Source organism: Hydractinia symbiolongicarpus, chromosome 8 (genome assembly GCF_029227915.1).
Source record: "Hydractinia symbiolongicarpus strain clone_291-10 chromosome 8, HSymV2.1, whole genome shotgun sequence".
NCBI lineage: Eukaryota > Metazoa > Cnidaria > Hydrozoa > Anthoathecata > Hydractiniidae > Hydractinia > Hydractinia symbiolongicarpus.
Window position 1 is genome coordinate 28,119,081 of NC_079882.1, and position 67,900 is coordinate 28,186,980.

General features: G+C 33.0%; 3 protein-coding genes across 5 annotated transcripts; 2 read left to right on the forward strand and 1 right to left on the reverse strand.

The window, feature by feature from the left end:
- The first annotated feature begins 267 nt into the window (after window positions 1–267).
- On the forward strand, window positions 268–17,221 carry LOC130655790 (ferredoxin-fold anticodon-binding domain-containing protein 1-like). The gene is made up of 4 exons (XM_057458589.1): window positions 268–788; window positions 1,431–1,596; window positions 2,113–3,067; window positions 3,581–17,221. Exons 1-4 carry the CDS (start codon window positions 296–298, stop codon window positions 3,914–3,916), a joined length of 1,950 nt encoding a protein of 649 aa, XP_057314572.1. The 5' UTR covers window positions 268–295; the 3' UTR covers window positions 3,917–17,221.
- Window positions 17,222–17,336: 115 nt separating this feature from the next.
- On the reverse strand, window positions 17,337–19,495 carry LOC130655793 (serine protease HTRA1B-like). 2 transcript variants are annotated; one of them, XM_057458593.1, is made up of 5 exons: window positions 18,974–19,495; window positions 18,420–18,587; window positions 18,167–18,244; window positions 17,819–17,936; window positions 17,337–17,425 (listed from the first exon to the last, which is right to left on the reverse strand). In XM_057458593.1, exons 1-5 carry the CDS (start codon window positions 19,101–19,103, stop codon window positions 17,344–17,346), a joined length of 576 nt encoding a protein of 191 aa, XP_057314576.1. In that variant the 5' UTR covers window positions 19,104–19,495; the 3' UTR covers window positions 17,337–17,343. The 2 variants fall into 2 exon arrangements, with proteins under 2 accessions (XP_057314576.1, XP_057314575.1); XM_057458592.1 differs by having other exon boundaries at window positions 18,420–19,100.
- Window positions 19,496–54,640: 35,145 nt separating this feature from the next.
- LOC130655791 (prostatic acid phosphatase-like) lies at window positions 54,641–67,229 on the forward strand. Of its 2 annotated transcripts, XM_057458590.1 has the most exons (13): window positions 54,641–54,733; window positions 58,830–58,928; window positions 59,903–59,998; window positions 60,846–60,932; window positions 61,019–61,084; window positions 61,637–61,735; window positions 62,271–62,357; window positions 63,233–63,356; window positions 63,706–63,797; window positions 64,328–64,431; window positions 64,807–64,911; window positions 65,404–65,483; window positions 65,925–67,229. In XM_057458590.1, the coding sequence occupies exons 1-13, from the start codon at window positions 54,647–54,649 to the stop codon at window positions 66,092–66,094; spliced, it is 1,296 nt and encodes a 431-aa protein (XP_057314573.1). In that variant the 5' UTR covers window positions 54,641–54,646; the 3' UTR covers window positions 66,095–67,229. The 2 variants fall into 2 exon arrangements, with proteins under 2 accessions (XP_057314573.1, XP_057314574.1); XM_057458591.1 differs by lacking the exon at window positions 65,404–65,483.
- Window positions 67,230–67,900: the final 671 nt, after the last annotated feature.

The following is a 67,900-nucleotide window of genomic DNA, read 5'->3' on the forward strand; positions in this document are numbered from 1 at the left end:
TTTAAATATACACTGGGTATTATTAGAGATTTTTTTTAGTGTCAGGTATTACCAGAGCTACAGAGTTTTTTACTAGTGCCTCTTAGAAGCTAACTTTGAAAAGTGTACTGGCTAGATTTTTACTTCATATAGGTGTAATTAAGTTCAATATATATATTGAGTTTAAAACTTTTTAATCTGGAATTATCAGCTACCAAAAAAATCCCTAAAACAATAAAAATCCACAATTATGACAAACAATTGTTTTCCATATTGCATTTCCTGCTTTTTATACTTTTCATTACTTTTATATTAGATGTTAGATAAAGTTACAGACACATCAGCCTGCACCTGCAGCAACCCTTCACTTCTCATAGTTGGCGAGGGAAACTTCTCTTTTGCTAAAGACATTGCTACTTTTAACAAGTTTTTATCAATATATGCAACATCTTATGATCCAAAAGAAGTGATATCTTCAGATGAAGAAACTTGTTTTAATGTAAACTTCTTAAAGCATTGTTCTAACGTAAAAGTTCAACATGGTGTGGATGCTACCAACCTGTCTGCATACTTCCCTGACAAAGAATTTTGTGTAATAGTATTCAACTTTCCACATGTTGGTGGTAAATCTAATATAAAGAAATGCAGAGCATTACTTCATAACTTTTTTATAAGTGCCTCTAGTCATCTTTGTGGCAACGGTCATATCTCTTTGGCACTGTGTCGTGGACAAGGTGGTACGCCTGCTGATATTCCACGACGGCTATATGGTAATAGTTGGCAAGTTGTTACACAAGCATGCAAAGCAGGTTAACAATAACAATAATATCTTTGTTGTGTTTCTTTTCTGTTACAGCAGATGATACAGGCTTTCAGTGTTACATCCTAAGTAAAACATAGAACTTGTAATCATTTATAAGTCATCATCATCAGAAATGCAATCATTTGTTTACAACTATGTTTTACCACCTAGAAAAACACCTAAGAATACCTGAAACTTAGTGGTGCGGTTGTAGTGGCTTTTCTTAAAATATTTTGCAAGTTTTAAAAAGTGAATCATAATGTATGGAGAATAAAATAACTTCTGTTCATTAATTTTAATCTTTTCAAAACTGCTCAAAACAATTTTGTACCTTTTTTACCAGTCGCCAAATATCTTTTTACATTTTTTAATCAAATTATGTGCTTCAGTAAAATCAATATTTAATGATTCTAGCAAAAGCAATCAGAGTATTGTGATATTATAAATTGCAGGTAATGAACAGATATGTCAACCTTATTTCTCTAATTCAAAATTCATTGTGCTACCTTTTGCCCCTCTGCAAACCATTTTGTTTTGCTAAAATGGTTTAGCAGATTTAAAAAAACAACAGAACAAATAACTCCTTGTTAAAGTCATTCCATATTAATTTTAATGGTCAATCGAGTATCACAACATTCATTTTATTTAGGGATGATTCTTGTAGACGTTTTTCCATTCGATGAAACCTTGATGCAACATTATCGACAAGCTGGCTATCGTGGAAACTTAAACAAAGGCTTTATCACCATGCAAGGTTTAATTCACATTTTTACAAGAGGAAAGCCTTTAATCCACAGTCCCCCTTACAACACAAGGTTAAGAAATTTTTCTTGCTTTAAAAAGTTGTAATTTAACAAAACACACATATATGAATAAACCCCCCTGTTACCTATTAAGTTGTAGAGATATACCATAATGCTTTAATTTAATGCTTCTTTTTCCATGATTTTTCTCAATAAAAGCCAGCTTCAAGTTAATGCAATTCCCTGCCATTTAGAGGTGTTCATGAATCAATGCAAAAAAATATTGATGCTGCACTAACACCTAATATTTGGCAATGACAATATTAAAAATGATATGGACACCATGTGAAATATATGTATCCATGAACAACTGAAAAGAAAAAATGCACAATTTGTCGAAAGCCTGATGCATTTATTTAAAGCATTATATATAATAAATTTTATTTTTGCCATCCATGTGAAATATCATAGTGGGATTGTTTCTGTGTCACAAAGATCTAATTTTAAGGACGAAATAAATATAGAATTAACTATAAGATTATTTTGGTGATGTGTGCATATATATGATTTAGATTTATTTTGCTTTAGGATGGAAATGAAAAATCAATGTAGTGTTTTAGAATGTATCAAGCCTCTTATGAAGTCATCAAATCTCTCGACAGTAAATGTTTTAATGAATAAGTTGGATGCTTTGTTATCTAAGACTGTGGAAACTCTACTTAGTTCTCAATTTAGCAGTATTAATTATCTGGATGGAGATTCAATAACTAAAGTTAAAAAGCACCTGGATGGTAACTTTACTTTGTTTGTGCATATTGCACCTGTTTTGCAAAGACTGATAAAAAATAAAGAGTGTGCAGTTTTCTCGTATTATTCTTACAATAAATCCACTAAATTGGCACCTTGGTATCATAGCATATCTCATGACTATATGTTAGCTGCAAACACGTCTCATTTAACTATTACTGTTAAAGAACTTAAAGATTTTCTCCTGTCGAATTTATGTAATGTGTTGTTACAGAATGTTGCATGTGAGGTCATTACATGTGTTTGTGGTGAACCACAAGAAAATAACTGCACTTGTGTTTGTGGAACCAACCTGTTAGCTCCCATCGTAAAAAACAAGGACACCTCTACAACTTACAATGAAATGGCTGTCATAGATTTCATTGATGACTTGTCACCTGTGTTTTGGACGACTCAGAAACCCACAGTTAGTATTTCACAAAAGGATGAATTATCCGGTGAGGTAGTTTATAAAACAATTCCTCCTTGTGAATATGAATTATGTACACTAGAGGAAAATTATTTCAATGCTAAAGATAAAGAAATAATTGGAGATACTTCTTACTTGGTGGACAATTTTAGTGTATCCAAGGTTGTTGTGAATGGTCTTTGTATAGCAACTGTCTTTTTCAAGGATGAATTGCTGATTTTAACATTTCATGCAAACGAATTGTTTTTTGCATGTTATGGTGTCAAAGATTTGCGTTACCTATGGACTGTTGATGATTTATTTTATGAGCAGCTGCTATCACATTTAGTAAGATAATTTGTCTATATCTATCTATAATGGCGAATTTTTTAAAGAAAAAAGAGTTTTTACATGTTTTAAATAGGTAGTTTTAATCTTGAGGACAAAAATTGGCATAGAGATTCTTAGCAATTTATGCACTTTGTTTTAAAAAATTTTCAATTATCTGTGAACATTGTTTGTTTTTTTGGAAACTTTTAAGATTTTCTGTTTACTTAGTAATTAAGCAATAAATGCTTTAAGGAGATAATTTTTATGAAAACTGTTAAATTTTGTAAAAATAAAAAGGATTTCATAAATGAAACCTAAAAAAAACCTGTCAACCTAAAACATGCCAAAAGCACGGTTTGTTATTACAACTATTAATATATTGATTATTTTTAACAATTATTATTAGGCAGGCCTAACAAGATATTTAAGAGGTTTTAAAAGTTAAAACAATTTTTTATTAAAAATCTTGAGATTAATTCGCTGTAAAGGTTTATTAGTTCATTATTTTGAAATATTATTTCTTGTCTATAGGATACTGATTTGAAGAACGATGCCATTACTCCTCTAAAGACTGATATAGAGAGAAGAATAAAGTACCCAATGTGTTTTCGACATGATTTGTGTTTCTGGCTGGATGAGAATTCTGATGAAAAAAAATTATACAATGCCATCAGCTGGGTATGCAAAGATATAATACATAGTGTGCGTTTACTCAAAGTGTTGAGACATGAGGAGAGTGGTTGTGTAAGTTATTGTTATAGAATTATATACTGTCGCGTTGATGGACCCTTGACTCGCCAAGATACTGTTTTAATGCAGAACAATTTAAGAAAATTATTATTGGAAAACGGATTTCAACTGCGTTGATTCATATGTTATGTTTTTTAACGAAGATCTGCTGATCATGAGTTCCTACCCATGCTTTGGTTCTTTCTCAAAATTTTATAAAATTTCGACTTTCCAATTTACATGCAAGGAGTAAAGAAATTTGGTACAGGAAAAGGAAAAAAAATATCAATTTACTATTTTTTATAGGGAGCTATTTAGAAATTTTTGGTGAAAAAGTAAAATCTCTTTTTGATTTTTACTGTCACTATCGTGTTTTACCAATTCATAAAATAAACACATAACATCTATTTTAACAAATGATTTTATATCAAATGAGTGATATTCATAAGAAAAGAACAATTTATTTAGTTTATCAGGGACTTAAGCAGATTAGAACGATTAGAACCTGTAAACAGTGGTTGCTAGTAGTCTCCTTGAATAAAATTTTGCACTATTCAGCTTTAGTTGTACTGGCTATAATTTGTGAATGTTTTACCTTGGCTGTATAGGTAACTTAAAAAGATAATGAGTTTCTTGCCGTAAGGATGTTCTTTGGACCATCCTAGAACTAGCATATCATGTGAGTAAATTTCCATTTTTCTCATCAAAGGACAAAGAACTGCCATAAACCTTTAGTAAGGGATAATCTACACATTCTGTGCCAACTCTTAAATAAGTTAATTCGAAGAAAAGAAAAGTGAACTCTACTCATCAAAAATTGTCTCATACGAGACGATTTGTCTAACTTTTCTAATTTTTTTCTTTAAACATTCAATTGGAACCAATTGGAACAAAACGTTAATTATTTCAAACATAATATTTACATTTATTCGTTGTGAATTTGTAAAAATTGCAATGCTCAAACAGTTTTTGTAAATTTGTAGATTTGATTTACAATTCACAGGCGCTGTTTTGTAATATTTAGACACAAACAGTTTGCGCTTTTCCTCTTACTTGTTTATAATCCTTAGTTTTCTTTCATTGCTAGGCGCCATTGCTGGCTAATTTCGCTGATTCAAAAATTTTTAGCACCAACAATTTACCTCTATTATCCCTACTCCTACATAATGTAGTATTTCTACTTTATCTACAGAGCAAAATTGATTTGTACACGTACAAGAATGCCGTTTCTATTGACATTGATGTGTTTGCTGGCAAGAGTCGGACCACTTTAGTTCTTTGCCTTTTTTTAATGATAAAAAATTTTAAAATTAATACACTACGCTTTATTTAAACTATAATTAACCATATTTTTCTTCTTACGATTCGATTTTATTTTCCTATTCGAAAGTTTTCTCGGGAGATAATAGAATGCAAATAAAACAGACAAACGTGGTTGGGATGGACACAAGAGCAGGTATTAGCCATCTTGTTGCTTTTAAACGGGAAGAAACGTAATCAGTTGTTCACCATTAGCCATATAGTTCTTCTAAAGCGATTGAATTGATTTTCTTGACGAACGAGTCAACTTTGATCTAAGACTGTAACAAATTTAAACACGCCCATTGATCCATAATGAAGAAGCTGAACATGCTCTTGTGAAACTGCAAACTGCCTTAATCATTGATTTGAATTTTTACACAGCCATAGCGATAGATAATCTCGTATAAAAATTGTGCTACTACTGTTGATGCGCTTTTATCTTTGATAGGCTTTGCTTCCGACCATTTAGAAAAATAGTCGATACAAACAATGAGGTGTTCGTATACATCCACGTTCATTTGTTTCATAACTTTACTTAGAACTAGTATACTATGAAGTTCTGGGGTAGTTTTTTTATAAATGTTTGTTTGCTGCTGACAATTTTTACAATTCTTGATGTAATTTTTAACATCATCCCCAATTCCAAATAAAAAAATCTTTCAATTAACTTTTGATATGGAGACTCACGGCCTCGATGACTTGCCATAGCCTTCGAACTTGCACTTTTAGTGATTCCTCTGTGAATGTCATGAATAACTGTCATCTTTTGCTCTTTTTCAAAAAAACACCTTTCTTGAGTCTGTAAAAAAGCTCTTCATTCTTCACTGAAAATTTTCTGCATGTTCTTCTAAAATTTGCTTTTTTTGCCTTTATTCTTTGCCATATGTAGGTTGTATGAGGCCTGTGTAAGAAGTGTTATGTACGGTAGTGAGACATGGGCAGTAAAGCAGGAAGATCTTGACCGTTTAGAAAGGAATGATATGAGAATGGTTAGCTTAATGTGTAACGCCAGTCTGAGAGACAGAAAGAGTTCAGATGAGCTAAGAAGCAGGCTAAGTATTCGTAGAATTAAAGATTTTATCCAGATAAGAATATTGAATTGGCTGGGGCACTTGGAAAGAATGGAGGGGGATAATTGGGTAAGAAAGTGTAGAGACTTGATAGTTCCTGGGGCAAATCCCAGAGACAGACCGAGAAAGACATGGCAGGAGGTTATAAGGACAGACTTGATAGAGAGGAAGTTGAGTTTAGATCTAACACAACCCATGCTAGCATGGAAAACGGACGTTAAGCCGAGAATGATGATGATGATATATCTTTCGGATAAGTTTTTTCCTCAAAAAATCTTTAACAATTTTTTAAGTCAACGTGCTGTGTCGCCGCCATTTTATTGTTTATTATTGATTGTTTGTGTTTAAACGAAAATATATAAATCATCATAATAAACATTCGAATTATAAATAAAGGAAGCCAGCGCATTCAAATTTGCAATGGAATGCCTTTAGTAATAGTTAGTAAATAATGTAAGTAAGTGAGTAATAATTTCCGTGTGGAAGTAATAATTTCTTGGAAAATTACCACTCCAGGATTACTGGGAAAGTATGTTTGTTCGGGGAGTAATTATTTACGGTTACACCAGACAAACTCTAACTTCTTTTTTCCAATTCTTATCTACTATGATGACATTACATTGCATGCTAATTCGACCAATATTCTAAACCTTATTCGAAATAGTTCTGCTACTATTTGAAGTATACAAAAATGCGCTATAAAAAAGAAGCATTTCATCATGATTAAAAAATACCTACTGTAGCCGAGGCCTCTCAAAATATAACTGATTAGATCAGCCCGTACTCAGCATGAAATTTCCTTTCCAGCAATGTATGACATGATAATATGTTGAAAAATCGAATTTTTGACAAAAACCCAAATCCTCTATTATATATTTTGGCCAATTTTGGGAGTTGCCGGGACGGGACTCAGTCAATGGAAACTCAACCCCCTCAGAAAACGGCTCAGACACAAAATTATTTGCAATGGGAGTCTCAACAAGAGAGTTAGTATGATAAATGTCACCTGTCACTTGACTTTACTGTATTATGTTTCCCCCTCGTGACCTTCGAAAAATTGTTGGAATTCTCCTCTAATTAAATCTAACCACGGCTGTTGTGAGGATGGGCGACTCGGCAACGTCGGTGGTCGAAGCTGATGATGCCTGATGACCAGTGAAGACATTTGACGCCACAACTGCAGTTGACTCAACGCTGGTTGCTGTGTTGGTCGGCTGGCCGCATGTGCGGAGCCTGCTCGACCTCGTGGCCAGGTTGGTTGATGGAATTGGGGCTATACATGATGTAGTGGGCGCCGACATAGCTACCACCGAATTTGGCGGTTTGTAGAAAGAAAACAGGCGACGGGCAATTATTTAAGGCAATCCCGAGTCAATTAAATTCAATGCATTGCACACTAACCGTAAAGTTTGAACTAGCAATGCGGTCATTCTGCCAGACTCTTCGTATCTGCGTCAGCCACTGGCAAAGCTCCTCCAGAAAGCCGTCGAACGGCGACGCAAAGAGCTATCATTATCGACATGTACAAAAATCTAACAAGTAACATCTTTCGTCACGTAAGTTATTATTTGCTGAACCAATTTAAAGGGTAACAAAAGTTCGTTTAAAACCACAACTACTGCTGGCTATAAATTTTGTCTAATTTTGGGAGTTGCCGGGACTCAGTCAATGGGGCTTTTTTTCCTCTGAATCCTAACACTATAACCTACTGCTATATCAAGTTTCAGCTTTATATTATTATTTTCATTGTTCTATCCTACTCTTTCGGCCATGTGGAAGTATCTAACAGTGTTACCTAATTTTTAAACACAGGCGAAAAGTATTATATCTTTAAAGCAATTATCCATACTATCGCTAATTCTGACGATAGTGTCCTGATAATTAGGGGAGACAGCCTTTTCTGTAGTATTAAAGCGTAATAGTGTTTTCCAAGCTCTCGAATCTCAATCTGACTTATTTAGTTAGTTAATTTGCTGCTATTGCTTTTCAACGAATCATCCACTAATAATTTCACCTTACCCTTTGTCCAGGTAAAGTCTTGGATTCTTCTGACAGCTTTAACAGGGTCGTGCTTTTCTTGTTGAAATCCCAGACTCAACCGGCGAATAGGGCTCAAAACATCGATGTAGATATTTATGTGTATTGGGTTGCATTTTGCCATTTCTTCGCAAAGTCCTTTAGTTCTGCTCGGTTCAATGCTTGCGATCTGTAGTCGCAAGTGACTCTAAATAAGCCATGAAAGCACCAGAGAAATAAGATTCTTATTTCTCTAATTATTAAATACGAAAATGCAGTGTAGAGTATTCACAGAATTCAAAAGTAAATTTTTAAATGTGATTACAACACTTTTATAACATTCTTCTACAACTAAACTGCTTACAATTACACTAAATTACTTCAAACAAGAAACTATCCATAAACCTAAATTCTAAATAATGTTTACTTTAACTACACCTAAAATTGTTCTTACAGTACTCTATTTTTTTCTCTCCAATTAGCGGACAGTCCAAGAAAATCAAACGAGCAAAAAACAATAGACAAAAATGATCATTTTTGATAACATTTATTTCAACCATTTTGCAACTTTGGTAGAATGATTAAGTACTTTATTTAACTACTTTATCAGCTTGTCATGGCAATGAAAGCGATAAATAACAGGGACCTCTACACCATATCTAATGATTCAATCGCTTTCCAATGACTTAAGCCGTAATGGTAGTGTTTGGAATCCTTAAAAAAAATTAAGCATATTGCTGAAATATTATGTGGAACGTGCCCAACAATGTGCTCAACTCCAAAAGAACCAGTTCTTATTATTGCAATCGCATTTTTGTCAACCTCATTAGATGGTTCATGCTTGCATTGCAACATCTCATCTATCAATGGGTTCTATATGTTCATATAGACATGATGTCCTCTTGCAAAAGACCTATATCCATATTCATTTCATTGTTTTTCTATGTATAACAGGGCATGTGTTCCTTTGATTGACTTCACAATAGGATCGTCGCTTGTAAATGTGTTAACAGATTTCATAAACCCATTATAAATCTTTTTATGCCAAAACCTTGCGCATTGTTTTGTGGCTTCGTCAAGCACATTCATCTATCCAATCATCATTATTGTATGCCGGTACAATTCCCTTAATCTGCCATTGTTACCCGTATTATTTTTTGCGTCCGAAACGACCAACATCGTTCAATTGGGTTGGACCATGAATATTGTGGAGCGTAACACTGCACAATGTCTAAGTCCAAGTTTTTCTACAGCATTCCAAGTGAAAGAAAATTAATTAACCCTTTCACCGACCAATCGGGTCCACCATCAGCAATCATGATAACCTTCTTAGCATTATTCCACTAATCGGGATGGATACAGTTGCACCAGTAGCTGACCAGAACGTGGCCATTTTACGTTCACACGACTTTTTTGTCTCTGCAAAGATTACAGATTTTTAAAGTACAGGGAAACTGAGATCCTTCAGAAAAAGATTATTTTCTAATGCTGCTTTTTCTAACTGGTAGTGATATTGATCGACTTCTTGGTGTCTTTTTTAGCAGTATCAAGTAGCTAGCTGGAACTAATTTGGAATTAGGATTGGAGAAATCGTGATCATTGTAATTTGTGCCCTTGTTCTTGATATAAATTTGTCAAATTGCACAACGCCTGCTAGTTGCAGGAATTCCGACTTTCACTTAGTTTTTGTTATCAACGGTAGGAGCTAACGTGTTTTTATTATGAATTGCGTCGTAACGTAACGTCGTAAAATAAGGAAGTCCTAACGTAGTAAAATGAGGACGTTGTAACATCTACCGGCGATAGTTTGTCATCGTGGCGGTAACATCAACGATGAAGGCACTAGCAATGGTACTAATGTAGGAACTAAGAAAGGGCTGCTTCTAAACGTAATTTTTCTAATCTTTTGCTAAAGAACTTTGACATCCTTTCTCTTCAAAGTCTAGATTGAAATGACACGTTATTGACATTCTCATTATATATATAAGCTGCTCTCCTACATCACTCTCCGCCCTACTCCCTCACCCTTCCCCGCTCTCCACCGTTATGATTTAAAAAACCGTATGAATCTCTTATAAGCCCTAGAGACACACGGCAGAGTGCAAGAGAGAAAGAGAAAGCTGGCTTTTACCACTTAAGAATGCGGGAATATGAAATGAAGCATTCTCCCACAATTCTTTTTGCAAAAGTCCAGATCGTTTCACAATTTCGACATCTTAAATTCCGACCACAACTTTATAGGTAAAATGGTGTTTGTAGTGCGAAATTAAACTGCTTTGTTTGTCAGGCTTAAAAGCTTTTGACAAAGTAGCTCGGTACAATCAATAATAACTTTTGTGTTGGAGTAACAATCTTTAAACATGTTTTGACGAAGCTGTTCTAAATTCGACCACATCAGTATAGCGCCAAGTTTGAGGTAAGTAAAGTTGGACCGGGGTGTCTTGAAACAGTTGACTTTGGAGTATTGAACAGCCATAATGTGAATGTCAATGAAAACCGTAGTATCAGCTATGTTGAAAACATAACAGTTAATCAATAGCCGGCATTTTAGGTCATAGACCAGGTCTTTTACTCAGGTTTAAGAAATGATGGAGATGACAATAAATCTTCTGGTAATTTTTTTTTAACTTTCTTACTATCCGGGTAGTGATATTCAGCGTTTTCACAAGCTAAGCCTGGATCCAAATAATCAAACTAAATCTCAAACTTTTCTTTCTTCATTCCAGTAAACAATTTTAAAATCATACCTGTTGTCTTTGTTATCATATGTAAACATTCGGCTTTTCAAATTTTTTTTAATAATTTCAAAAATCCACGAATTCCAATTATTATGAAAGTTATATTAATCATTATTTACAGGATTTCCTGTTGCATTTCTCAAAACAAATGACCTTGTGAATCCATGTTGCTTTATTCCAGCAACCTGTACTCATGGCAAATCTCTCTGTCTCTGTTTTGCATCATGTTTTTTTAAATCTGTTTAAATTTCAGCTTTCAATATAACAATTGCATGTTATTACTATTATTACTACTTCCTAATTTGATATGGTTAGCATAATAATTAACAGAATCAAAAAATAAACGGAAATTTATGCATAAACCCGATTTTCTGGGTTTATCCGGATTAAATTAACTTCAACTGCCCCTCAAATTTGCGGGTGAACACCGATGATTTATGTTTTAATTATTTTCAACTATATTTTTTACTCTTATTAGTTGAACAAGAATAACAATACCATTGACTTGCAATTTTCTACCCTAAATACAGAGTCCTGTATGCTTTCTATGAAACCATCCTCCGCAGTTATCGCATTCCGCCATTTATTTGTCTAGAATATAGTTCTCGGCAGCTGACCATGGCATTCGGCAACTGCAGTAGACACTGACGCATATATCCTTGGGTGCACACCTTCAAGTCGTGCCTTCACATTGAAGAAACTAGTTTGCCGCGACGATGTGATATGCAAACGCTATTGCGAAAACACCACAGGCCACCCCGTTTTTTGTTGCTGAAGAGGAATTACTTTCACTTTCAGCTGATCTTCACAGTAGTTAATAATTGCGAATATTTGAGTTTTTGTGTCATCTTCAACCTTTCCCCGAAAAATGCTGTCCATCACAATTCTTCATCTGGCTTACATCCATATGTAGAGATGCAATGTAGTGAGGATTTCCATCATGCAACACCTGTGCAAATGCTATACTGCAATATATTCGAAAATTAAGCGTTTGACCAAGCACCTTGTCCACTCACATTTGTAAACTTTCGTTTTAATATATTCTAGCTTAGTATAATTGTTGTTGTGATCTATTGATTGATTGATTGATTGATTTAATTTATTTATCTATCAACTGCTCAACTTTCGCTTTTGGACGACTTTTAACCACGGCATTTATTGGAGACTTGTTTGAGATTTGTTCAGAGTTTATGTATTTGTGTATTCAGCTAGCTTTCAACTTCTATTAAGGATTGATCAGTTCCCAGAAGTAATTAACGAGATTCGTGTGATTCTAACAATCTTTTGTATTTTTTCAAAACTACAATGTTTTTCTATAAATACCGTAAATAATATAAGCGATTGATTAGAGTATGTGTTGATGCTTTATGTTCTTGTAAGATAAGAAACTATTTGTTTTAACACCGATTGGTATGTACTTTTAGAGTTTTGAGTAGCTTTTACTCCTTCGACTCTTAAACACGAACTAAGTGATATATACTGTGGTTTCTTACAGTGTAGAGTAGATCCTACTTCTTTAACTCTCAAACACGAACTAACTAAATATTTTAAATATCCCGTATATATATTTTTTCTCCGTAATTAAATATTAATATATGTTGACGTAAGCACATAATCTAATTATTACAATTTATGTACATAATTAACGACTATTGTTAATGTTTTCTGGCGTAAGAAGTTCAAAATCGTTGTTAAACCATTCTCGTGGTTTCTTGAGTTTGGCTTGTGTTACTTCTTCTCGTAATTCACTGATTCTTTTCTCGTTCCCCACTATTTGTCTCGTTTTTCGTGTTAATTCTGGTGTTGTATGTTAGATGCGAGATTGGAGGAAGGGATTTTAATAGTTAATGTGTAAATCCTATTCTATAAGATGTTTATACCATATATAGCTCTCTCGTGGAGCCATATTGTCCTTCATGATCGTGAAGAATTAATTAATCCTTTCATGAATTTCGTCTTCTCTTTCCTTGGTGTATACTAACGTTCGCTTTTTATTATCTTTATCAAATATGTAACGCGGTACATCTTCTACCGTTTTGATGAAAGGTTTTTCTATTTGAGTGTTCATCTTGAGTGTCGTCGTTAAATAAAATAAAATTATAAATGTTTCTTTTATATATTATGTATCTTTTATATATATGCATATTTTTTATATAATGTGCATGTTATTGTGCATGATTTATTCACGTGCTCGCCACGCTTGATTCTCCACCGTTAGGGTATTGGAATCCTCATTTTGTGGTGTAGAAGCCAGTGTGATAACTTCTTGTTCGCTTCTGTCATAGTTAGCAGATGTTAAAGAAGTTGGGTATATTGTTTGTAGATACAAGTTTTCAGTAGTTATATGGTCAAACCATAGTTTGGATGTCTGTTGGTCTAATCCTCTATTCATCAGATTGAAAAAGTAGTTCATACGTTTTTTTATATTTTCTTCCAAATAGTGAGTATGTATGTACTTATCATCTTTGGGCCAACAGTTTATGTGTCCAATTGTGTCTAGTTTGCATAGACCGCTAAATTACCTCTGCAGAATGGACATTTTTCCATTTTTTGTCTAATTCGTAACAAACTTTGTGCATACGCTCACATTCGTACATTGGTGGATCTTCCGTAGTAAGACATATGAGACATGTCTCTTCTGATGTCTTTTCCTCCTCTGGTTCTGAAAATGTTTTACAGACGGTGCTTCGATTGAATAGTAGTTTGTTGAGTTTATTTGCCGTTTTTTCAATCTCCTTTCTTCTCATTGTGGTAATAAGATAACTACACCAACGACAATTGTCTTTGATGTAGGTTTTTGTGTATAAATAAGTCAATCGGATCTGATTGTACTTTAATGGGTATGTTTAAACTCTTGATTTTTTCCGCCAATGATCTCCTGTTGACGTAAGGTTGATTCCTAGCGTGCGTTCTTAATAAATTGTTTCTTTGTGCCATGTTGCTTTGGTATCAAATGATAAATGAGTAGATTTTCTTTGTTATGTTTCTTTTATAGGTATTGCATAGTTTATGCTGTAATTTCATTGGTTCATATTTTTAGATCAATTCTATGTTGTAACAGGTGGTTGTTGATAGTGATACTTGGACGTCTTTTTATTCTTTTGTTATGGATACCTTTTCGTTATGAAGAAGTTTATCTTTCAAAACGAAGTAATGGCTGGTTTGTCTTGAAAAATATACATTTTAAAATAATTTTGGATGTTATTTGAAACTAAATGGTACCGGTTGTTGATTCCAATTGGAAATCCATTCCAATTTTAGGACGATAGACATTTTACTGTTGAGTACAACAAGAGTCGTCAACATCTGCATACAGTAAATTATTTACTCCAATGTTTTGTAAACAGAAAATAAGAAAGATGGATCATTTTGAGGTACATTTATATAAATGTGAGTTACATCTTCGGTAACATGCCAATGTTGGTTGGAATATTGGAAGAATCAATCAATGATTGATTCTTGGGCAAAGGACTTTTTTACCGGATTGATAGTAATGGTAGTGGTTGTCCTTTGTCAAATCATAATCCTGTGGAAGTTGAACTTTTGGTGCTATTGGATGCAATCAAAGATGCAATCTTTATTGACAGAGAACTTGACTGCCAATATTATTGTCATCACGAAAGTATTGTCTCCCGTCAACAATATTTCCATTGGGCCAATCGGATAAACCAACACATGATTATATTTCCATCCAAAGATTTGCTCATCTTGGAACATAGTGAAAGAGTATCCATTTTGTTTCCTTTAAGCTTCAAAGGATCTTGTCATCACTTATACTGAATGTATACTCATGTATCGGTCCAATTATACCAGAATTTACAATTTGTAAGTATTTATAAGCATTCTTCGTAGTAATCATCATAATAATCTTCACGTCTGTGTTCTGGATGTTTTCCGGTAGTATAACCTTTTGTTTTCTGTTTATTATTTCTTGTCTGCAATAGGAACGGTTTTCTGAAAGAATAATCGTATACCTTAAACACTCTGTCCAGACTTTTCTTATTTCTTCCGTGCAATAATCTACATGGCACATAATTGTTACTTCTGCCTGTTGATTGTCTAACATGTTACAATATTTGGCAGTTGCATTAGCTCCTGTTGGTCCATACAACTGAAGAGGTTAAAGACAGATTCGCTTAACACTTGCCATGCGTACATTCATGACGGAATATGATGTGAGTTTAATGTGGCCATGTTTTATTTTCTGAAAAAGGTGTAATCCACTGTCTAAGTAATCAAGGAATAACCTTGAAATATAGTTCAAAGTGATATAACTTTCATTATTCCACACACTTTGGGTACATCTTCCTGCAACAGAATTACACAAGCAATTGCGGGCTGTTTCGATTAAATGTGGTGGATCTGAGATGAAGTAAATGAACCGTTCTTCATCTATCATAACATTCAAAGTGCGGTATGTTACGTCCACTTCTGCATTAATGTCAGCTACACGGTCATGTTTTGGTGCATATGGTACATTCCTCGGCTTAAAGATGCCCCATGACTTGTGACACCAATAAATTTTATGACGCATTTTTCCTCCAGTATGCCAACCGCTTTCCATTGATGTGACATTGATAGTAGCAAAATTTGAAAATAAAGATTTCAAATGACGAATAATAGTCCCCCAAACGAGCTCTACTAGGGAGTACCAAGAAACCACTTTTCTTCTTATCGTTAACTCGAATCTGGTCATAAAAGGCGGGGGATTTTGCAGCTAAACCCAAGCAGTACCGAATAACCATAATGATAGCGAGTACCAGTTTTGGATGATGACAAGTATTTCTACTGCTCTTCCCCCAAAAAATTCATAAATGGTGGTATCTTGCGGACAGGAACTGCACAGGTGAAAATGTCATCTTGCATTTTTAGTAACTTCCTTTAATTATTTATTTTCCAATCTGTAATTTTGAAGGGTTTTTATGTAACGATCTGGAGAAGTCATGGAAATTGATGCTTAAAGTTTAGCGGGTAAAATTAAATTTTCCCTTTTCCTTTTTAAATTTGGGCTTTCTTTTGACTGACACATTTCAAGCATTTTTCAGAAAATGGCAGAATAAAAACTATGCAATTTGAAGATCGATACCATTTCCTTTACCCTCCTTGGGTATTTAAGAATATACTGACGAATTTATTAACCCAAATGAATTCTCCTCGAAATTAAATTTTGATCTTTTTTTACCTTTTTCTCCTAAGACAGTAATACTTGAAATTCAGAAGATGTCGGAACTTGGTGATTAAAATGATCTTTTTCACTCTCTTTCATGGTCATTACAAGCATATTTCAAGCTTTTTTAACATTTAAATTTAGCAAAAATAAGTAAAGATGCAAATCTTTTTTTACTTGAATTTCACATCCTTTTGTACCTATTCTTCTTTGTTTAGTTAGTTTGCATGTAGGAGTTGCCCTCGCAGATTCATGCTATAATTGATAGGCCAAGCAAAGTGATTATAGTAGGGAAATTGTTATTTTTATTTTTAACTGTGAATTCAGTAAGTGTAGTTTTAGATCTTTTAAGATTATTATTACAGGCGAGGTAGCTCTGAGGAGAGTAGATTGAGTGTTAAGTCTAGTATTCTGCATTTAGAGTTGAAATCGCAAAATTCTAATCTGAGATCATTTTTTGGATTTTTTAAGTCACAGGCAATGTCCATCGATTACAACCGACAATGATACTAATATTACCAGGTACTAGTGGTTGCAGATGTTGACCTTATTGTTAAAAATTTATTATATCACCATGTACCATAACGTCAGTCTGGTGCATAACTACAATATTATTAACAACAAAAACATTGTAACCAAAGCATGTGCATTTTCTGACGACAGTAGCTCTTTCGTAATAAGTTCATAATTTCTATACTAAATAATGTAAAATGCCCACAGAATATTAAATTGGTTTTAAACTCAACACTTGCCATTTTGATACATTTCGTTTGGCTAGTCAAACTATATAGTTTTTCGTGTTTACATCAGAAAACGTGTTTTTCGAGCCCTGCATCTTACTTCTTTCTCACTTTTAGTCTTGTTGAGTATGACTGCATTGTACTGTGTCATTTTATAAATTTGATGATATTTTTTTTCTGCCGGGAAATGTTAGGAGCATTTGTATTCTTATATAATGGTGCAGTTAATAGAATTGTATTTCACGACACAGAAAAATATTTATGTCTTTTATTTTATTGTGATGTTCGTTTATTTTTTTTTATTTTTTTTTATATAGAAAAATATGTTAGAAAACATGTAAACATTTTAACCATGTAAATAGTGAGATTGATAAAAAGATATTTTTACCACAATAACGTGTATGGAAATATATTGGTGTTGTCGCTTTAAGTCACTATGAAGTTACGCACGGGTTATGCAGATAACATGTATATAAAACACAAAGAAAAGTTTACAAAAATTAATTCTTGAGCTTTTGATTGGTAGGGCTTGTTAATGGCGATAGATGTGACAGTAACGTTGTTTTCGTGTGTACCAGTGATTTGGAGCACAGGTAGTCGAGTGTCGACAACATCTAGGAATTATAAAATTAAAGTTAAGAATGGTAGTAAAACTTACACAAAGCTCATTTTTTGTGAATAAGTTGGCGCAATTTTTTTGCTACGAGAAACCAATCCGCAGGAATTTAGTCACAAATTTTTTTAAACGATCAAATACGCAACTCAAAAAATATTTATGCGTAAAATTCAGTAAGCTCTTCATAAATCTGTAGGTTTGAAGTGAGAATGCGAGAGAAATTTTCGCGAGGTTGAGGATACATGAAACATTTAAGTTTTTAGAGTAATGAAGTGACAAAAACTCCCTTATATGACAAAAATGAGCATTCCCTGGACATGATCACAAATGCCTGTGATATAGTTCTGCATTTTAAATTGACTGATGTCAGTTAGAAATAAATTATACTCACGTTTTGCAATCTCTTTTGCAAAACACAGTTTCGTGACGTCTGCAGTGCCAGAATGGATATGAACGTCTCCCGCCATGATGATACGGAGAGTATGGGTATCGACGACATCTCGGATATTCTGTACATTTAAAAAAATGAGATTAATTAAATGCCGTTGATTTATCTTTACGCAACGTAATTCGCGCTGGAATAATCTAAGCATACTTGTTTAATTTTTTTAAAAAATATTTTCGAATAAGATTACAAAGTAAAAACTTATATGCATTATTGTTTGCAATATTTATGTGATAAAAATTAAATAAAGTGAAAATTTTTGAACGAACGAAAAACAGCTCAATAAATTCTTACTGTGACAACGGCATGTTGGACATCCGAATCTGTTATGAACGTTGCCATACCGACAATAAATTCTACACACTGGTCCACCTAAAAGTGTCATAGAGAGTAAAAAACTGAAAGTGTTGAGTAAGTACCTCTAAATATAATCTATTTTATTTATATTTTTGGTTTTGTGAGGACTCTTTCTTTACCTCCTGTTAAAAAATTCTGATATAAGGTAGTATTTTTTTTATACTATATTCTAGTTAAAAAATGCACTTACACGAGCAGATTCCTCTCAAATTAAATAGAATTTGTCCAGGTTTTGGTGTTTTTCGACATGTCAAACCTTTTGCACATTTTCCAGCGATTTGGAAGGGTCCTCCGCAAGTTTCTCCTTTCACCTTGGCACATACGTAACAGCAGTTGCACACATCTTTCACTAAACCACCTGTGATGATTGGAAAGAATATTATTGAATTAATCACTACAATTTGATTCGTACCAGGTCCTTTTCTTATAGATAAGCAAGAAGGGAAAATCCTTATTGCTTCTTCACTTTTTATCTTACGCAGAATCCAGGGGGTGGGACATCCTTTAATTAGTACCATGTGTGAAATTAAATTATATTGAGAGCGGCCTATTTTTTAAATGTGACGTCCTAAACTAATTTTTGGCTGGAATGCTTTTGCATTAATGCGTTCTACAACCGTGACAAGTTCCATCACCTAATCATGAAAATTTCAGGATATATGACATGCCGGAATTTTGACTCCGTCAGTCACATGCTACATCATACCAAAGAATCCCGGGTTTCATAAGGTTATAGCAACCTACCTTTGCAGTATTTAGGAGTTTTGCATGTTCTTTTGTTGCATGGCAAACAACTTAGTGCGCTACTTTCTTCTATTTCCCACAAGACCACAAACAAAACCAGCAGTAAGCTACTCTTTATAATAACACCCATCTTTACAGTTGGACTCACCAAACTGATGGGCTAGAAATCGTTAATGCTTTTATATTCGTACTGACGCTTGAAAGAGGTTGTAAAACGAGCTATACACGCGGTGATTACAAAGCGTGCTCCCTTTCGATAGCCTAATTACTGCCATTGTGTAGCTTATAATTGATGTTCTAATTGTTTCTTGCGGTCAAATTAATTGCAGTACTCGAAAGAGATTTGAATATTTGCGGACAAACCCGAATATAGACGTCACAATATTGTTTCTCCAACTATATTTCAAAAGGGACAGTCTCTTTAATGTAAGAACTTTTTAGTTGAGTTCAGAAATTTTAGCCTAGCCATCTACCCTTTCTGCTTAATATTCTCATAGTCAGTTTTCTATTTTGTTGTAAACAGAGCGTTTGGAAGAATTAACTTGACCTGCAGATAGACTAAGGAATGTATGTTGTCTTTGTGAAATCTTTGTGAAATAATCGTGAAAATAATTGTGAAATTTGAAAGTTTTGTTGCTACAACAAACCTTTCAAAACACCATGCCATTAGTGAATTATTGCAACATAGGGAGTTAGATATTAGTGATTTGCGCTATCCATGTATATAACATTTTCTTTGTATATGCAATAATGTTTTTCTTTGTCATCATTTCAATCTTTGTGTTTAACCAGCACATAACAACTTCCTCATCCATTGAAATGAAACGACCGCTAATGCGAGGTAATTTAAATTTGACAATACTAAAAAGATGTGGGCGGAAAATATAATTAGAAACCCACTAACTATCTGTTCCCACGTACACAATCCTCCGCTGTAATGTACTTTCGTATAACCTTTGTGCATACCTCAGCTTGTTGCTAAGTTATACGTGCGCTGCTTAACATTACTAAATTCCTGTGGTCTTGGTTGAAGAAAAAAATAAAGCTTTAAATAACAGAAGAATATACGTGTTTTATTTCCTTTTTAGTTCGAGCGAACAAGAGCAAACAGCAAAAATTTACTTTCAGCAAACATGAAAGCAAATTTTTAAAGGTATCTGGATTTAGAAGGATCATCTAAGTGTGCCTAAAACACACTGCCCAAGCACTTGTTATTTAGATTTAGTCTTCATTCTGAGCTTCCCTTAACAATTATGAAAGAAATAAGGGTCTATCTGAAGAATCTGTGTGCCACACAGTAAAGCAATTTAATTATAAATTTCAGTTTGACCTGCCTGCTTCAGTTTTGTGTACTTTAAGAAACCAAAATTGCAAAATATTGTTCTTACAATAAGTCATTGAAATCATTCGCATTCCTGACTATACACCAATTCGACATAACGCCTACCACTTTTATCTGTAGACCTAGGCCGAGTGTAGGGGAAACAAACTGTCAGTCAGTCGATCAGCTCAACTTTTACATTGTGAATAATCGTTTGCAATGCGTAATGCGTAAAGAGAGTTAAACGTAAAAGAGACAATAAAACTTTATGGCTTCCACATCCAAGTGAAAGGTTTTATTTGATCACTTTGTGGATGGAAAACTAACCTGCAGTAATCGATCTCCAACATTAAAGCTTTTATATTATCTTAAGCTACCTGTTTCTCGAAGGGAACTGTTTTGACAGGGGATTTATAGTGAACAAGCAATCAATTCACATACTAATTCACATACTCGCATTCTAAGTATGTTTTACTGATCACCAAGCCTTAACATACAGTTTATATTGTTCGAGCTAGTGCTGTTCTCTGCATTTTTTTCGCCATGCCTCTTTTACAAGCGAAATAATTATGGAAGAGAAAACAAAACCCAAAATGTTTTGAGCGATTCTTTATTTTGTATTATTTATTTAATTTTATCCAATAAGCATAAAATTTTTAAAATTGCAGTTTTGTGAAAATTAATCCAAAGCTTTTTTACTTAACTATTATTCTCACCAAATAAAATTATATGTATTATTACAAGCTCGTGAGCTTGTATTAAAACGCAAATGTGTCCTACAAGAATGGAAATTTTTGCCTCTCTGAGCACCGACACGGGAGTAGTCGTGTGTTCGAATCTCATCTTGGTAACTATTTTTACTTTTTTTTTCTTTTTACTATCTCGCCCGCGAGAACGTGTTTACAGACTGACCTAACGAAAATTGAAATTTCGAGAAATTTTCTATCAATATTATTGCCTATCCGAATAGCAAAATATGTCGTGTCTAACTTCAGCTTTTTATACACTTTTTTGGCGAGGTTGTTTGCGTATATCATACGTCTTGTTAATAATAATACATGTTTACTTAACCCCTTGTTGTTGTAACAATCTCAACCAAGTAAAAAATTTTTGAATGTGTGTGTAGATAATTCTTAATGCTTTCTTCTTTACAATTCATTGTACGAATGTGTGTTTCAGACAAGGAATGCACATAGAATGTTTACTCAGTATGAAACTAAACTTTTTCTACCACAAAAAAATACTGATGATTTTTGTTCACTAACTAACTTTACTTCGACCTATTTTAAGTATGGAAAATGGGTGTTAGGCTGATTTGGAGATGTGTAATTAATAGAGAACGAACATTTTACTTGAAAGCATGACTTAGGAAAACACGAACATGAAATAACTCTGTCTGGAGTAGTACCCATGAGTGAAAACACCCTGTCTAAAATAACCCACAGTCGGAACTTCAATATTTCTATGAGTTTTAAGATAATACACACACAAAGATTAATTTACACCATTAACTACGACTGATAAAACAAAAAACAGAAATTTTTTAAAACAAAATTTATTTCGCTTCATGAGCTCTGGATTCATTTACTGCAACACCTCTTTGCGCAGAGCCACCTAAAAAGAAAAAATACTTTTGGTCAGAAAGTACAATGCCAGATTTACTAACTGTAAAGCTGGCCTGGTAATCTTTATGTAAAGCTAAAGCTCTGTACCTTATCTGTAGTTTTGATAACTGGGACGTTTTGCTGGCTGCAAACACCCTAGCTAGTAATTCACATTCTCTCCCGCAAGTCGTTAAACCTTTTAACCTCAAATACTTCCTTATATCGTCTACTTTCATGCTCTCTATTATTTTAAACTTCATGGCTACCTAACAACACTAACTACATCATAAACAAAATTTAATTGCAATTTCTTCGCTTCTTTCATCAGTTATTTTAACCAGTTACCAGTTGTTGGCTATTTTGTAAACGCTGCCAACCCCAATACCCCACTAACTAAATCAGGTAAACTGCTAAGTAAGGGTAAACTGTCTAAACGGCAACAATACGTTCCAACAAAGAGCTTGTTTATTAATAAACACGTGATAGATAGGCACTTACTGTTGTATAAAAGTATAAACGATATATGCCAGTGACGTCCACTAAACTCAGCATCATAATCTGGGCTGTTTGTGAAGCAGAAATGGGATATCACAGTCTCAAGTCTGTACCGACAGGATTGACGATCAGAATTCGGGACATGGACTATATCTAACAGAGTTGCATTTGACTAACTTCAACATTACTTAAATATAGAGCATAACGTATGTAATACTTCCGGTTACTATGATATTTGCTAGTTTTTTTGTGCTTTAGGAGAATGCAAAATGACTATTCAGGCGTTATATAACGCACGATGCCAAACATCAATTCCATGTTTGGAGGCTTTCTTTGAGGATGAAACGCGTAAAACCGCATGCATGATGCTCGCCATTTTGATTATCAACCTAAAACAGAATGTATTTTCTTACAAAGCGATAAACACATCAACTTTTCTACACTATTTTATTTCGACAACTATTTTACCCCCGTGACTATTAGTATCAGCAGTTCCTGATAATTATACTTTTCATTCAACTTAAGATTGCTATAGGTGTTAACAACACCGCTTTTGCATTGGAAAAAGTTTTCTACAACTCCAGCATGTGCATCACAATAATAGAAAATCAGTACAAACACAATAAAGAATAGGGAAACAACGTTAAATAAATAAAAAAATAGACCAAGGCAAATTTTATTCTTTGAATTACTCACTATTGTTATTACTATTAAAGGACTATTAATATTAAATGACTATTTCGGAAGGTTTTCTGACAGCTATTTCACTAGAGCATATATCCGTCACCTCTAGTTACTTTTCACCCTATTCAGCTCGGGCTTTTTGTTATTGTTTTTATAATTTTAATACTCCCAAAAGATCGAAAGAAGACGTGACTTTCATGCATCCAAAAGTAAGATTTCCTTTATTATTCTTATTTACAATATTTATGCTGCAAATTAAAACCAGAACTAAGACGTGATTTTTAAGCTGTCAATAGATCTACAAAAAATTTCATGCTGGTAAAGGGCTATTATTAAAAATATACATTTCAAAAATTTTCTGCATATAACTTGAAAGGTTGAAGACTCAGTGTAAACGCAGTTAGCTCCTAGTTAAGATTCTGTTTGATAATAATGACGACATCTTAAGAATACAGCTCCTGAAAGACAACGTGTATTCAGTTATGCTGTAAGCTTACCATTAACTTCTTATAACTATATCTTTTACTTACTATAGTCGCAAATTTCAGGTAATCTTACTGAATTTATCTAAATAACCCACCTAACATACGAAAGGTATTAGCTTGTGTGAACACAATTAAAACATGTGAACATGTGCTTAATTTAGAACTTAATTTCCCTAAAGCTGAATACAACAACAATATTGTCACTGTCGCAAGTAGCAGTTCTTTATATTTGCAAAACATGTGGTGTGCGTAATCAGGTTTCAGTTGACTTCTTTGTTCAATATATTTGCCCCACACATTTATATAGTAAGTTAATCTTCAACATGTAATATCTTTACATCCACTTTAACCATTTCTCTCCAATGTTGTTTTCTGCAGCCTAATCTCTACTCTAGGAAACACCGATACTCAAGATTCGTATGATGTGAACTCTTGGATTTATCCACAAGCTAAAGGAATACCTTATAAAAATATAATTATTCATCGGACAAATTTTTGTCACCTCCAAAATAATTCTCCACTTATGTCAACAAAAAATTTAGTCCGACGAAAACTTTCGTCGAAATCTAAACTTTATTCTGTATCAAAAACGGTTCAAAATATGAGAAACCGTCAGTTATGGCATACTGTAATAATCGAGTCAATAAAAAAAACAAATATCTTTGATTTATCAATTTTATTCTTACAAAAAATTGTTCTTATAAATAATCGTTCAGTCGTCTTTATTTTCTTCAAGTTCATCTCCACCTTCGTCTGTGGACGAGTATGAAATTATCGGCGGCTATTTCCTTTGCTCGATAACTTCACTACAGACATCCCCATCAGCTTTTTTTTCTTCCACTGCAAATTCGATTTCGTTGTCTTCATTGTCATCTTCTTCTTCTCCGATTCCTTCATAATCATACGAATACAAAAATGTTATGAACTGCTTCATTTTTTTATGTGTCAATGTCATGTGTCTTAAATGTCAACATCAAAGGGATTTCTAAACCACCTGCGGGAAAAGGTGACTGTCGGTATTGAGTGGAATGTACAAAACCATCTATTTTTCCACTCTCCTCTTTCAAAAAAAGGAATACACACCTTGATATTTCTCTCGAACATGTCCTACAGTTTTAGTTGTGGTGAAGTCTTTCCAACGTTTGCTCTGATAGCACAACAATATTGATCGATTTTCTTGGACGCATTATCGTCCTCGATTTCAACAGAAACAAGGACACCTTTTTTAACATCACTCCAAATGACTTTTTTTGTACCCATGGTATCCACGAGCAACTTGAAATCTTTTAGATGTTAAAAAATAAATATGATTTTCAAAATTATTGTTTTTTTTTGCTTTATCCCATAATTTTCTTCAGTTTTTTTTTTTTTTTATCACACATGACCAAAATTTGCACCAGCTACGTTTGGACAAAATTTTTTGTGGGAAAAAATATTCGTGGAACAAAATTTTTCACCGGACAAAATTTTCGTCATCTTTAAAAAATTTCGTCATTTTTGTCCGACATTGTTTTCTCCAATAAGGTAGTTCTAGTTATATATTTAGTCAAACTTTCTTTTATGTGGCGCCCGTTTTATTGGTCGTTCATTTTATCAACAGTTCAAGCACTAACTGCTTTTTTACAAAATTGTTAATACACTACACCTGTTCTTTTTATATACATCCCACCCTACAAACAGAGTAGTATGTTGGTTAACCATTTTTAGGGGAAATTTCATTATGCTGTGTTTGGATCATGGCAAAGTGTATTTAACTGGGCCTAAAATTCTTTTACTTTAACTAATATTCATTCTTGCTGAACATTTCGACAATCTGTTTTACAAATCCTGATTTTTGTTTGTTAATGACTTTCAACTAGCCAGAAATCGTTAAAATACATAACTATTAAATATTAATATTTTGAGTTTGTATTATGTCTTATACGCCACTTAAATCTAGTTTTATGTTTTTTTATAACTTTATTGTTGCACCTTTTTTTCAAATTATTAGACTCAACTTTATTTTCGTTAAAAACAAGTTGGATTGCATCATCAGCAACTGGGACGTGCCTACCATGCTGCTTTTAAAAGAATGCGAGAGAGAATAACAAATTCGTAGTGTTTGAAAGAAAGATGAATCAAGCATGAAATTTAAATCTTTAGAGTTGAAAATACATATTTTGTGGACACCGTTAGTTAGTCAGTAAGATACAAACCAGTGACCAGAATTGCGCTGGAATTCTAAGATTAACTATTTGTGTGCCTAACAAGTTCATAAGTAAAAATTAATCAGGGGGTTTGTTAATATAAGGTTGAAGCTTCTATGTATTTAAATCGTTTTTTACAACAGTTGCTACTCCTTTTTATCAGCTTTGTGAAACTTTTGTTCTTCTGGTTTTAATCAGTTAGCACGTTCGATTTTGCATATTTATGCATTTTCATATAACTATTAAATTATTCTGCATTAAATTCAAGTATATATATTCATAATTTTAAAACCACAAAACCATCCGAAAGATCTGTGGCTAGTTACTTTCGTCTCTTCCAATAATAAAATGTCAGATACTGCATTTATCTTGCGCCATAAAACAATAAACAAAATCCCCACTGAAACTAATTTAAAACCTCAAAATAAATGCATGAAGAATTTGTATATACAGGTCGTAAGCCTTTTTTCAGGAGCACGTTGTGGAATGTTGTTGGAGTAAAAAATGTTGCTCGTGATCCATAACCATGAACATGCTGCCAATTGCACTAAAACAGCAAAGAATGTTCGTAACCTGGAGGCTTTAAGGTCTTCATAAATTTAACTTTAGCTATTTAGATTTTGGTAGAAACAAGTACAAAAATTTAGCATAGTCATCAAAGAACAATCTTTTATTAAAAATTTATAGCAGAAAAATATTCCCTTTCATGCTGATAATAACATTATTAAGGTTTCAAAACAGGCACGAAACTTTTATTTTATAACAGGCAGCTGTCTTCACATTCGGGCACATATAATGCAATAAAGCATCTGTTATTGGCTCAATCTAGTCACTGGAACGAGAAATACAAAGAGCAATGCAAAACTGATTCAAAATTGAGAAATATTAAAAAAACTAAATTCTAGAAGAAATAAAACACAAAAATTGAGTATGAAAAATATTTAAAAGGTTTACCAAAATGGAATTTAATAGCTCTGAAATCATTTACATTTGCACTGGTTATAAAATAATGTTTCGAGAAGACATCAGGATCATTCGATATGCTTTCCATATCTCAGTACAAATACTGGCAGCGTTAGTTGTAGTGATAAATGGGATGTTTTTACTTGTATTTATAACAAGTTCAACGAGAAGACGCAGCGTGAAACTATTGTACGTTCTGTTGTCATTTTCAGATTTTTTGTATGGTTTATTCACACTCGGAGTGACAAGTGTGTCAGTGACTCAGGCTTTCGATAAGCAATGCAAGTTGCTAAATGTGTTGGATAGTGGCGGTTTTGCCTTTTGTACCATGTCGTTATGTTCAATTGCTGCAATCTCGGTAGAAATCTACTTAGCAATTATGAAACCATTCACACACGCGACACGAAGAGACAAAAATACGCTTGCAAAAATACTTGTTGGTGTTTGGATCATTTGCATTGTTCTTCCCATCATCTGCAAGTATTACTTACCGAATATGTGGGATATTTATGCAATTATTTGCTGGATATTTATTATCCTTTTGCTCTGTTTCATTATGTTGGTACAAACGACCGTTTATTTATATGTAAAACGTAATCCCAACATGCGCAGTGGAGACAAATATGCTTTTGCGACAACAGTTATTTTTACATGCACCTACTTTCTAAGTTTTATGCCAATCGCCACTATCGGGATATACTCTAAATTCACATCCCACAGAGCATTTCTTGAAAGCTACGTTATACCATGGACTAAAGTTATGACGGGGTTAAATTGTGTAACAGATCCTATTGTGTGCGTAATGAGAACAACCAAATGGAAAGAGTTGTTATTTCAGAAATCCCTTAAGACAACTGATACTTATACTGTAGAATCTCAGTTATAGCTCTGTTAATTCCAAATTTACTTGTAGAACCACAAATTGTTGTTGTGCTTCCTTTTGATAAGCACTGAGGCAGTAAACGACGTTGCAATCAACAAATATTGCATTGAAATATTCAGGAAGAAATGTAACAGACACTTTTGATTTAACTTTTAAAATATTTTAGAGTGCTTGTTGTAAGCCCTTAAAAAAAACACTTATAAGCTCTGAAGGTGAAATGCGATTCAATAAGTGTATGAAGAAAAAGTAACTGTGTTTTTTGGAGACAATGTGTTCCCACCAGAATAACGTCAGATCTTTAAAAACACAAAATAATAACCGCGAACGGACTGACCAACGGCTAGATAACTCTCTTTACTATGTAATGAAGACTAATTCATCAATAAAACCTTTTTTCTAAATTTATACGTATGTGTTGTAACCTTTTGTGTCAGCTGGTAACTTCTTAAATGCAAGTCCCTTGTAAATTGAATTTTATGATAGAATTCTTTTTAATTGATGTAGTTACAGAAGGAATATCTGACGCAGACATACTGAAATATTGTAGTTAGTGTGACAAATTTTCCATCAAGAAATTCACTATATATTAACTGTATAATTAAGATTTCGGATTACATCCGAGATCTTAATGAAACGGGCGGTCTTTTTCTTCTTCTTCTTCTTCTTCTTCGACCGATTTTTTAACCGATTGCCGTAACTTCACGACTTTTAAAGTCCGACCTAGCCTCGCTTCCTAGCTCTTCCATACCTATCTTAGTATTTGCAAAATTGGGAAAGAATGAAGAATGCGTTACGAATTTAATCACAAATATTGTTATAGATACTCCAGATAGATACTCCTTTAAATTTTTATTTCCAGTTATTTTTTTAACGAAGTGGATTTTGTTCAACTAAACCAAACCCTAGGTGTTAAGGCACGAGTCGTTTCTTTTGAGGGACCGACTTCGCCATATTGATTATACTCTAGCTTGTTCACCAATCTGCAAAGCAAAGTGTTTTGAAGTGAAGAGAAATATTTGGTTGGGTTAATATAGTTATTTAACTGCCTAAATTTCAGTTCTATCAACGTTTAAGATATTCTCAAAAATATCATCACGTTTGCTAGCCATGCATAAATCTAAAACAAACCAATTTTAAGAATTTAGCTACAAACGTAGATTTCAAAGCAGCATCCTGCTGGAACCTAGCTTTATTTATTCTTATTATTTTAAAGCTTGTATATTATTATTTATTTTTATGCTGGGATTGTAGCTCTTTAGCTACCTCTGGCTGGAAAACAGGAAGTAGCCAAATGCAGTTTGGCTAGCTACAACAAAATTCTTAATCGATATGTCTTATGACAAATGCAGTTAGCCATGAAAACTTACTCCGCAAAATAAAATTGATGGAGACTTTGTTTTGTTGCACGGGTAACGACATGCTGCTTCCCGTGTTTTTATTTAAACTGAAGTTGCAATAAAGTTTTTTTGGAAAAGGGTATTACGCCTATACACTTGTGCAACACCGTTTACCTTTACTAAACGCTCAGCCATTGTTAGCAACAGATTGTTTCCTGTTGTTTTGTTTAAATTGAAGATGTGATAAGTTTTTTACTTATAGTAGTATTACGCCTAAACAGTTTACCCGTACTAAGCGCTCAGTCCTATGTTAACTACAGGCTGTTTCCTGTGTTTCTGAAGTTGCGATAAAGTTTTTTTTGAAAAAGAGTATTATACCATACCATGTACAATAGATTATATAAATTTCTTTTAGAGCATAACATTTTATATGAAAAACAGTTTGGATTTCAACATGCACATGCTACTGAACATGCAATTGTCCAACTTGTTGACCAAATACTCCAGTCATTTAGTGAAAATAAATATACAATAGGTGTATTCATAGATTTATCAAAAGCCTTTGACACCGTAGATCACGAAATTCTAATAAAAAAACTCGAATGTTATGGTATAAGAAACATATCACTCAATTGGTTTCGTCGTTATCTCTCTCAAAGAAAACAGTTTATAAGCTATGAAAAAGGTAAAACTGACTATGAACACATACTTTGTGGAGTACCTCAAGGCTCGATATTAGGCCCACTTTTATTTTTAATATACGTAAACGATTTGAAACGAGCTACAAAATTGCTCGATCCAATAATGTTTGCAGATGACACGAATTTATTTTACTCTCATAGCAACATAAAGGATTTGTTCGATTCTGTAAATACGGAACTTATCGATATAAATGAGTGGTTCCGTGCAAACAAATTGTCTTTAAATATAAAAAAACGAAATATACTTTTTTTCACAAATTTAGTAGAAGAGATCACATTCCTTTAAAACTACCAAAATTAGCAATAAACAATATAGAAATTGAAAGGGAAACAGAAAGTAAGTTCCTTGGAGTAATCCTAGATCAAAATATTACTTGGAATAAACATATTGAATTGGTAGAAAACAAAATCTCGAAAAATATTGGTATTCTTTGCAGAGCTAAATCTATTTTGAACCAGATGTGTGAGACATATACTTCTCACTAATTTACTCGTACATAAAATATGCAAACTTCGCATGGGCAAGTACACAAAGGACCAAATTAAAACCAATTCTGAGCAAACAAAAACAAGCAACTAGGATAATTTACCACCAGGATCATGGCACTCACTCAAGGCATTTTATGAAAAACTTAAAGGCGCTTAACGTTTATCAAATAAATATCTATCAACACTTAATCTTCATGTTTAAAGCTAAAAATAAGTTAGCACCACAAACATTCCACAATAGTTTTGAGCTAATAAATCACAATTTTCCGACTAGATTTCGTGAAAATAATCTAAGGCAGCCAAAAATTGTTACGCAGCGAACTAGTTTTGCTATATCTAAAAGAGGACCACCTCTATGGAATAACTTTTTAGACAGAGATTTAAAAAAGTTAACATCATTATGTGTTTTTAAGCAGCGTGTGAAAAATTTTATCGCGAAATTGGAAAACGAAGTTACTTTCTTTTAAACAACAACAAGGAATAATAACTCTCTACTCTAACGAAACTTAAGGGGGGGGGGGGGGGGGGGGGCTTGATGATAAGGCAAAATTGCTTTCTGCAAGCTCCAGTCAGTCTTTTAAACTTCATCGTATGGTTTGAGATCTTTATTTTACTAGCTGATGTATGTATATATTTTCTATTTACTTTTAAACGATACGAACTTGTATATATAAACGAACTTGTAACTCTCTTTGACGAAAAAAATACACACTACTACTACTACTACCTATATGGATGAGCAATATTGTTTGTCTGTACTAAGCACTTAGAGAAGAGTAATATTTATTTTTGAACTTTCAGCGGGAACATTCTCCAAAAAATAAAAAAAGGCTGGTCAACTGCTTTTGCTATGACATGGTAGCTAGGAGTTGCAAACAGTGTTTTTATTTCAGCTAAAGTTGTGGAAAGTTATTTTTTGAAAAATATATCACACCGAAAAGATAGATGTTCATATTTTACATGGCTAGCCTCACAAATATCGAAGGATATACCCTTTCTATTATTTCCAGAAGGGGCCATGGCTTAGATGGAGAGTCCTAGAGTATTTAATGCTCATTTTGAGCTACGCAGACCCAATTAGGGCCCGCGCTCTACTAGACAACTCCCGGCAACATGCCACGGCCCACACAGTGTGCCATCTCCCCAATTTCCCTCACATGGCTTGGGTTAACCCGGGGCTATGGTAACATTCACTCGCCTATGTTGAATCGCCGTCAAGAGGAATCGAACCCTAGTCTCCTGCACAGAGTACGAGAGCTAGAACCACTAATCTACGGCGCCATAAAAGCACCATAATGTTGTGCGCCTATTTTTTGAAGAATATATTACACTGGAAACACCATAATGTTCTGCACCTTGGTCAATTTACAACATACTATACTAAAGCGCCCCACCTAAATGTGTGGTACAGTTTACGGTTTTTATTAATTGCTCTTCCGGGAGTTGAACGCCAGGTAACACAGTTGCTTGTGGCTTAAATTCTAAACCGATGAAAGTAGTCATAACCTTTTTGTTAATTTCGCTAACTTCTATTTATTTTTTTTATTTTTTATTATTAAATTAGTAGGATCCAACTTTATGGTCAAATCTTAGATATTTTAAATTTCATAACAATTTTAGTCATGTTGTATAATAAAACATTTCAGAAAAATCGCTACACCACAAACAATAATATTTAATACGTTGATATGCTAAAACGTCTTCCTTTCTTTCTTACGAATGTTAAGTATAGCACAGTATTGTTAAGTATTAATTTTCACAGATTACTTTTTGTACATTCGGGGAGACCTTAATTCTAATATAATTGAAAATTTTAAAGATCTACGATAAATTGTCGAGAAAACATATTTCATAGAGAGGGGGTGACCAACAAAAAAAGGTGTACGTGCAGTTATACACTAGAAATGTTTAGAGATATACTAATAACATTAAAATAATTTCAAAACCAGGTCGAAATAAATCAAAAATTAGAACCTTAAAAAATCCAAGCAATTTGTTTGGTTGGCAATTGGTAAATGGCATGTTAATAGGATTGGATCCTACTCTTTCGCCTGGACGCTGCGACCAGCAGAAATGTTTCCACAAGCATCTGATTCTGAAGTATGATTTACTTGCATTTTTTTGCCGCTTTGGGCTATTTAACATATGACTCTCGCTTTGCCCGCTAACAGTAACACATTAGTTTGTTCTAGCCTATATCTCACGCACAGCATGAAACAATTTGCAAGATAATACCATGGGATAATACCTGTTTATTTGAAATGACAGAACAAGATTGTAGAAGTTCTATACAAAACTGGCCACTGGCGACCTCAAACGGTTTATATAGGAAACAAAATTGCACACGAAAAAGAATCCGAAGTCTTTTAGCCGGCAAGGGCTTTTCATTTCAATAGTTTTCTTTTTAAACCGAGTTCCTGAAACAACAACTAGAGTTTCTAAGAAGAAACAGGCTGACGGTATTGATGACGTTATTACGCAGTTATTAGTTCTTTGGTCTGTAAAAACAACGCACTGTTTAGCGAAATTTTTATTTGGGCTGGAGAGCCCAGCTTCTCCCTGACACGTTTTGTTAAAAGTTGTAGTTATGGGCTACTTTTGCAATTAATATGATAAAAGACCAAAGATGGCGCAATCTTAGGCTATTATAGACGACCTGGAATCAAACATTTTTTAAGCAACCTATATGGCAAAATCCATTTTGTGCTACCCTCTCTTGCGTTTTTACTGTGTGCACACCCGCACCAATAGCCATGGTTAGTAAAAAAAGGACTTGTGCAGAGGATGCGTCTTTACCTGTAAAAAGAGGTGAAAATCTTAAAAGCTGAAGTAACCAGCTGTGACACAGAGAAAAAAGAAGAATGTGGAGTAATTACCATTTTACAGTTTGAAACAGCTATGGAGTCTGTTGACTGCAAATTAACTACCTATTGTAATCGACTGACAAATTTTTTTGCTGTTATCCGGCATTTTCTTTCTCGATCATATTCGTTTGTTGTTGAAATTCCGATTTCTTTGATAATGCAGTTGCTATGCGATGTGTCAAATTTACCACATTTGGAACTTTGGAATATTTATCAAGCCGACTTAGCAGTGAAAATATATATTTCGAAATTGTTGAACGGAGTGCTATCATGTTTAACGGTGACCGCACACCGCTTATATTATAAAAGCGCGTCATAGTTATCACGCATCGATGCGCAATTAACGTAACCACAAGTAGAAATATATTGTTTTAGGCGACCATGTTTAGCCGCACCATAAAATTTGGTATGACCTTCTAGGTTTTACGAAGATGATGAGTCAGATATCATCGGTTATCGATGACACGTGTCCATGCCCCATGTTACGCTCGGTCACGATACTGGCCTGATCCAATTCTGTTGAATGTTATGTTTACCCGTTGGTGCGATGTGTTGCAACGAACACTCTCACATTATGCAGTGTGAGTAAATAAGAAAGTTTAGTAAGTTCTGTAGTTATTGTTTGTTTTTAAAAAACTAACTAATGCTCCCTTGATGTGTATATACAAGAAAGCTAAAATTTGATTGTGACTAAACAGTCTTTTTAATAGCCGTAATTTGAGTCGTGTCACGGTCTCACTAAAATACGAAGTATTTTATACCGCACGAAGGAGTTTATATTTTCCCGCTTTCAGCGCATTTGGGCAGCTGCGAATTTATCATTAAATCAATCAATCAACTAGCCTTAAATATTGTTGCCCGCGTTTTTTTAATGTTAAATTATTTTTGCCCGCGTTTATTATCACATCGGCACTTTCAACAAAAAAGGCAATCTGAAATTTAGCTAGAAGATTGTCAGATTGTCGTGGTTAGTATTGGGTACAACCAAAATACGACTTTGTTTTAACTTTTTTCTTCCAAAAAATTTCTAATTTTTTTAATATTTGTTTTCTATATACGTTTTCACATGTAAAGATGAATATATTGTCACGTTCTCTAGCCATATAAAAATCTTAAACCAATTTTAAGGTTTTGAGGTTAGCATCCATTAGTCAGATAGCTATCCAGCCTTATCTTGCTATTCCTTTATGGTTTTCCTCAGTTATATATTTTCACTCACATGAGGTTGTGGCTGTTGTTAGAGCTGCCTAGTTAACCTTGGCTAAAAAATAAAAGTAGCCAAATACATTTGGCTGTAACAAAATTTTAAAATGATTTTTCAAATAATCTGTTAAATGCAGAAAGGTAGCTATAACCTTTTACTGTAATATAAGTCTTAAAGTTTAATAATTTCAATTCACGTTTTTACCCACAATTAATTTTGTATTGACAAACTTCCAAACTTTTGCAAAATTGCTGAGTTATTGTTTTAGCTGGGCTGTTTCCTGTTTTTTTATTTTAATTAAAGCTACAATAAGTTGTTTCTTTTAAATAAGGGTGTTACGCCTATAGGACACAACCCCCATACGATTGTTTGACATTGTTTACCTGTACTAAGCGCTCAGTCTGGTTGTACTTTATTTTTTTTTTGATATTTTCCAGGAGCTTATTTTGCAAAATCTTTACTATCACGGGGTAAGAACAGGTTGTTAAACTGTGTTTTTCTTTTGGCTAAAGTTGTAGGAAAGTTATTTTTTAAAAAATATATTACCTGAAACACTTTAATGATGTGTGAGCTGCAATCGATTTACGACAGCTGTAAACCAGTATCAAGGCGCTCACTCTGGATGTATGGCACAGTTTATGGCTCTTATAAGCCCTCAACCTAATACGAGGTCACACATATACTTGTGGCTTAGCCCGACGTTTCATCACCGGATCTCCCGGCTAATCTATATGTTAATACATGTGTTGGTGCACGGTGAGACCAAGGGCCAAAAAATTACGGGTTTCCTGCCCTGAGTCCGATGGTCACTCCGTTATAGACATGGACAAGTGGGAATTTTGGTTAGGAACTCAATCCTTGTTTTTGGCTTTGCAACAGGTTCTTATTGTTTTCATGTGACGTTTTTTGAATGCCTTCATTAGTTCAAAACATTTTAAAACAATTAAGAATTGTTAAGAAAAAGTAAACACAATGAACTGCTAAAGAAAAAAGCTAGTGTTTTTTGTTTAGCGAAAGAAAATAAAAGAAATAAAAAATTCATTTAAACAAAGTAAAAAATGACAAACAATTGTGGGAATTTCTGCATCGAAAATGATATTTTTGTTATTATAGAGGACTAGTCAATAAGACCTGTAGCAAAATCCACGAGATAGATAGAAGGAAGGACAATAGAAAAGATTCGTCATAAAAATTTTAATGAGGTCAGCAAATTATTTCTGTATATATATTGCACACTGCTTTTTACCTAAAAAAAACCCGGAAAATGTCAAGAATGTACATTTGCAAGGTGTAATTCCTACAAAAAATTCCTACACAAAATGTCAAATGTCAAATCGTATTAAATCCCCCACACAAATCCGACAATTACTACAATACCGAAAGCCACAACACCAATAATAACAATGTAAGCTATGCAAAAAATGTCAAAAAGCCATAGTTTGGAAAACATCAAATTTAAATCTAGAAAAATCAGTCATTCGAGGTGCACAAAAATTTACACAAAATGTGAAAATCAACCGGTTAAGAGTATTATTTTTTTTTAGTTTGATGATACTGCCCTTTACAATTTTAAACCTCAATGTCAAAAAATCAATAACCAAGGAATAAATTTAAATCAACAAAGATCAGTCTCAGTCAGAACATTTAATAATTTTTTTATCATCAACAAACATTTATTCCACAAAATTTTGTAAAATTCTTAATACAATCGAAACCGAGGAATTTTATTTCAGCAAAAATGATATCACACAGTTAGTTCTTCTTAACAAAAGTTTATGATACGAAATATAAAAAGACATCAGCTTACACAACAGCATACAATGAAGTCCAATTCTACAAAATTCTTAGATAGACCACATGCAAAATTCTATATTGCATGTGGTCTATTTCCACAAAAGTTTACAGAAAATATGAAAAAAATTATTCTTTACGGGCATAAAATACGTCACATTATCCTAAAAGTTCAAGAAGTCTTTGAAAAATCTTCTAGCTAGCTTGTTACATCATAATTTGTGCTCAAAAAAGAAGAGAAGTTTCACTAATGAGGTAACAACAAGACTCATAGGTTAGAGCTAGCTATGTGATGATGGATGGAGCCTTGAGAAGCTAATATTATAACAGTAGCTAGGACACCCAGTTAAATACTTAAACTGTTGTTGTTTTGTGTCGGGGGTAACCATTTTTCGAAATTTAGCCGTCAAATCAAATTGAGTCGTTTACATCACGTGACGTAAACAAAGTAAACCCTAGACATTCTTTTTTCGGGGACTTTAAAGAAAATTTCGGAAACATTAAAGGAAAATGAACACATCAACCTTGCCTGTCACAAACAGACGGACACACTATTTGTAGTATTATAAGAGAGTAGTCGATAAAGCCCGTGAAAAAATCCACTCAAGGTAAAAAAGAAATATCAATCATTCGTCATTGGGATCTTAATGACGTCAGCAATGACCCGCTGTCAAACTTATGTGTAGGATTAAGCGATTTGGTCAGCGGTTAAGGTGATATAAAACTTTACAGTTCTGCTGACGTCAGCACTGTCCCACAGAATGTGTACTAGTTTTTTTAAAAAAAATTTCTTTACCTGTTAACTCCATTGTGTCGGGCTAGAAATGCTGATCAAGAGAATGTTTGGCATGATGTCCCTTTGACGAACGGTTGAAAAGTATGGTTTCTTGATGACGTCAACAGCCTATCCCTTCTGAAACGGGTGGGTTGACCCAGCTTGAGGAAAGTGGTCCTATTTTGGTCCCATGTAGTCCTGAGTTACCCTGCAGTATGTCAATATTGTTTGAACGTCAAGGTTTTGTAAATTACAAAGTAAATTTAAAGGTTGTGTTTTATAGGCTTGTTGAAGAAAATTATGAAAAACATAATCGACTTTGCAGAAGTCACAGACGGTCAGGCAGAAGCTACGTATTATTATAGAGAAAAAAAAGTTGTTTATCAAGTTCTTGGAATTTTTTTAAGTTCTTTTCTCGTTCTCCAGATACTAAGCTTCAAAGATTTCCATCTGACCTTATGACATTATCATAAAGTAGTAAGCATTTATTACTTGTCTTGCAAAATCAACTTTTTTTTCTCCACAACATTTAAAAATATCATTTTCAATGCAGGAAGAAAATATCATTTTTAAGAACTTTGACATTTACTAAGTAAATAATTTTTATATAAAGCTAAAACGTTACCTAAAGTAAGTTTTTTTTTCTGTGCTTTAGTGGGTAAATAAGTCATATCAAATAATAGTTATATAAATTTAAAAAATTACCAGAAATATAAAAAAGTATTTTTCTTTCATAAGCCACAACCCCTTTTGGGGAATATCTATTTTATTCTTTTTCTCGCGAAACTATAAAAAGATAACAAACCCAAGTACAAATGAGAACAAATCGTAAACAAAGCGCTTGACAACTGTTCGATGACAGTTATTTATAAAAAATGGCGTATTTTTCTCACAGACTTTGAAAGGTGGTACCAATCTAAGCCTGTAACGCTCGCTGACGAAGCGAAAACAGTTTCAAAAACTACAATTCATTGATTTTCTAACGGTACTAGTCCGTTTGTGTGACAAGTAACCGTAAGTTTTAGTAACGGTTGGCCATAGGACGCCAGTGAAATAGTTTGAATTTTGGAGTAATAATATTGTGATAAATGAGGACTTTCGACTGCATCAAATAACATTAAGACTGCTCAAGCTCCGCAGCGTGGGTAACCGCTTTGCTAACACCTCATTCAGACATTAGGACGAATTAGTAATTTTTTACTGTGGTACTAATCCCAGCCTGTAACGCGCCCTGACAAAGCGAAAACAGTTTCAAAAACTACATTTTATTGACTTTTTACCGGTACCAGTCCGTTTGTGTTTAAACAGTTGCGTCCCACATTCTTAACAACATGAATTTAGCGATAATCTTGCGATATTACTGGGTTTTAGTAGATTTGCCTTATAAATGTCACATGTATATAATACAGTTGTTGGACACCTTCAAATTTGTTGGTCACCTCTACAATAATGCAGATGGAGACAGATAAGATTTACACTGCTGTATTGTTTGTTTGTTTAAGCACATCTGTTACATGGATTTAATGAGAAGTACAGTGGATTATTCCACGGGCATATAGTCGTTAATAATAGTAGTTTTATTCCGGCTGTCTATTGGCCATTTTGAGGTTTGCTTATCTTTTTGTTTTAAAAAGCTTGGTATTTGTTTTAATACTTGTTTTCTATATGTTTTCATCACGTTTCTTAGCCATATATAAATCAATTTTAAACTTTAACTAAAAACGTAGATTTTGAGAAAACATCAAACCCAGCTAGATAGCTATAACTGGACATATTTATTGTTAATTTTTTGTTGTTGTTAATTATTTTTATCCTAGCCAACATTATTTATTTTTATGCTGGGCTTGTCACTATCTAGCTTAGCTTCTTAGCTTCTACCTCTGGCTAAAAAGTAAAAGTAGCCAAATGTTGTATGGCTGCAACAAACTTCCTAATCAATAATTCTGCTAAATGAAGTTAGCTAGCTAGCTACACCTTTTGTTACTGTAATATGTACGATAAAGGCTTTTTGGTAAACGGTATAAGGCCTATACGCACGTGCAACATGGTTATCGTTTTTTATATATACAGTAGACGTCAGCTAATTCGAATACGCAAGGGACTAAATTATTTGTTCGAATTAACAGATGTTCGGATTATTGGAAGTTCAAAAAAACAAGAATTTTAATAAGCGTTTAAAGTTTTATGCTAATATAACTTATTACAACTTTACTACAACTTTTTATAAAAATCTTTTAACGTAGTTTGCTTGGCGATGGGCAAGGCCCCCAAATTCCTTGTAAACTTACTTTATTGGAAATACCAATTTATTGATATATTGAAAGAAATTTTGCCACCATTGATGCAATAAAAATGAATAAAAATGAAAACGTCTTCTTTATTTTTCCATAAAATTTTATTTATCGATACACAAAATTTCGAATTAACGAGCATAATGCAGCTTTGGGACTAAAAATGTTCGAATTAGCGGAATTTTCGAACTAGCGGAGTTCGAATTAGGCAGCTCAAAATATAAGACTTTATTAAGCTAAACTAAAGGGACTTGGCAATTTGTTCGAAATAACGGAAAGTTCGATATAAGCGGCATTCGAATTAACGGACGTCTACTGTACATTAACTTCAAAAAATTTCAGACGTTTTTATTAAAAGCTTGTCCGAAAATTTAATTCTCCGAATTTTTTGAGATTGGGTTTTAAAAGCGTCCGAAAACTTTCATTGTGGTAAAAAATGGTAAAAATTAAAAAAAAAATATTGAAAGTTAATGGTTCATCTTTTCTTGTTGATTTTTGATACGAGATCCAACCAGTGTCGTGAAAGATGTCTCCATTTTTTGTATCTTTTCTCAACAAAAGAATCAGTCCATCTTTTCAAGAAAATTCACAATTGTTTCTAATTCGAATGTTAAAAATTTCGGTCAATAAAATTGGGAATATTTTTTTCGTAAAAACATAATCAAGAAAGGTACAGTCTCAGATGAAAGATGACTACTATCACTGATTTTTTCAAGCCATCAGAAGTTGTAACAAATTTCAATCTTCTGATTTTATGAATTAAAAAAAATGAAAAGGTTGCTAAAAAGTTGAGTGAAAAAGAAAAATGAAAAAACGAGGAAAGTGCAGAGCATGGAATCTTTCGCAAAAGCTTGCAATTGGTTCATGCGCAATCCACGATGGTAACGCTCAGCAAACAAAGCATGAGCAAACAAAGGCATGTGAATAAAATAGTTATACAATTTTCAAGGGCGCTTTTTTTTCGTTATTATTCTTCCGAAAAAAACTTCAAATACTTGAGCTGTCTTCATTTGTCAGATTCAGAGAATGTGTAATATCGTCGTAGGTGGTAATTTGATAATCAAACGGATACAAAGTTGATAAGAACAACAAAGGCAAACTCACTTCAGAGTATAAGGCTAAGAAACGAGTTAGACCAGCTTTGCTGCCTGAAGACCTTATGAAAAAGGTGATTACAATAGTAGAAGCATTGCGTTTAAGAGTTCACCAGTAACAGCGGAAGTCATCAAACAGTGCTGCAAAGAATTGATTATAGCAAACGATCGATCTCTTCTAATTAAGAATGGCGGTTACATTATATTAACTTAAATAGGGTCCTAACGTTCTCTACAGGATGGAACAAGAAAATAAAAATATGTGCAGACGAAAAGCCACAACTGCGGAAATCCCAATCGTACCAGGTTTTTTTAAAGAAACAAAGTTACATTTTTAACGCCGGATTTAAGGAACTTCAACAATGGCACCATATATATACCTGATGATTTCATTATAAACTTTAATCTCACCCCGCTTACGTTTGTCTGCAGCCCAAACCATACCCCTTATTTAAAAGGTGGGAAAAGTGTTACTCTCATTGGAAAGGGAAAATCCAAGCAAATAACTGTGATTTTTCGTGCACTAAGTCTGGGATAATCTTACTGATGCAGCTTATATATGAGGGTAAGTCAAATCAATGTCACCCAACAGGGGTCGAATTTCCGCAAGGATTTAATGTGACACATACAAAAAATTAATTGGAGCATCTCGAATCCGTTATCTTTCCTTTTCCTGAATCGTATTGAATTGGGTTTAGAAGAACGTCAGAAATATTTGCTTGTGTATGATGTGTTCAGAGGACAATGTACTTAAAAAGTATTTGACTTATTTGCTAAAAATAACTGTGTAAGCGTTTTTGTACCACCAACTCTTACACCTGTTTTCCAACTATTAGATTTATCTATCAATGGCGTGGCAAAATCTTTTCTCTAAAGCATATTTAGCGAGTGGTATGCTAACAAGATTTCCAAGGGCCTTGACCAAGGAAAAGACATCCATGAAATAAAAATCAATACAACTTTGAGCATTATGAAACCGATTCATCCCAAATGGATATTGGTTTATATAATAACTTGAGAAACGACCCAGAAATGGTAAATATGAAATCCGCTATCTGGCCATCGCGAGTACTAAAACATTAATCCGGTCTATTAATCCGGAGTAATAAGCCTGTCAACCTTTTTGCGCCGGACTTTACCTTCACTAACCAATCAGAAACCTTATTTGTTTCACGTGTTTGCGCAGCCTGGCGTTTCATTTTAGGCCGGGGCTTTTATGAGTTCATCAAGATATCGTAACCACAAGGCCATGAGGACGGATTGGTTTTAGATTGCTTTAACACACTTTATCTTTCCCAATCTTTTCCCAATTTCTTTAAAGCACTTAGCTACACCTTAACGTTTCACCCCTTTATATTTATGTACAAATCTTAAACAAAACAATTTAAGATTTGTAGATTTTGAGGTAGTATTCAGCTGAATCTAGCTAGCTATTAGCTAGCCGTATTTATTCCCATTCTTTTAAAGTTTTTATTCAGTTTAGTATATCAATATTTATTTTTTTGTTGGGGTTGTGGCTAGCTATGACCTATCTTTGGCTAAAAAATAAAAGTAGCCAAATGCATATTTTAGCTACCTACAACAAATTTCTTTTTCAATAATTTTTATGATGCTAAATATAGTTAGGTAGCTAACTACACATTTTATTACTATCATGAATTTTTTTAGCTGCACGGAGTAACGATGGGCTGTTTCGTTTGTTTTTATCTAAGCCGCTGTGATAAAGTTTTTTTTGAAAAATAGTATTACACTTATAACTTATGTGTGACACGATTTACCTGTAATAAATGTTCAACCTAGTATGAACAACGGGCTGTTTTGTGTGTTTTTATTTAAATTGAAGTTGTGATAAGTTTCTTTGGAAAAGGTTATTACGCCTATAGACATGTGTGACACAGTTTACGTGTACTAAGTGCTCATTCCGGTGTCATGATTAATTTGTTAACGATTACTGAAACTTTTCTGCGAATTAAAATAATAGTGACTAATTTTTTAACTATGACGGAATTAACGCCATGAATAAACTGTACTCTAGGGGTGTTAGGCGTAAACGCATGTGCAACACAGTTTACCTGAACTAAGTGCTCAGTCCAGTGTTAACGACGAGTTTCCTGTGTTTCTGCTTAACCAAAGTTGCGATAAAGTTTTTCTAGAAAAATGTATTGTACCTACATAAATGTGCGACATTGTTTAACTGTACTAAGCGCACAGCTTGGAGCAACATTTTTGTAAACAATAAGTTTGGCTAGGCATTTTTACTATGTCCGGGTAACAACGCGTTGTAGATTAAGCTAAATGTGTAGGAAAGGTTTTTTTTAAAAAAAATATATTTTAACTGAAAACCCACAATGCTCTGTGCACTTCACCAGATTTACGACATACTGCGCACCTGTACTAGAGTGCTTCACCTGAATGTGTGGCACAGTTTAGGATTCTTATTAATTGCTTCATAAGCAATTCAATGCTGGATTTTACTTGTGGCTTACCCGGCGTGCCACGCCAGGTGCCCCGGCTAGTTTCTTTTATTTCTTTTCTTTTTTTTTCTTTTATTTCTTTTATTTCTTTTATTTCTTTTATACATCTTTTTAAAGTCACGTCCCTTTTCCCCACGATCTTCGCCACTGCAAAATATAGCATGTACTCGCAACTCGTTTTTTGCTGAATTTTTCTAGGAACTAGACAATTTAAGGAGTGGAATACTTGAAGACAAGAAACAATTCCCTAAAAGTTATATAGCGATAATTTTCTTAGTTATTCAACAATAAGCAACAAAATTTGTTCCCTAATATTGGAAGCATTATGATCATGTCCTTTTGATGTCCTTTTATCAATATGGTCTGGAAACATCCTGCTAGAATATCAAAAACAACGCTAAGTAAGCCACAAATATAAACGATTTTGAAATTTAACTTCGTTGATGTAAGTGATACAACAATTCTGAGAATCACGACGCTGATGGCACAATGAACCGAACCAGAAAGAACCTTATAATCTTAACTAAACATCCGTTTCGTTAGAAAGTTCTACGGCGTATTACTAAATTATTTACTGTATTTACAGGTGGACATTTTCTTTAGTTTTCCGATTGTGCAGGAAAAGTGCTTAATTAATTAATTATATTCAACAGTCACGGCAAAAAAAATTATTGAAGTAGAGAAATGAGTCGAAACTTTTTTAGGAAAAACTAGATTAAACATTAAAATCAATAAAAACATTTATTTTGTTCTTTAAAACGAATTTTTGCCTATTGGAACTCCTTGTAAGCATATACAAATCTAGCTAAATTTTCAGAGCACTAAAAAATAACAAACGACTGGCGTAACTTAGTACTGGCGAAACCCACTGAATATAAAATATAAAAGTAAAATGATTACCTTTTTGTAAAAAAATAGGTTTTTGTACCTTGTTCAACATGGTAGTTCTGTTATCAACACTTGAAACTTATAATTTAAGTATTGCTACACTAAACTGGTACCCTTCTGTGCTTCACTAGTCTCTGTAGTAAAAACACCGACTAAAAAGGAGCCTATTTTAAAGTTCTACCGGTGAAGCCGTAGAACAATCATTAACATCATCGTGCGAAGTTACAGGATTAAGAAGTAAATGCGATTATAATGAAGTGTGCAGTAACCATGGCAACACCCGCGTTATTAGAATAACATGTGATAAAATAATCCTACCTAATTAAAAAATGGTGGTTATAACCAAAATCTATAGACAAACCCTGGATTTTCTTGGCTCTAAATACAACTTCTTTTGTGCTGTATTTTAAAACTTTTTTATAGCAAATTAAAGTATGCGTCTTAAAGTTAGAGAAACATCAAGGTTAGTTATATACAGATTAAAAACCACAACATCAATATGTTTAAAGAACTAAACAACGTTCGGCCCAAGTGCGTATTTTAAAAAAATATCGCCACTGAAACTGTTTTTCCCCATGATTTTATCAGGCATTCCATAGAGAACAAAACCGTGGGACAATAATATAAGGCGTTGATTATTCTTAAAATCATTTCAGGCTTATACAGCTTATACTAAGTTGATAAATAATCCCATAATGTTACCTTACAGTAGCTGATTAATCTATGTCTATTCGATTCTAAAAAAAACGATTCATGCTTACTCTCTCCTAAAATTGTAGGAAAATCAGACACCCCTCTCCTAATCCGTACCTTTATGAAGTATATCCCTTTACAATTAGCACTCGTGAAATACTACATACTTTTAAGTGCCAAATAATAAGTTTCTCCCCCCTGACTCCCCCTTTCAAACCAGTGTTATCCGAGTTCCTGACTTAATATTTTTAGTAATTTTACTTTTAAAAAGTTAACGAGTTAGCTATAGCCAAAGAGTACTGATACATGAGGTATTTGTGGGAAACCTGTCAGATCAAACCATAAAGCAATTATTTGTAGCGTCTACAAATTTGGGTACACATCATATGTAACGGTCTTAACGCTAGTGACTATGCCATATTACGTGAATCTGGCAAAAACTGTATTTGCTGTAATTTTTTAGGCAAAACTCTTCCTTTTGGATCAAAGAACTCTCCCATCATATCCATCATATATAAATCAATTCCTTCTTTAACGAGAAACTCTTTATTAATAAACTCATTACCATCAAGTTAGATGCTGACTTGAAGTCCATGTAAGCGGGATAATTATGACACCTGTGAATTTGCTAATGCAATCTTTATTTGTCTCATCACAACATTATCTCACTACCTACCTAAACACGTTCTTCTGGATTAATGAAATCATCATTTCAGTATTGTATGTATTACTGAAACAGACTTTTAAGATTATAACTCCCTTTTAATTGAATTTCCGCGCCCGAAGGCGTAGGAAATTCTTTAAAACCGTCGTTTTTTTATTTCGGAGCATTTTTTGAGAAAAAATCGACCCTGGGATTTCACGTTGGTCCGTCACAGATGTAAACTTCGTACCCAAGCTCCTTAACTACTGGGAAGTCTAGTATTGACGCTTCCGGCCAAAATTTGTATTTGTTTTCGACAAAATTTGGCACAGTTAACAAAAAAGTATGCTGAACATAATGGTGACATAATAATTTTGATTTTTGTCACCTAAATGTCATTTTAGGCCAAAATTGGTCCAAAAATTAGAACTACTTTATTTTCAAACAAATTTGGAACACTTAACAAATAAAGTATGCTGAACATGACTGTGACATCAAAATTTTGATTTCTTGTTACCTAAATGTCATTTTAGGCCAAAGTTGGTCCAAAAATTAAAACTACTTTATTTTTGACAAATTTTGGCACAATTAACAAAAAAAGTATGGTGAACATGATGGTGACATCAAAATTTTGGTTTTTTGCCACCTTAAATGTCATTGTAGGCCAAAATTGGTCCAAAAATTAAAACTACTTTATTTTTAACAGAATTTGGCACCGTAGACAATTAAAGTATGCTGAACATGATGGTGACATGAAAATTTTGATTTCTTGTTACCTAAATGTCATTTTAGGCCAAAGTTGGTCCAAAAATTAAAACTACTTTATTTTTGACAAATTTTGGCACAATTAACAAAAAAAGTATGGTGAACATGAGGGTGACATCAAAATTTTGGTTTTTTGCCACCTTAAATGTCATTTTAGGCCTAAGTTGGTCCAAAAATTAAAACTACTTTATTTTTGACAAATTTTGGCACAATTAACAAAAAAAGTATGCTGAACATAATGGTGACATAATAATTTTGATTTTTGTCACCTAAATGTCATTTTAGGCCAAAATTGGTCCAAAAATTAGAACTACTTTATTTTCAACAAAATTTGGAACACTTAACAAATAAAGTATGCTGAACATAATGGTGACATCAAAATTTTGATTTTTGTCACCTAAATGCCATTTTAGGCCAAAATTAGTCCAAAAATTGAAATCACTTCATTTTCGGCTAAATCTGGCACAGTTAACAAATAAAGTATGCTGAAAATGATGATGGTACAAAAGTTTGATTTCTTCTTACCTAAATGTCATTTCAGGCCAAAATTTATCCAAAAATTAAAACTGCTTTATTTTTGACAAAAATTGACACAGTTAATAAAAAAAGTATGCTGAAAATGATGGTCACATAAAAATTTTGATTTTTTGTCAACTAATGCCGTTTAAGACCATAAACGTTTCAATCGCAAGACTTTCAACCATGAATGATAGGCTGTATTTTTTGTTAGCAATTTCTTTTAAAATGTGAGTTTATTATGACACGTTTTGTTTTGTTTGCGTTTGTTGTAAGATATAATGTCACTGGTGTGCTTTATCTTCAGAGGTTCATGCACCAAACCCCTTCGAATGTTTGGCACAATAACACAACGAATTAGCAGGTTTTCATCAAATATTTTGGTAGCGCGCGGAAATTCTTAGAGCCCCCAGGGCTTCTTGTTATTACTTACTTTGATATACTTCTTCTCACACTCCTACCGAAAGCTCTAAAGAACTTATCCCTTACATCCCCGAGCAACTTCAATATGTTAATCGAAGTGACTTGAACACCATATTCTATAAACAAAGTGAACTGGAATCTAAATTTGATAAAAAAATATGTGAAAATGATAAAAACATTCTTGTTGCTTCTATATCCACCAATGTCTATTAATGACTTTAATAAAAACTTTCTTATCCCTCCGCTAACAAAAGCATCATTAGAAAGCAAACCTATTTTTTTTGGAGATTTTATTGTAATCTCCGGCCACAACAAAAGCTTATCATAATATAAGTAATTACAGAGATACCATGTTCTGACATTCTTTTCTTTTCTACTGATCCAATGAAGTCTTCGACATACTACCTCTATTAAACTTCAACAGGTCTGCAGGTTCTTATAGTAAACCATTGAAATTTTTAAATTCTATCAAGCAAACATTGTCTGCTATATCAATATGGCACTACTCTCAATTGATTTCATTCTTCAACATTAGCCAATATGTAACTATGGATGGAATTTCATCTGAAACTAGGTATGTCAGGCATATAGTCGCTCAAGTATCTGTTTTCATTTCTTGTTTATGTAAATGATCTTGTCTATGCCATTAGATTTTCAGAGTTATACCACTTTGCTGATGATAAAAATTTTTTGCAGGTCCCCAAAACACTTAGCAAAACATGTGAATATTGATTTAAAGTTGTTATGTCACTGGTTAAGTTTTAACAAAATCTGCTTCAACAAATCCGAGACTGAATTTATTATCTTCAAGCACTCCCAGAAACGTCTAAATTATGATTTCAAACAATGAGGAAGCCCTTGCAACCTACTAGGTTTTTGTTCACTGATTATACACTTTGTATCAAAAATTAACAAAAAAAAAAGTTTTTAAAAATAAATGACAAACCTATTTTTAATTTCTTATCTTTTGCAGAAGAAATTCGTATAAAAAAAGATGAAACCTTTCCTTACTTACATTGCTCGTGCGATTATTGAATGTTTCTGGTCTGTAAATTTAATAAATTTGGCGCCATTCCATCACACAATTATTCCAACCTGTGTTGTGCGAAAGCGAAACAAATCACAAAAATATATATTTACATAGAATATATACAATATACAAATATTTGTTTAGTTGAAGTATAAACGAAGTTTACAAAATACTGTTTTTACGAATGAGTGCATGAAATATTTTGAGTTATCTTCAGTGTATATTAAAAATGCAATCATCATAGTACAGAAAGGGTTATTAGATTGGACAGTTTTTGCAGAAAATGATAGATTTTGATGGAATGACAAAGAAATAGGTTTAAATCTTTCAGCAAAGTCATTCCTTTAAAGCCTTTTTATGTACTATGAAAATGTCAGGCAAAATGATTCTGTCATTTTCCTTTTAGACTCAATGTTGATAATGTTTGAATAGCAAAGATTATATAGTGATAGCGCATTGGACTTGTAATCGATAGCGTCCTTTATTGGAATTTAGGGAGCCGTTTTTAATTATTGTATATCTTAAGTTCGGCTGACAATAAAAATACATACATTAAGTTTTTTTGTTAGGATGTGTGGTTTTGTATGACTTTTCACAAGCAACTGTTGAAACTTACAACAACTTCTCTGTTTGCTCCAAACTATAGCTGATTTGCATTCGCATTGGAAATTAAGGAGCAATTATTTATTTATTTTTACTTCAGCAATAATTTTGTTAATTCATATAAAACGCGCCCGAATATTGGGAAACTCTTTACAATAAAATCTTGGTAAAGCCAAATATTTTAAAAAGGTGTCCACTTTCTTTGCCATAAGTTAATGCATTAAAGACAATACTTTCTGGAAGATACTTTTACGGTTTGGCCGCAAAAATAAGGCCTATCGTAAACCTCAATCAAAAATTCTCGAGAAATGGTGTCCGGGAATTTCGGTGCTACAAAACATTTTGTAAATACTAGTCGGAAATATTTTAGAACCGCAATAATTTTTTTCTGAAAAAAACCTTACTTCGTAGTACCTCAAAGTTTGTTCATGCAAAAATGAAGTCATTTTGCGGTAAAACTGAGGCGCAGAAGTTTCTTCCGCGAAAGGACGGGAGGTTTTTCCTTAATATCATGTTAAATATAGTTGTGCAATCCAAACCCATGCCGTCCATTCTAATCGTAGGGTGTCAATTGATCACACAAATTTTGCAAAATTTTAATTTTTGTCGTGCTGTAAGAGAATCCGAAGGATGTTTTGGTGTCAAGATTGGGTATAAGGTCTTTTTATGGAAAGTTTGTGGAGGTTGAGGATTCTCTCAACATCTTAGACGACGATTTTTTCCATTTTTACATAAAGCTCTTATCACTTGAGCGAATGAATATATTAAATCGGACGGCATTCCATGACCAGTCTATATTAATGAACATAACTTCGGTTAAATGTTTGGCTCTTTAATATGATTAGGGAACTGTTGCAATTGAGCACAATACTGCCGTAAATGTAGCCAGGCTTGTTCATAGGCAGAAAGGGAGTTGTAATTTTCCTATAACTCTTTACCAGATACGGTTTCCATATGCCCTCCCCCCTTGTCATGTATATTTAGGGTGAAAGAATTTATCCGGTACTTATTAAAACTGTCCCTTATAAACATTTGCGTGTCAAATAACTCTGAAATCGAGGGAAATAACTTTAGCGAAAGGTCCTTTTAAAAATTTTCGTGAGTAACTTTCGGGATAGGCCCACTATAAATTCTCGATTAAGCGACCTTATTTAAAATTTTGTCTTTCAAAGCAGGCGCCTATTGCTACTTCATTTATTTTGTTATGTAAAAGCTTTCTTTCCATAAAACTACAATGGTCGTAAAGTGTAAAAACAGAAGATATGTCTCTCATAATTAACACGCAATTTTCATAATGTAGCTGAATTAAAGAAGAAAGCTGGTTTCCAATATTTAAGGTCGTGTTTCTAATTTCGATAATATTTGATTAATCGCTGTGACTTTAGAAATGTATTCCAGTTACCGCCGTAAGGCGCTTATTTGAGAAAGATGCGCTTATAAAAACATTACAAAACAAGGTGGGCGCTGCGTTTATTCGAGAGTGGGCGCTTAATCAAGCATGTTCAGTAGGTGTTGGTAACTTTTTTGTTAAGGTCTTGAAATAGCGTGTTAAGTTATCACTTGAATACCATCAACGAGAAAAAGCACATTGGATTGATTCAAATGTTGTTTATCGAATATTATATAAATCTTGCGCCATTCATTTCGCAGTGGGATTCATCTTGGTTCTCATTTTAAAATTTGGTGACTTTAAGACGCTCTGCATTGGTTTTTTGAAAGTAGACTGAAATTCCTACACAATTAAGTGATTTCAGTGCCGCCCGAACCGAATACACGACTTTCCGTCATTGACAGGGTGGAAAAATACAAATTAAAAAAAAAAATCAAAATTACTTATTTAGCATGGAATCGAACAATTTCAAGTCAATATAATATGTTTGGTCACGTATTTAACCCATCCTCGTCTCACTGCGCTCTTTGTCTCTTTTTAATACCGGGGCGGCTTTCTTGACCTCCGATATGAAAGAGAGAAAAAAACACTGGGACAAGGTTGGTGTTTAACCGTCACTTCTTCAAAAATTTGACCTATCATATTTTTTCACCCTTAGAATAACGAAGCAAATTGATAGCAATTCTTTACAAAAATAGCCGTTGGTTGTGGGTTGTGGCGTGATTTTAAAATCGTGCTAAAGATGCACGAAATAGAAATGGAATAATTTTAATCTGGTTCAACTGCAACTAAACCTTCGGTTTACTTTTTCATAACCTCATTAAAATTATTTTTTCTATTATTCTTCGCTTTTCTAAAGGGTTATACAACTAAACTTGTGGTAAAGATCACAAACAACCGAGTACGCTGTTTACATAATGGACATACGAGCTTTGAGACTTGTCAACATTACCAAACGAAATTAGGATCTCAGATTATTTGGTTCGCTTCGGAACCTTAAACGAGAATTTTTTGGTGCCGTCAGCGTAGGCAATTTTCTTGACTATCCGAAACTCCCAGGACTTTTGCGTTTTTGTTGCAGGATGCGTTTCAACGTACGTCATTCTCTCCTATTAACGGACACTCTAAAAGGCGGACACCTTTGATTATTGGACACTTTGGTCATACACCGGCCGTTTTCTACGTAAAAAGCGGACACTTAATTAGCGGACACTCAATTAGCAGACAATATTCTTTACACTAAAGAGGACATATGGCTTGTTTTTTTCTCCAATTAGCGGACAGTCCAAAAAATCAAAAGCGAGCAAAGAAAAACAAACAAAAATGAATAGTTTTCATTTTAAAAATTTTACAACTTTAGTGTCCAGCTTGCCGTCAATTTTCTTTATCAACCACTTTATCAGCTTGTCATGACCATGAAATCAATAAATAACAGGAATCTCAGCACCATAGCCACCTCCATCTCCTCGCTTTTCAATGAAAAAAACAATTAAAGACTTTTTAAAATAAAATCTTTAATCATTTATCTATCATTTGTTAAATTTTGTTGAAAGAATTTAAATGTCTGTAAAGATTGAAAGTTTGGTTCGTTATTATTATGTTAATATTATAATATCATCGTTTGTTATTTTTCGTTTGTGGTACAAAAATAAGGTTATAAATTTCAATTTGCGACTTAAAATGTAAAACTTTCTAAAAGGCGGACACTTCCAATTAGCAGAAACTTACATACACCGTCATACACGATGGTGTCCGCTTATTAGAGAATATACTGTAGTTTACGTGACTTACGCTTTTGCCAAAGCCAAGCCCTCGCGACCTACCGGATGCAGAGTATTCATCAGGTGATGCTGTTTAGGATGAAGAAAGCAGCAATTCAGAAGCCGTTGAGGCGAGGCAAAAAAAATGTGTGCTTAATTTTTACTAAGAGAGTCGCACTAATATTTCAATATATTCGTATGACCATGGGTCTAAAATGTCGACTAGTGTAAATCAGAATTCAGCATAACATTAACTGTGACAAAAAGCTACGAATGTTAATATGTTTGGTAAGTCTACTTTGGTAGATGTTGTTTTCCGTTCTCACTTTCATTACCACGTAAACCATACTTTTTTATTTTAGCGAGATCCGAATCGGATTGAAAAATATCATCAACTTTTGATTCTCTAACCAGATTTTCATTTTTAAGGAGGTGGGAGAAATACTTTCTTATTAAATCTTTATCTCTTCTAGAAAAGACGACCCCCTTAGGCTTTTTATCGGGGCTACTAACGTCATCTTCGGTATCTGCTAGTGGTATAAAATTTTCGGCCTCGCTATCCTTGTTTGATTCTGCCATGTCAGCCTTAATAGACGACTTTGCATCTAACTGTACACCATTTACGGCTTTTTTTACCGGTCTACGCAACTTTATTGGCAATAAACGTAATTAATCATACTTCATTTGATGTTGTTCCAAAATGTAGCTTTCTGTAGCAGTTTCTTCTCTGTGACATCATATTTAATAGTTGTTTTTAAATGTGTTAGTGTTGTGTGCGCAGCAGAAATCAACGACTTTCGAACCAGTGTAGCAATGTATAGACTTAGAATACCACAATTTTTACTCAAAAATTATAGGCAAGTTGTGAATGCTTACAAAGTTTCGTATTTGCACATGTATTTTCACAGGCAATAAAAGTAGGACCAAATATAGAAAATTGACTATTTATTCTAATTTATAGATTTAAAGGAATGCAAGATTAAAAAGGAGCTGGAATAGTTTTGTTCTAACTGTATGCATGCGTGCGCATTTCTTATACGCAAAAAACAGCTACGTCAGACAGCAACTCATCTGGCTAGGTAGCTATATAAAAGTTTTTATTTTACTACATCTCCCTGAAAGTGATTTGTCTTCCAAAATGTTAGGCACCAATAGACATTAAGCTATACATGGTATAGATACATTGGTGTAACAAATAGCAGGAACAAAATTATTGATGACAAAATAAGGATAAGCATGGAAGGCATTCTTGCCTTCAGCCAGCCAGCTATAGGGTAGCTAGCTAGCCCATACGTTATAATAAACTTCTCAAACTAAACACAGTTACATATAAATATATAAATATATAAAATATAATATATAAAATAAAATATAAATATATAAAAAACAATTAGAAAGAAAACTACAAAGTTATCAACCGAACAGTCTAGTCAGGTCTTGTTTTTGCCTTGAAACAGACCAGCACTGTTGGCTTACTTGATGGCTAATTACCCAGTGTGTTTTAAGAACAAAACAAGATGGATAGACATTGTAATTTAGTGACGATATAACATTCCACTGCGAAATGAACGCTGTGAAAAGAACTTTCTTTTGCGTACTTTATAACGTTCTTTTTGAATTCCATAATGTAACTATAAATTTGCAAAGTAAACAAAAAAGAAGGCGAAGAATTAGTTGACCATGTTCCAGTGGAACTGTCCAGCCTTATTTATCATTTTACATGCGCAGATTCTGAAAACCATCTGACAGTTACATTATTGGGAAAAAGGAAGCGGGAAGTGGGTTTGGTAGTCCCGGCAAAGATTAACGTTCTAACCAAAGGCAAGAAAATAGCAATGGTATTGGATAGAGAAATATAAAAAAGAAGAACTTATTACAAATCTTGTTTTGAGTTGAAACATCAGGAAATGATTAGTTTAAAAAAATAAACAAAACTTGTGATAACTTAGCTTCATATATTCCCGCATGTACAATCTTCTAATTTTCTTATAAACGCCCCGGGGCGTTTATAAAATATTTTTAATTTAGCGGGCGTTTAATAAATAGGGCGTTAGAAAGAGAGGGGCGTTTATAAAAAATTCAGTTTTAGAGGGGGCGTTAATTGAAGAGAGGGGTGTTAAATAGAGAAAATACGGCATGTCAAGATATTAGTAGGAGTATAAGTCCATACTGGAAAAAGTTTAGCTTTTAACAGGACTTTGGAAGATATTTAAAGAATAAATTTATGCTAACCAACTTGGTAGCTTTTACATGGACCCGATATGAGATTTGCCTGAAATGAGATTTCAAACCGCAATAAAATTTCGTCGGTCGTGTTTACATCAGTTCTTCATATCGGGTTTGTGTAAAAACTGCGCGTACGTCATAACTTTGTACACACGCGCAGTAAACTTTTTAAACACGCGTAGTTACGTTTTAAACACGCGCGATAGTTTCATTTTGGATAAATCGTGTTTTCATGAATATTTTAGGGTTGAAATGAGAAATCATAAACTAAATGATAGTTATGATCTGGTCTTTATGGCAAAAATAAGTAAATTAATTTAAAAAAATAGAAAAAAACCTCGTTCCACGTTTTTCTCTCTTTTAATACTCTGCCCGATGTTTTCTGAGAAAATAATAAAGAAAAGCGGCTCCGTGTAGCGCGTCTGGAGTTTTCAGCAGAACGTAAACAAACATTTACGCAAGCAAAAATTTTTGCGTGCGTTTCATAAATGTTTGTCACCTGACATGACAATATGACTAGTTTTGTCACTAGAACTCGTGACATACATGCAGATGTTTTGTTTCTAGTGTAAATAATTATATTAGTATATAAACGTTTACTTAGCTAGCTATCTGCCCATTTATACAGTTGAGGTAGCTAGCTAATATGCAAGTAAAAAATGCTTTGTTAGCCAGAAAATCACAAAACATTTGCGCGAATAGCTAGAAAATCATATAACTACTAAATGAGCTACTGATTACCAACCCTTTAATAACCAGTGTGACAATTTATTCATTATTTAAAATGCATTTCTATATAACTAGCTAACTACTTTTTTTACCTAAAAAAGTTTTTTTTGACAGATATTTAAAACACAAACCCCATCAAACTCATTCCTCATCGAAGCCATGGCCCCTCCTGGAAATAATAGATAGGGTTTATCCCCCAATATTTGTGAGGTTAGCCATGTAAAATTTGGCCATCTCTCTTTTTCTCTCTTTCTCTCTCTCTCCCTCTTGGGTAACCAGAATGCTGATGTGCATTAATTATCTGTCAATAATCTTTCATTGGTTGAAAGGACTGCTGTATAGTATCTCTATTATGTTTTAGTGAAAATGAATTACTTCGTATTTGTGCTGCTTATTGCTTTTTGTCCATTTGGAAAGACAAGTGATGCCAAAACACTTGAGATGGTTCATTTAGTAAGTTTTTTTGTTAATGGACAGGGAGGTTGCAACTAAGCCTGGAAACTTGAAAAACCTTGAATAGCCTAAAACTGTCCTAAGGCTGTCTAAAAAACCTAGAAAAACGGGGAAAAACCTGAAATTTCTGACCAACTTTATAAGAAAGAAGCAGAAAAATTAAATTATGAGAAGCCTTATTTTTTCGGTATATATTGTATAGACCTTTTTGAATGTTCACATTTTCCATGATAAGCCCTTCTGGCTCTAACAACCGCATGGTAGGCGGAAAGATGTATGAGCTTGCTGAAAATATATCTTTTCAGCCCATTTCTTAATGCGAAAACAATGTTAAGGCTTTCGTATAAAGTCGTAACGAAACCTTAGTGTGAAGAAACAGACTAAAAAGGACCTTACTTCACCCAGCACCTGCATCTTTATGCTTCCCTTGTAATTGTTAAAGCCAAAATGGCTTACCGGTACCGTGGAGAAATCCACTTAGGCAAAAGTACAATGGAAAAAAATGTTGTTTGAGACTTGCTGACGTCAGCAGTGCAAATACAAAACAATAAATTGAGAAAATTGTTTCCATGTTGCATCCATTGTGTAGAGGTTAAAGCGCTGATCGAGAAAATGTATACAATATAATGTGCTTTTGATGAACGGCTAATGAGACATACGTTTTAGAAATTTTGCTGACGTCAGCAACGTCTCCACAAAGTACAAATTTTTTTTTAAAAAAAATTGTATACCTGTTGCCTACATCGTATAGATCTTGAAACGCTGATCACGAAAATGTATAGGATTATGTACTTTTGACAAACGGTTGCAGAGATATTAAGGTTTGAAGGTTTTTTGATGACGTCATCAACCCGTCCATTCCGAAACAGATTTGGGGGCCCAGGTTTGAGAAACTTACCCAAATTGGTCCTAGGTGGTCCCTAGTTACCCACGCGGTGAAAAATCATTGACGTCACCACCTCGTTTCCAAGTTATTTGGCCTGAAAGTTTTAGGTGCACTGTAATGGCTTCATTAATTTAATATAGGATATTGACGTTAAAGTAGTGTTAATGACGTCGCGCCGTAACGTCAAAAAATTTAACATATTAGACATGCATTTTTCGGTAACATCAAAGGAAAATGAACACATCCACTTTGCCTGTTACGGACAGACACAGTCTCTGTATTATTATAAGAGATTATTATTGTTTATCTATAATAATAGCCGTCGTCTATCTGTTCTTGCGTATATTTGCCTTTTTGTTACGGAAACACGAAATGCGATATATAAAGGATGGGCGACCCATGGATTTTTTCACGGGTTAACGACTAGTTTATTAATATTATCATTATTATTTGAATTAGGTTTATTGTCATATATATACAAAAGGTCTATTGATGTATCCCTGAATAGTTAGACTGTGTAAATTATATACTGACTTTAGCAGAATAGCTATCTATAGGAAAATCTGTTGCTTTTTTCAGAGAAACTTTTAAAAGTTAAAAAAGTCACAAAGTTTTTGGAAAAATTCACAGTATAAATCTGAAATTGGTATTATTTGCAAGATTAACCCTTGCAATTGTGATTTATAATTTTTCAAATTGTTTGCTGGGAAAAAATATTATATATGTTTGAAATGAATATCCAGTTAGTTTTTATTTTGTTATCATGAACTAGTCGATGAGGCCCGTGAATAATTCACGAGCCTCATCGAACAATGGAAAAATTAGGTTATACAAAAAAAGGCAAAATTTGCTTATCTGTTGCCTGTAATGTGTAGTGCTTGAAACGCTGATGAAAGAATGTATAGGATCGTGCTGAATGTGTAAGAAGATATAAGGGTTTAAAAAATAAAAAAAATTGCATATTTATGATATTGTGAACCCTTGGGATTCTGCAAGCAGGCAATACATGATGCCAGGTTGATATAGAGCAGTATTGCCCATCATCAAGATAAGAGGTAACTAAAAATGTAAACAAAAACGAAACAAATTTAAAGATGCACTGGAAATGATTTTTTATCTACACAACTACAATACATTAACTGGTGAAAAACACGGCACTTAGACAGACCTCAGGTAACTGGGTATTATTGTATTGAAGTTTTGTGATGGTCATTTTTGAGAGTTTAGCGAAAATCCAAAAATTGTGAAATTCAGTTTCCTTAGTTTAGCAAATAACTTCATACAATGATTGGGCTTAGTTCAGTTCACTTTACATAGAAATCTTGGCAAATAAAATTTAAATCATGTTAATGAATAAATATATAAAGATAAAAAAGAAAATCTTTTAAATGTGAGTCAAACTGACTCAGTCAAAGTGCTTATAACGTATCATTAAATTGATTTGAAATGAAAACCCCCCTCTATAAATTCTTCTTTCCTCATCTTCTGCTTTACTAAACATTCTCAACAAAAAAAATCATTTACTTCTATCAATTCTTAAACACACTTCACTTCCTTCTTAAGAAAATGCCACACTCAAAAAACTGTACAAAACAATTTAACATAAGAAGACAACTACATTTGGACAAGACAAACAACTCCATCTTTTTTAAACAACTTACAAAACCAGAAAAAGATGTATGTCTGCTCTGTTAAAAATAAAAAACAGACAAAATCAAAACATCTAAGATTAGCCTTTTTTACACTAACAGGAAAGTAAAAAAAGGGAGGATTTTGTTTTGCTTGTATGTTTACTTCCTGAGCTAAAAAAATCTATTGTTCTTTATGTGCTTTTTTGATTTATTATTTACACTTCTTCTTGTATAGCGTACTACACTATACAAGAAGAAAAAACGTTTTTTTGAAATCTAAAATATACATTTGAGAAGAACTTTTTTCTTGGCCGTCGATATTGTCCAAGATTGGCAGTCCAATGATTATATATTTCCCTTTCTCAATGTTAAAGTAATTAAACAAAACAATGTATTCCAAACAAACACATATTACATAAACAGTTTTTAATGTAAACTGGAAGCTTCATTCCTATGAAATAAAAATCGACCTTACCACAACATTATTATTCAGGATATGGTCAAATAGATTCTTTTCAGTAATGTCATCAAGGAAAACTTACTAAAAAATCAGTTGAGAAACAAAGGGTAAGAATTACTATTGTGAAAAACTTGAAGTTCTTGTGGTTTTACAATTTCATGGAATAACTTCAGACATTCTTAATAAACAACACTTATTCGCAAGTGGATCTCAATACAACTTTTTGACTTGCAGACCTTGTGAAATGTGATAATATACCTTTATAAAGATTTACATCACTGACAGTGTATGAAGTACAGTGACTGACTGCTTGGCTACCAAAGTAGGTAAATAAAGAGATACTTGGAAAGACTATTTAAAAAAAGACAGACATAAGAAAATCACAAACTGTTACCTATAGGACTATGTCAAGTTCTAGCAACAGTGAAGGGTTACAAAGAAGAATAAAATGAGACCTTGTTGTTAAAAAAATTCAAAAATTTTATAACATTTTGCCCTTTTGAGTTTTTAATAATTTAATAATAATTGATAAAATAATTCACACAATGTTGGCTAGTCCTGATATTTGACTTGAATTAAATTTGTGAATTTTACAAAAAAAAAAAGAATTAATGACATGTTGTTTCTTAATTTAAAACATTTTTACAAGGGCTTTTATGTGGCAGACATTAAATAAAAACCTGTAAATAAAGTTTTATATCTTTTTCTGGCAATTTCAATTCAAAACCCACACCCTTGGTTCTTCCTTTACCTAATATGATTAACCTTATGATTAAGGCTAGGATGCAGCTCAAGAAAAATTATAGTACTTTACGAAAATTACTATTTTTGTGATAAGTCACTAGAATTAGAAGGTTAATTACTTTTCACTAATATACATAAGGAAATAGTTTTGTGATAAATTTGCCAATGTAGCTTGTTACACAAAATATAATTGCTCTGATATTTTTTTGTGAGCACATTGTTTTATCAATCGAATTAAACTCTCAAAACCCTTCAGGATTTAATTGTAACAGAAGACAAATGACTGATGTGTGATTTGTTGTGTATGTGGTAGATTGTATTTTGACTGTAATGTAGCTCCATATCGCTTAGTAAGGTCATTATTATTTTTTTCAGCTGTATCGTCATGGCCATCGATCTCCAATATATATCTACCCAAAAGATCCATACCAAGAGAATACATCTTGGCCTGATGGACTGGGCAGACTTACACAGGTTTGCAAATAAAGTTCTTTTAAATATATCTTAATTTTAGTTTAATCGACCCCTCCCCTTTGTGTAAATGATATTTTGATTTTTTTAAAAATTTTCGGAAAAGGACTTCTTTTAGTAAAGTATTTAGATTCTTTGAATATAAAGTAATCGCAAGAAAATCTTAGGTTTTAATGCCAACATGAAATGGGACAAAGTGGCACAATCACCTTCTTTTTCACTTTAGAGGCAAGGAGAACTATGGATGTTTGAAAAAAAATTTAGTTTATATCTTTCACTTTGGCAATACTGTCTGTTTTTTATCTGTATTTTATTGAAAAAGCAAGTGTACTGCATTGATATTTTATCAGATTTGATATGTTATGTATGCTATCGATAATCCTCTTACACCAGTAGCTTGAAGCATTAGCAGAGGTGAAATGATAGACATAACCCAAATGCCAAAGTATAACTCAATATTGCCGATGCCGCGTTTTGTTAGATGCCAGGCACATGCCATCTTGGCATAATTATTAATTGAATTAATTCACCTTTATAGTACATTGATCAAGTTTAATAACAACTCTAAGCAGGGATAAAATAATTGGTGGCCGATGGCTGTTAAAATCTCCTATTGCTATCCATCTATCCTGTTAAGATAACATCATATTTTATATATACATAAAATAATTTAGTTTAAAAGTCATAAAACATATAATGAACAAAAAGGGCTTTCCAAAAAATTAAAATAATTTTCAAACAACAACGTTTTAACTGTTTAACACCATTTTTTAGTTTCTTTTATTGCGTAATGTAAACCTTTTAAAATTGTATTTATACGGACCCATACACTTGAATGCATTTCATGATTTGAACTAATAATATCACTCCTGTCCTACAGTTTTTTTTATTTCCCATATAAATGTCATTGCTACTAGATTGTTCTTTTCATTGGAAATCTTGCTTCACAATTGCACCTGTATATATATGTCTTTTAGATTGGTATGAATATGGAGTATGACCTTGGAAAGTTTCTAAAGTCCAGATATATCAGCCAAAATTCATTAGTTAACTCTTCTTATCTTTACAAAGAGGTATTTATGAAGTTAACTTAATTCTCCAACCCACCAGTCTTGCTGGTCAAACAAAAGTTGGTCATGATTTTGTCTATTCTGCTACAATTAAACACATTTTTTTTACTGGGTTTGGGTAAAACATTTTGCAGATCAAAAACTATTTAATGCTTCTGGCAGGCATTTATTTTCACAACTACATAATTTGGTTTTCATTAGATATTGATTTTGTGTGTAACTTAAGAATTTACATGCATTCGTTTTTATCTCAAATTCAAATTTGCATGACATTATGAAATAAGGAAAAACAATCATGGCAACACAAAACAGATGGTATGGGTTAGAAACCATATTTAGTTAGATTGATTTCACGTTCCTACTAGTACCCTGCACGTCTGTATTTTATTTGGATAAAACAAACATCCCCCAGAAAAAAAGTTAGAAAGATACAATGAAGAATTGTAAGTTATTTGTTAAATCAATACAACTGCTATTGCTACCATTTTTACTGACATACGCCAGTCATTATGTTTTACCATAATTAACTTGCTGATTATCATTAAGCAAAAGACAGAAAAAAGAGAGGAAAAAAAACAAATCAAGCATAAAGATTGCAAGGAATATCTAAGAATTTTATTCATAATACCATGTGCTGGCAAAATATTTTTTACACAAAAAAGTAAATGCATATGTAGAAATTAGTACCCTCATATTTGCAACGGTTTATACCACTCCAAGATACTAAAATACAGCAATCTAAACAAAAATGTAAAATCATTTTGTCAGTTTGGGCAATGCAGTGTAGAGTGATCTAGCCGTTTTGTTTCTCCAAGTTTTTTTAGAAGACAATATATATAATTTACTACAGGTTTATATTCGAAGTTCTGATGTTGAACGGTGTTTGCAAAGTGCTGAAACACAGTTGGCAGGCTTTTATCCACCCAAAGGCTATCAGGTAAATTTCTCCTTTGTATTAGGTCTGTATTAACTTTATCTTGATAACCTCCTTATTTTGTTATTGATAATATTCTGTTATATCAGGTATGGAACACAGCTATACCATGGCAACCTGTACCAGTACATACTGTACCTGCTGATGAAGATGCGGTATGTAGTGATCAAGTGAATTAGAACTTTAGAAATCATAATTAAATTTATTGCTTCTCCATTCCTATGTGGAATTATTAAATGTTTTGTACAATACATCTTACATGAACAAATCAAGTACAGCAGCCATGGGAATAACATAATACTTTCCAAAAAAAAGATAATTCTCTTGTCACCCACAAAATGTTTTGTATCATTTGTATCTTACTAGAAGATAATAATAATATGAACCAACAAAGAGAAATGATATGATATTAATATCTTCAAAAAATGTTTTATTTTCTCTTTTTGGATGGGAAAGGAAATTGCAATGAAGAGGTCTTGACAATTCTTTTTGTCAATGTTTTATACTAAAAATACGTGAAAAAAACTTTGCTTTAATTTATCTAAATTTTGCCATAGTAAGTAGCAAACACATGTAAAACGATAAAGTAATCCAGACCTCCTTAAACTGAAATAAGATCAGAATAAATTAAAACCACTCAGCAAATAAGAATTTGTTTATTTTAAGAATGTAAGAATTTTTTTGATTCATACTTTTTTTCCTGTTAGGTATTAAGACCAGATGATACAGTTTGTCCACGATTGTTTGAGCTAGAAGATGACAAAAAAAGAGAACCCATATATTTACAGAAACAGGCGCAATACAAGGTAAGTGATGCATTGTCTTGTTTTTTTTATTCAAACAATACATAGATGGTTAGCTGGTTCTAATATGCTAAAACTGCAATCTTTTCTTTGTAAACAGTGTTTATTTTTTTTAATTCTACATAAGATAAATGTAGAAGAAAACCACATCTATTTTAGATATACAACATCAGGTATTTTTTGTTGTTTCGAATATTGCTTCTATATGCTCAAATACCATAACTATCGATTGATTGCCTATGATTTTTAAGGTGTTATAATGGATTTTTCCTCAGGGTTATGATGTACTAATATTCAAAGTTCGACTTACTAACATTTAGGGTTTGAGTTACTAATAGTTGCAATGTGTGCATGTTTTAAATTTGCACACATTGACACGTGGTTAACACATTTTTTTTAAAAAAAATTTTTGTGTCCATATAATAAACTTTTGGTATTTCGGTAATCTACTAAATTTTCTTTGGGTAAAAACATTTTTCCCCAGGTTATGTGATTGTAGGTTATGTAATTTTGGATATTAAAACTCTTTTTTTTGTAGGACTTTATGAAACAACTTAGTAATTATACTGGTATGCTTGTAAACTTCGATAATCTATGGCAGATCGGAGACGCTTTAAAATCTGAGGTATGTAAATTGATTTTTTGTGTTGGTTTTGATATTTTGCTATTTATTGCATAAATGTTATCAACTTTTTTTATTTTTTTGACTTTGCATTACTGTAAAGTATAAAATCCCCCTAGAATAAATAATAGAAGTAGATCATGAACATTGATCGATCGATTTTATGTCCAATTTTTAAAAGTTTTTAAGCTTAACCTTGGACCATTCGCGAATGTTAAAGCGTGCAATTTTCTGAGAGCATTGATTTTTAAAGTGTTACGTTCGAAATCTTTTAATTCGGCAGAATGCAAAAATTTGGCGAAAGTTTTTACCCTCAAAGGTTCTGCGTAGTTTTTTAATAACGAAGATTTATTAAGTGGTATATTACATTGGTACGAAAAACTTGGTTGTGCCAAAAATCGGTTATTTTCAATCCTGTCAAAAAAAAAAACAGAAAAAAATTAATAATTTTACATTCTGACATATTTTTTATTTTTAACGTGATGCTGGTCTGTTTAGTTTTTAACTGTTATGAAATATTTCTTCCTTGTACATTTTATATTTAACCTTTTTTGGAATTTATTTACTTTTGTATTTATTAGAACAAAAACTCTTTTCATCCCAATTTCGTGATAGAAAAATAACTGGTTAAACTAAATGTGTTATTTTTTAATCATATTTGTAAAAACAAGAATATCTTCTCCATATACTCTTTTGGTATGACATATGAAGATGCAATTTTATTCATTTTTCTTAAATCTATTACTGTTTCATGAGAAACATTGTTCATTAGAAGCAAGGAGAATTGCTCAACAATTTTGAATTGCAGGCAAAATAATTTTGCTGTCGTAAAAGTTCTGCAAGGGAGCAATTACCGTGAAATATTTGTTTACATTTAGAAAGTGGCTGGTTTTAAAATTCCTAGTTGGGCGCAGCAAAACTGGAACAAGCTTTTGGAAATTACAGAATGGGTATTTCTTAACAAATACAAGGGTAGTGATGAGCTGGGAAGACTTTTAGGGGGTATGTCACCAATTTGAATTATCATGCAGAAATTAGTATTTAATTCCATTCCTTTTTTTTAATTTTCTTATTTGTGTGATTTTTCCATGATGAAGTCTCGTAAAGTGCAACCCAACTATACAAAATAGTTTCAGTCTGTAAAATTTGTTGTCTTAGCAACAGCAAAGCATCGCAAATCAGCTACAATTAATGTGTGATAATGATGTGTTCAAAATTTTAATCCCTGGTTCTGCATGTTTCTGAGAAAAAAAGTGAAAGTAAAAAAGATCTTTACCAGAAGAATTATTTTTTTAGTACGTGCAAGTTATGTAAATTGATTGTTTGTTCATGAAATTTGTACGCTTCTTAGGGACGTTACTTGGAATAATGAACGATAATATGGAAAAACGTAAGGAAGGCAAATACCTTGATCTTCTTCATAAATTATACATATTTTCGGGGGTAAGTTAAATTGTTGAATCTTGTTTTCACTAACAGAGAAATTCTGTTTTCAAGGATTAGGCTGTTCAAACTACAAGAACATATATTGAGCATAAACAATCAAGACGGCAATGTGCCCAAAATGTGAATATACTATACTGCATTATGACAACTGCATAAGACCAACAATTCTTGCGCTTTTTGCTAACAAACTGGACTCAAAGTGCTATTTGTACAGTTTAAGTGGTCTCTGCATCACTGATTTTACTCTCTTTCCTTGCATTTTTAAAAAAAATCCATTATATTCATCGAGAAATCCAAAAACGGATTATTATTCAAGTGATTAAAGCCAACAACATTTACTTTAAGGTTAAAACGTTTTGTATGTCTGGTTAATAAACATGTATGGATGTGTATAACTTTTGAATACACTGTAGGGTGTGATGCATGCATACATATGCCCATGGGTGCACAACTAACTTCGAATTTTGGTGTTTTTACGTTTACAATTTCTTTGTTGTTGTTATTATGTATTTTGATTATAACTCTAGCATGATACTTCGATACTGTCGTTAACTGCTGCTCTGGATATAGAAATGTCTGTGCCAACATTTGCGTCATGCATGATGGTGGAACTCTACAAAGATTCTGGAAAGTAAGTTATTTCTGTTTCTTTTCTAAAATAACATGCGTGACTAACTTGATGCTAACGAACCAGGTTTTTAGGGCGTTGAATTTTTTTAACATCCACAATTATGTAGCCAGTGCTCTTGCTCTCCAATAACTCAACTGTTTTCGTTCAAGCATTTTTCATATAAACAAAGAAGTGCACATACGGCCCAAGAAAGTGTTATATTTTTTCAAAAAAGAGTAACGCGCTAATTTTCTCAGTCATTTTTTTTTTTTTTTTGCAACTAAGACGAACCATTACAAGTTGTCAAAGTGTGAACTACTTATGATAAATCTACTGTATTATTGCCATTATTTATATATACCCATGGTTTGTTTAAATCACATATTTCATGTTTAGCAATTATTTCGTTGAAATACATTATCGAAATGATAGCAGTGGCTCCACTTACCCTATGAAATTGAAAGAATGCGATTACCAATGTCCTTTAGCTGCTTTTATCAGGTATGTATATATTGCTCTTGACATTACTGAATGTATAGTTACTCTTTGTAAGATCTATCAAAAAGGTCAAAGTTTAAAGATCGTTCCTACAAGTAATCATTTTCGCTGTTTCCATAATAGTTATGCGCACTTTCAAATTATTCGCAAACAAGTCTTTGGACTTGCAGACATCATAGGTAAAAATCCTTTTATGATTTTAGGTTCTAGTACCTATATAACATGAACCGGAATGGTTTCTGGGGTAACAAGGTGGCAATGTAGTATATTTTAGACCAGAATATGTGAAAACTACATGTTTGTTCTATGATGCGTGCATCAACTAGCGAATTTTCAACGTTCTTTACGGAGATATATCAGCAGAAGAACAAACAGTTCTTGAGGCTTACTTGTTGTGAAACATTCGTTAGGCGATGAAAATTATAATTTCCTAAAAAATATTTCTGAAAATATAAACAGAATTGCAGTTCAGTTGAATTATTATTGTTTTTTTAGTTTGACAAAAAATCGTGTACCAACTAACAGGGATAAAGAATGCAATTTCCCTAAGAAAACAGATTTTTTTACTGTTTATCGTAAGTCTATGTTTTTCCCCTTCCTTTTTTCTTATTTTTTTCGTGCGGTTAAACCTTTTTTAAGTTTAGCATTCCAATTTAAATCTTAAATATCTTAAAAAATGTCACGTTAATGTTGACTATTTTATTTTTAAAACTGCATATTTTCACCGTGGTTAAGAATACCCAAATAATGAAATTGTGAAACACGCTAGCTCCCGCGCTGCTTTGCTTTGGTCAAGTTATCACAGACGACTCTAGCATTACTAGTGGCTTTTTCTTGAAGCTTTGCATAAAAATATAATCTAGTAACCATAACCAGACCTCCTTCACAGAATCGTGGTATTAATGAACAAAACTCTTCAAAGGATCTTTAGTTGTAACAATAACTGGGAGCGTTTCACAGGGCGCTCACTCGTAGCAGTCCTAAGTAAAAATTAAAATCTTTGTCTTTCTTTCTAGGCCTAAAAATTGCTTCATTACTCTTTGTTGTAACCACTGTTCTGTTGCTGATGATCATCATTATACTGTGCATCAGAAGAAGGGCGTATTTCACACGTAGAATGGCTTATAAAGTAAATAGCTATGGTGACGATGAAAGTTTAATACAGGAAATGAAGGAAGAACTTTAATAGTATTTTTTATGGTGGAACTTTTTTGGGGTGTTTTTACATAGGCTGGTTAGTAATTAATAGAATAGTGAAGCATATTAATACCAATTCTTGACAGTTAAACAAATGTGGCAAGTTCAGGGTATACTTGAAGGGTAACCAATTTATACCTAAGCTAGATTGTTTATTAATTTCTAAAATACTAAAATAAAAAAATTCATTGTGGATTGTAGTGAAGACAATTCCTTACTGGGAAATCGGGCAAACCTTCAATTGGATTTGGTAGATAAGTTTTATGGAACTATTTGTATTTTAGATGTTATTGGATTAGTTTATTTTCTAAATAATTGATAGACGATGATGATGTTTATTATGTCCAGTATTCTAATAGTTAGTGACGTTCTTGACAGAGACCTTTTTTTTAAAAGAAAACAAAACTGTGTAATAATGTGTCGTTATTTTTATTTTTTATATTTTAAAAGCATTAAGCATTGCAAACACCTGTCGTAACGCATTGTTTTTTGTTTTTTTCAATACTATTTTTGTCAAAATGTTCCTTAAAACGGGAAAAAAATGTAATATCACATTGACATTATTTGTCATCATGGTTTTTTTCGGGTTCCATGTGAAACGAAAGAACAAAAGTAACTCTATGCAAAGTTGTCAAGCGAAAATATTTGGATGTAGCATAATAAATATGCTTTCAAATCTCATTACTGTATCATATATTATTTTGATTTTTAAGAGAATTTTGGAAGATTTATACTTCCTGATTAAATGTTTTTAATGAAGATTGAAATGAAGTAGGATTTTTTTACCGTTTACCACCGACCAAAAAATGTTTAGTCAGAGAATTTTCAACAATATTTTGTCTTCCCAGTGTTATTCCGAATTCCGACCCAAGCTATATTTTTAAGAATAGCTAAATAGCTAAAAATGATTCCAACAAACTGATAAACAAATAATCAGTCTGCACAACAATATTTGTATGTATATATAGTAAATAAGGATGGCCTTTCAATTTATTTCTTCATTTTACAATATTTTTACACCGACGTTTTCAATTTTAACCACTTGTTTTTTTATAAAAACTGGCATGGTGTAGCATGAATATGTATTTTTGTAGTATTAGTAGTTGTAAAATATTTGAACCAAAGGTATTGTGTTCTTTTAACAAGAATTACTGAAATCAGTTTATTTTTATGACATCGTTATTTGGTCAAGAATTTGAATCTAAAACGTGCAAAAACTGCTCCGGTTTAGACAAAAAAACCTTAACGAAAAAAAATCACGATTTTTTTACAAAATCCTGTGTCAGGAACAGATGGGTTATTTTTTCCTGACTTCTCAAAACTGTGCAAAATTGTTTATTTAAATATTTTTTATCAATTCCAGATTAATATTGAAAATAACAAATTGCTTTTGACTTTAGTTTCTTTTCGTTTTAACAGTTAATTATTATTTTAAAATTACTTTTATTATTAAAAAAAATCTATATCCATTTCTTAGACAGGCCAAAATGGAAAAATGGTTAATACTCCTGCGTTCTGCAAACTCGCTACTTTTCCGTACATGTAAGCCAGGTGGACAGCGTTTGAAATTTGCCATTGCCATTATCTACCGCTCAAAAACATAATTTTCGTTCAAATTTTGCGACTCTATAATTACAGCATATGGCGGCGAACTTCTAAATTATCTGTATCGTTGTTATATTTTGTGCATGATAGCAGTCACATTTTTGGGTTGCAGATTCCAAAACATAAAACTTAGTTGATAGCGAGCTAAGTTATAGAACTAAGCAAGCAACAAAAATGATCATTACAAATT

What these genes read in the sequence shown, in the direction of transcription:
- LOC130655793 (XM_057458592.1), bottom strand. Translation starts at nt 18,747, where the DNA reads ATGGTACTAATTAAAGGATGTCCCACCCCCTGGATTCTGCGTAAGATA. An exon ending in TTTGAGAGGAATCTGCTCGT is followed by an intron (nt 18,245 to 18,419) that starts GTAAGTGCATTT and finishes TGACACTTTTAG; the next exon opens with GTGGACCAGTGTGTAGAATT. An exon ending in TCCAACATGCCGTTGTCACA is followed by an intron (nt 17,937 to 18,166) that starts GTAAGAATTTAT and finishes TTAAATGTACAG; the next exon opens with AATATCCGAGATGTCGTCGA.
- LOC130655791 (XM_057458590.1), top strand. Translation starts at nt 54,647, where the DNA reads ATGAATTACTTCGTATTTGTGCTGCTTATTGCTTTTTGTCCATTTGGA. An exon ending in CTCTACAAAGATTCTGGAAA is followed by an intron (nt 64,432 to 64,806) that starts GTAAGTTATTTC and finishes TTTCATGTTTAG; the next exon opens with CAATTATTTCGTTGAAATAC. An exon ending in AGATTTTTTTACTGTTTATC is followed by an intron (nt 65,484 to 65,924) that starts GTAAGTCTATGT and finishes CTTTCTTTCTAG; the next exon opens with GCCTAAAAATTGCTTCATTA.
- LOC130655790 (XM_057458589.1), top strand. Translation starts at nt 296, where the DNA reads ATGTTAGATAAAGTTACAGACACATCAGCCTGCACCTGCAGCAACCCT. An exon ending in TACACAAGCATGCAAAGCAG is followed by an intron (nt 789 to 1,430) that starts GTTAACAATAAC and finishes CATTTTATTTAG; the next exon opens with GGATGATTCTTGTAGACGTT. An exon ending in AGTCCCCCTTACAACACAAG is followed by an intron (nt 1,597 to 2,112) that starts GTTAAGAAATTT and finishes ATTTTGCTTTAG; the next exon opens with GATGGAAATGAAAAATCAAT.